The sequence below is a fragment of the Abramis brama genome (genome assembly GCF_963993115.1).
Source record: "Abramis brama genome assembly, chromosome: 4".
Taxonomy (NCBI): Eukaryota; Metazoa; Chordata; class Actinopteri; order Cypriniformes; family Leuciscidae; genus Abramis; species Abramis brama.
In genome coordinates this window covers 57,290,414-57,362,502 of record NC_139966.1, presented here as the reverse complement: position 1 = coordinate 57,362,502, position 72,089 = coordinate 57,290,414, and the positions used below count along the sequence as shown (strand labels likewise).

The 72,089-nt window shown below is 37.1% G+C and overlaps 5 protein-coding genes across 10 annotated transcripts in view; 2 read left to right on the top strand and 3 right to left on the bottom strand.

Annotated features, from left to right (window-relative positions):
- Positions 1–14,472, bottom strand: part of arid2 (AT-rich interactive domain 2) — a 22,821-nt gene extending 8,349 nt beyond the window's left edge. For 2 of the 4 annotated variants that reach the window (XM_084111851.1, XM_084111852.1), the window contains exons 1-14: positions 14,009–14,438; positions 13,811–13,904; positions 13,077–13,174; positions 7,417–7,550; positions 6,138–6,356; positions 5,987–6,054; positions 5,824–5,893; positions 5,443–5,693; positions 4,491–4,587; positions 4,193–4,402; positions 3,129–3,293; positions 2,039–2,114; positions 619–753; positions 332–522 (exon numbers count right to left, since the gene is read on the bottom strand). In XM_084111851.1, the coding sequence (XP_083967977.1) occupies positions 332–522; positions 619–753; positions 2,039–2,114; positions 3,129–3,293; positions 4,193–4,402; positions 4,491–4,587; positions 5,443–5,693; positions 5,824–5,893; positions 5,987–6,054; positions 6,138–6,356; positions 7,417–7,550; positions 13,077–13,174; positions 13,811–13,904; positions 14,009–14,100 (1,900 nt within the window). In that variant the 5' untranslated portion in view covers positions 14,101–14,438. Of the gene's footprint in view, positions 1–331; positions 523–618; positions 754–2,038; positions 2,115–3,128; positions 3,294–4,192; positions 4,403–4,490; positions 4,588–5,442; positions 5,706–5,823; positions 5,894–5,986; positions 6,055–6,137; positions 6,357–7,416; positions 7,551–13,076; positions 13,175–13,810; positions 13,905–14,008 lie in introns of all 4 variants that reach the window. The other 2 variants (XM_084111849.1, XM_084111850.1) reach the window with 2 other exon arrangements.
- A 3,825-nt stretch (positions 14,473–18,297) lies between these two features.
- gas2l3 (growth arrest-specific 2 like 3) lies at positions 18,298–42,347 on the bottom strand. 3 transcript variants are annotated; one of them, XM_084110984.1, is made up of 10 exons: positions 42,288–42,347; positions 41,672–41,970; positions 34,704–34,759; positions 31,891–32,068; positions 29,598–29,707; positions 29,367–29,505; positions 25,931–25,994; positions 25,326–25,461; positions 21,864–21,971; positions 18,298–20,728 (listed from the first exon to the last, which is right to left on the bottom strand). In XM_084110984.1, the coding sequence occupies exons 3-10, from the start codon at positions 34,728–34,730 to the stop codon at positions 19,808–19,810; spliced, it is 1,683 nt and encodes a 560-aa protein (XP_083967110.1). In that variant the 5' UTR covers positions 34,731–34,759; positions 41,672–41,970; positions 42,288–42,347; the 3' UTR covers positions 18,298–19,807. The 3 variants fall into 3 exon arrangements, with proteins under 3 accessions (XP_083967110.1, XP_083967111.1, XP_083967109.1); XM_084110985.1 differs by lacking the exons at positions 41,672–41,970; positions 42,288–42,347 and adding an exon at positions 35,165–35,295; XM_084110983.1 differs by lacking the exons at positions 41,672–41,970; positions 42,288–42,347 and having other exon boundaries at positions 34,704–34,896.
- Positions 42,348–42,568: 221 nt separating this feature from the next.
- On the top strand, positions 42,569–46,089 carry fgfr1op2 (FGFR1 oncogene partner 2). The gene is made up of 6 exons (XM_084110991.1): positions 42,569–42,864; positions 43,199–43,335; positions 43,416–43,533; positions 43,602–43,744; positions 43,824–43,937; positions 45,542–46,089. Exons 2-6 carry the CDS (start codon positions 43,201–43,203, stop codon positions 45,677–45,679), a joined length of 648 nt encoding a protein of 215 aa, XP_083967117.1. The 5' UTR covers positions 42,569–42,864; positions 43,199–43,200; the 3' UTR covers positions 45,680–46,089.
- A 1,009-nt stretch (positions 46,090–47,098) lies between these two features.
- On the bottom strand, positions 47,099–63,223 carry tm7sf3 (transmembrane 7 superfamily member 3). Its single transcript, XM_084112501.1, has 12 exons — positions 62,972–63,223; positions 60,422–60,576; positions 59,915–60,065; positions 59,691–59,811; positions 58,734–58,905; positions 57,814–57,991; positions 56,855–56,941; positions 55,101–55,181; positions 53,599–53,751; positions 51,702–51,799; positions 51,093–51,255; positions 47,099–48,331 (listed from the first exon to the last, which is right to left on the bottom strand). The coding sequence occupies exons 1-12, from the start codon at positions 63,042–63,044 to the stop codon at positions 48,078–48,080; spliced, it is 1,686 nt and encodes a 561-aa protein (XP_083968627.1). The 5' UTR covers positions 63,045–63,223; the 3' UTR covers positions 47,099–48,077.
- A 23-nt stretch (positions 63,224–63,246) lies between these two features.
- Positions 63,247–71,431, top strand: med21 (mediator complex subunit 21). Its single transcript, XM_084111340.1, has 4 exons — positions 63,247–63,342; positions 64,298–64,412; positions 64,505–64,605; positions 69,345–71,431. The coding sequence occupies exons 1-4, from the start codon at positions 63,301–63,303 to the stop codon at positions 69,522–69,524; spliced, it is 438 nt and encodes a 145-aa protein (XP_083967466.1). The 5' UTR covers positions 63,247–63,300; the 3' UTR covers positions 69,525–71,431.
- Positions 71,432–72,089: the final 658 nt, after the last annotated feature.

Sequence of the window (72,089 nt, the reverse complement as noted above, 5' to 3'; positions counted from 1 at the left end):
TTCAACTTAAATTGTTGTCTGAAAAATAATACTTTCTGTATCACTGGCATCATTTTGACATTCTGTTTTTCCATAAAACACTGAAAAGAATGTGTGAAAGTTTCTCTGACTGTACAAAGTCCATGAATATTTAATGAGTTTAGCACTGAGGCAGTTTATGATTGGCTGTTGCTAAGCAACTCACTATAACATTCTAAAACTTTCATGTTGTACAGTTTTGGCACCAAAATTCTGTGTTAGCTCCACAAAAACAGTGTTTCATAAGCCAGGTTGTTGCCAGCCACTGCAAAACGACAAGTATGAAATGTAATTAATCCAGTTAACTGTGTACCTGACTGGGCCTGAGGGGTTTCTGAGGGGGCTTCGTGTTTAGGAACTGGTGCAGGACTGGCCTGCTGCTGATAATAAAGCTGGACGGGAAGAGGAATCGACCTCTTCCTCACACCAACCACATGTATTTGAGCCTGCCCACTCAGCCGTGTGTCCTCAACACGCTTCACCGTGTGATTAGGAAACAGCGTCCTGAGAAACACACAAGCACAACGTTGATTTTCTGTTCGAGTTCAATATATACCATTTAGGAGAGCATCGTCTGCCCAACACTTCCATTAATCTCACCTCAGGCATTTGTAGAAGTTGTTGGATGTCAGCACACCACCCCGCGCCATCTTGCTGCAGGTCGCCAGATATTCAGAGTACATCTCCGAGCGAGAGACTGAACAGTCTGGATGAACCTCGAAATGAGCATTTAGCCTACCAAGAGCAGAAAGCATTCATGAATCACCCAAACACTTAAAGGGTCATGAAACCCTAAACCAAATTTTCAGAGATTTTAACAGAGGTATGTGTGTTGAACACCATTGAAGACAATGTTAGCATCTGTTACATTTAATAGTAGGGGGAAAATGGTTAAATTTTAGTTTTTTTCCGCTATTTTCGTCTTCCGGGTTTAAAATCTTCATCGTGTCCACGTCACAGGCTGTGGCAGAGCACTATAGTACTTTGATGACTCATTGGTGTCTCATAATTATTCATGACTGAGTTTTCTTATCCAATGAGAAGACACTTGCGCTTAATTATTCATGACACCACGTGGATCTTTCCAATGACAGAAACTGTGATATCGCGTAGTAGATGAGAGAGGCAATGATGGGACGCGCGTTTGTTTTCGTGGTGCAAAAGTTCCAGTGCATCTTTCCCCGCGATGCTGCCAGGACTAGACTCCGGCCATCAACCACGGACACATCTAAACTATGTGTGTGTAGCAACCATTCAACGGGAGAATGGTGGACTTCGGCCTTGTACACCAATGCAGGTTTCGTCTTGCGAGTGATGCGGTCGCGAGGACTTTTCTATCGCTTCAGAGGTGTGTGTGTGTGTGTCTAAAATGTAACCCTGACTGTTTTATTTGTCTTTTATTAAATAATCACTTGTTATTAAAATGTAGATATTTCGATAATACCTCAATTGTATGGAACGTATGCTTAATTTGTGCAAATTTCGATGTCACTGTACATCTTTATTATGTGGGTTCAGGGGGCGCGTAGATCTATGTACGGAATGTTTTTTTTTTAAGCTGAAAATGTATTATTTTCAAATATATGCATTTATAGTGTGTATATAAACAAATATATATTTTATAATGACATAATTATACATATGCATATACATTTATATGTTTTAAATAGAATTATGATTACTGTAGGCTAATATATGTAGCAGGGCATTCCCTACAAAAATAAGGTGTCAGTGTATTTCATTAGACTCTAACCTTGTCAGCCATAAAAAAATCTAGCATTTCCTCACGTTTTACCACTGATTTTTAGTGACAGTCGATATGCATGGGCCAGTGGCGATGACAGTTCCCCCCCTCCCCTCTCGTGCCACACCCACTCCCCTCCCTTCTTCTCACAGCCACCACGCCCATTTAAGTTGCATTTTTCAAAAAGATTGTGAGATAGACTTGAGCTGAAAGAGGGGGTTTCATGACCCTTTAACAGATTTGAGAAGTGCAAGAACGAGAGACATGCAGTCTTACCACTGATTTGTGAATTTCTCTCCATCTACTTCCACAATCCCAGGTGGAGGCGTAGACTGTACAGGTGCCCTGTTCACTGCAACGAAACAACCCCAAACACAATGTAAATTAACACATTAACACAGTTACTGCTCACTGTAGGAGTATTCCTCAATTTACTAACTCACCCATTTTTGTGGGACATTTTTAAACTATCTTAAGACTTAAAAAAAAAGAGCACTAGTTAACAATGCTGCGCTTCAAATCAACACTACATCATTATTACGCCATGTGTCATGGTGATTCGTAAACAATGGGAATCAGTATGCAAGAATCGATCATTTTATCCCGTAAAGCATGTCGTTGTAGACTCAGTGTCTGTATCACGGCGTCCCTAAAGAAAGACTAGCATGTTTAATTTTTCTCCGGCCCTCTGCGACTCTGGTTGTCACATTAGTGACATTGACCAATAAGAGCACAGAAGCTCTTCCATGCACAGCTTTCAAACATGGCAAAATGAAAGCAAGTCTATGGTCCCGGTGCTTCTAGGTTGAATTATGCAATGGAGGAAAGGTTCATGAAGCTATGGCAACAATAATCCTGTCTTTATGAGGTTTCCTTGAGGGACAACCATGACAGTGAAAACTGGTGAATGAAAGTGCAGTGCTGGAATTAGCATTAAGCTAACACGCCATTGTTTGTTTACTCTCAAAAGTCACTAGTTCTGCCTTCTCAACGACATCACGCACGTCGTTAAAGACGGCAAGCGATGACTGGTTGGAAGCAACATGTAGTTTGACATGTTTCATGTCCACGACACACACGAATTTAGGAGGCAAAATCTCATAATCTGACACAGTGAAGGGGATGAGTGACTAGTGACTATCTGTCTAGTTGATTTTAATATGTATATTTGATATTTGCATATTTTTTGATGCCATGCCAGCTTATTTGTCTATTTTCATCACACAAAAAAAATAGAGTTATTAAAATACAAACTTTTTTTTGTTTTGTTACTGTCATATGTTTCATTATGTAAATGACTTGAAAAAAAAAAAAAAAAAAAACTTCTTGGGAGATTTTTTGAAATATCACAACATATGATTCGTACCAGCGCCAGGAGTGCCTTGCGTAGGAGGGGGAACGTGCTCTACGAGCTGCGGTCGGACCTCTGAGACCTGACAGCTGGAGGCCTGATGCTCGATGAGTTTGACTGCCGTCAGGGCGTCGGGTCCGAACGTGTGCAGGTCCACTGACACCAACCGCACTAGAAGATCTGACACACACCAACACAAACTAGTCAGTTCACTGCTCATCGTGGTTAGTGATGCACCAACATTTCTGCAACCGAAATTGTTTTGAAGGACTGAAATCACAGACCGAAAAAGGGAAGTTTATTTAGCACTTCTGGCTAGGATAATAAGATCAATTTCTCATTATTAATTGATTCTCATTTTGATGATTGGATATTGATTTTTAAATCTCAAGGTTGATCTTTTAGTCATAAAAAATTATTTGTAGCGCCCGTCATCCAATAAATCACAATAAGCTTTGTAACTTTTGGTCTGAAAAAGGCTCAGCTTTGTCAATTTTATAACAAAAAACAAACAATAAATGTTTTCATGCTCTTTAATGTTGCGTGACGGATCGCTGTAGGAATCGTTTCTTCCTCTTTACTTGCAGTTAGAAGCACGAAATAAACATTATGGACACTATAAGGCATGTTGAAAAAAACAGTACAACTAAAATGTATCATGTACTCCCTCAATCAGTCTTTCAACCGCAGAAAGATGTAAAGCTTATACAAAAATGTCATGCAACATTACATTTACCTCAGGAAAGCCATTCAATTACCATAGCTCATCAGTAAACTAAAATAAAACAACTATAGAGAGGATCATTTTGCTAAATAAATGCACTATTACATATTAATTTTAGTGACATCTTCACAATTGAATGTATTTTTTAATAAACCTGTCATGAAATCAAGTTATTAAAGCCACCATTCAAGTTTATATATTTAAAAGACAGACGAACTGGAGCAGAAACATCATTATATCATAAAGAAATGTGCAATTTAAATGTTTGTATTTATTTGAATGTTTATTATTAAATAAACTTGCTTAATTAATAGATTATTAATGCATTTCTCATATTTATCAGGTAAACGGGTACCTATGCTTCTCTCCACGGAGGAGATTTTTGAGCATGTGATCTCCCCGAGCTCGGCCAGCTGGTACAAAACCTCGAGAGCCGAGATGACCAGCATGATGTCCGGCAGCGTCAGGAGGGCAATGACTTCTCGGTACGACTCCTGATCCACATACTCGCAGATCAGGACGCCGTTATCCTCCACTTTGCTCAGGTTCCCCAAGATTTCCATGGCTGCAGGACACAATGGAAATATTCAGCATCTTTCCCAGAAAACCACAAGCTTTTACTGGACGAACGGCTCACCCAAAAAGATACTTACCCCTCATTTTGAGAAAACGATCCCGTGACAACAAACATTTCGTGATGGTGTGAAACATCAGATGTGTTGTTCGGAAATCAACTGGATCCAACTGAAGCTGAAAAAGGACAAACACAGACCGTTTAACAAAATATCTGACACAAACAGCCCACAAAACCACAGAGTCATGGCCGATTTTTGTAGGCCAAAACCTAGAAATTAGCATTTTAGTAATTCCGGTTCCATCATCCTGAAGTCAATGGTTTTTTTTTCATTAATGCATCTGGCATGTATTAACCTGCGTTCGGTCGGCTTACTGAAGTGCGCATGTGTAAATATGTGACACACTGCGGATTTAAGCTCATCCAGAGAGGGCAAAAAAATAAAAATGTGTACAGTCAAAATACTGCTCAATTTTAAAAAAAAATGCAATACTATACTAGGTTGTCAATAATGACTAGGTTGACAATAATGACTAGGTTGACATCACCTGATTTTTTTATTATATAAAAGTTGTGTCCCACATGATGCACCATACACTCAACCATCTACTGTATGAATTTTATACAGTTATTTGTCATCCAGCATCAGTCCGATTGTTGAGTGCATGAACATGCCAACATTTAAAGTGCAAAGTCTTTTGGGCATTTTCAGTGTGAACACACTACTCGCACTATTTATACTACAAAACGCCTTCACGCACAAGTACGCGAATTGGGACGCACCTATACTCTTGTTAACGCTTATTCGTTTGCATGTAAACCAGGACAAAAGGTTAATTCAATAAGCTGATTTTGAGAGTTATCATTGTATCAGTGCATATGTAAATGTGCTCATTGTCTGCAATAATGCAAAAGTCAATGAAAAATCCTTTTGTTGATGGAACCAGCATGAAACTAACTTCCAGTTTGGCCCACAAAAACATGTCATCACAACAACACTAGGATGCATCTTTTAGATGGTGAACTCTGACCTCTCCGGCGACGTTGCCGAGCGTGTCGAGACCCAGCTGCCGTAGCTGGATGAAGGAGCAGTGCGCACACAGCAAGAGGAAGCGCAGACATGTGCGATTAGCTGCCAGGAGTTTGATGTTAGCCTCCTCGAAGGACAAGTTCCTCAGGATCATCGCCACCTGCAACACCCGCTGGCCCTCGACGTCTCCGATGCCCACGCTTCGTGCCGGGTGGAAGAGAGAAGTGCAGACGTCCCTCGTCTCCGATCCACCTGAAAAAACAACTACGCACGCTTAGTGTGAAGTAATGCTCGGTTGAAACATCTCGACAAATCAAAGTGAAACTACACCATCACCACATCAAAGGAAACAAGAGTAGCCGACACGTCAACACACACATACTTTGGGGTGTGCTGCTCTTGTCTGAGATGAGATCTTTGACTTCATTGTCTTCAACGACATCTTTCCAAAACTACAAAGACAGGACAACAAGAGAGCTTAGAGCACAGGAAGAGCAATTCATACTGTTACAGTAAATAGAAAGCAAAAAGCATGCAATTCTTACCCTCACAAAGTCTCGTGACGTTTTCTCCCGCCAGTCTGTCCCAAATACAACTGAAAAGCTGCCTAATGCTGAAAGACAAACACACATGTAATGTTAAAACACATGCAGTCCCGAAGCGTAAATCCGCTAGTAACCGCAGAAGCGAACGTACAGTCGTCGAAGACTCCAGCGTGCGCCAGCAGCAGCGTGACGAGTTTGGGCTCTTTTTCGAGCTGCATGGCATGCTTGCTCTCGTTGGACAGCAGCGTGCACACGTTAATGGCAAAGTCCACCTCGTTCGGGAGACCGGACAGGAGAGACAGCACCAGTTTGTTGTAATCGGATGGAGGGATGAAATCCGTCGACAGCCCATAGCTTTGGCGGAGATAGTCTGTCGAAAAGAAAAGGCAAAAAAGAGCTGGTTCTCAGAGATTCATACACAACAAGACTCAGTCAAGTGTGAATCCGTCAGGCTGTTTAGACACCATAAATGTAAACTTCACTCCTCACTACATCAGAATATGGAAGTTAGGGGTTTGTCAGGCCCTAGGAATTTATATTTCCCCCCAAAATCAGTTTTCTGTGTTCATTTTGCTGGATTCTGTTTAAACCGTTTAATGAAATCAAAAAGGATATCTAATCAATTTAATTTATAATACATTAATAATTAATTGTAACAATAAGTTGCCCTATGAAATGTTTATTTTTTTTTGTAATTCTGTGTGGTCTTTTTTACATTTTCCAGATTCTGTTCAAAAATGTATTTTAAAAAATGATGGTAATATCAAATGAATGCATAAAACTAACACAATTTAATTATTCTTTTTTTTTTAAATGTTATCAAATGAAATCTGAAAAATTCCTTTCATTTTTTGCCAAGCAAAGTGAACTACATTCTGTTGTAAAATAGTAATATATTTTTCATAATTTCTTCAAGTAAAACCCAACCTTTATTTTGTCAGATTGTAGTGAAGACTGAGTTTGAGTTGGTGTGTGTGTGTGAAATTGTGAAATGCTGGTGAAGTGAGAGTAAGTTCTTATGTAGTAATTTCTTCTCATTCGCACAAAGAAAGAACATGCAAACTTTATATGTAAATAGTCTTTTTGCACTTTAATATTCACAGAAACTAGTTCAAAGTCAAAGTATGAGTGGCTTAGCAAACGGCATTTACAAAGGGTATCGAAGAATAGAAAATTTGACAATGCACAACAAAAAAAACATTCAAACTAAACTACAACCTACACCAATCCATGTATAAAGGGAACTATCATCGGTCTGTCTGAAATGAGTGTGGGGGAAGAAATACTATTTCCTTTGTGGCATTCAGTTTTCACAGGTGCAGCCCCAGTTCACACACAGTGTGTGTGTGTGTGTGTGTGTGTGTGTGTGTGTATGCATGTAATGTATATAAATCTAAAGCCCCAGAGAAGCAGACAGGGCTCATCTGTACCTGATACAGTGTGTTGCTGGTAGTTGTATGACGTGGGTATTGCACCAATCGGAAGCAAGTGTTTAGGATTCCCCGGCTGCTCCTCTTCATCTTCCTCTCCAAAGTGATGCACCTTTTCATACTTCTCTAAATATCTGCAGAGAGACCAGAAAAAGACATCAACACACTGAATGACAGACAGATAGATATGCGCTCATGATCCCGGGGGAAATTCAAGAGACATGAAGACTTTAACATCCAGCAGACACATTTATTTGCTGACCAGTGAGAACCTGTTAAAAAGATTAAGCGGTTATAACAGTACTGTATACATTTTATAAGATGTTTTAAATGAGCGGATGTCGGTTTCTGTACTCAGACGTGCATTTGGAGGGATAGCATGTGCAAACGTCATTTACTTCAACTGCAAAATCCACACAAACAAAAACATCGCTCCAAACCTGCAAGCCTCAGGGACTGAGAAAAACAGTGTTTCTGTTGGTACAAGTGATTGATGCCATTAAAAGATATTTAGAAAGCAGAGTGGATGTTTGCAAATGTAATAACCACATATTTAGCATAGAATTTAATGATAGTAAATAAGATGCATAGAACTAACTTTGCACAATATTTCTTTTGACAAGATTTTGCAAGTAACAAGGCAGAATGGCCAAGCATGTACAGTTGTTGACCAATTAATTGGCCTGTCAAATGCAAAGAGAACATGCAAATGTTAAAGTCAAACATAAATCACATTTTAAAGAGACCATCACACACTTTACCATATCACACAGCTCACACACTGTCTGGCGTTCAGAAAGCACGAGTGGTTTATTCCAGAGAATCAGGGATCAAATGGTATTGTGAGTCTAATAGTAATATTCACAGTCCAGCTCTGCGTGTGTGTGACTCATCATGAGTGGTTCCCTCAACTGAATGAGCTTTCACTTTTACACACACACACACACGCCTCCCACGTGCTACAATACAAACACTATAAATAGACATCTGCTCACCATAAACACTAGAAAACAACACACTGCACTGGACACACACAGGACTGTGTATTAGGATCTTAATTAGTGATAGCTTATATTCAAGACAATCAGAAGATAAGTGTCAATTTCTTTAATAAAATTGTGAATTGAGTGATATGCATATATATTAGGGGTGTAACAAAACACTCATGTCACGATTGGATACAAATTGCGATACTGAACTCACGATATTTTAAGCCAAAATAAACAAGTTTCTTCTTATTATTACTAAAATAATATTATTATTATTATCATAACCCAAAAATATTCCCCCATCGCATTGTACTTTTTAATTCAAAAATATATATAGTAGTTTAATGTAAGATATCACTAAAACTCAAGCATTACTCGCGCTTTCAATGCAGACATTCGTTGGATCTCTTACACAGACTCTCCTGCTATTATTAATGGACCATACACTAAATATATACCAAACCATCTGAAACACTTTCACTAATTATACTACTAAAACTAGATGATTTAAATTATGATTTTTGCAATTTCACTTTGTGCCGTTCCAGCGTATATACGCGTCACATGTTCAATGCAATCAATCCCAGTTCTAATCGCAAGAAAGCGAGTCCAAATGACTTTCCTAAACTGTAAATAGTTAGTCCCTCATGTCATTTAACACATGTATGAGTTTGTATGACTTATTTTCTGTGCAACACAAAAGAAGATTATTTGAGGAATGTTGGTAACCAAAGAGTTTCGGTTCCACACAATGCAAGTCAATTGGAACCAAAATGATTTGGTAACCATAACCAACATTCTACAAAATAACTTTTACATTCCACAGAAGAAAGTCACACAGTTTGGAACAACATGGGGGCGGCGTACATAATGACAAGTTTTATTTGTATATCAGTGTTACATTTTACACCACCTGCAAATATATAACTACACATCAGTTTTCACACTGAGAAATTAATGAATGAATAATAAAAAATAAAAAAAAACTGCAGATGCTGATTGTACGGTTGCTCAATGTGAGAGTTCAGACAAACCCACAGCTGATTACAGGCTGATGTTTCTCGAGACACTAAATGAGGACCTTCTGAAAGCATCAGGCCTATTCTGTACAACTCAAGTCAATCTTTGCTACCTTCCTGCAAAGTTAAGCTCCATTCCTAATCAAATACACCTGAACCAGCTGACTAAAATCTTCAGTGGCACGTTGATAATTACAAACAGGTGTGTTGGAAATGAACTTTCATCGGGTTTCAGAAATCTCTTTTTCATTCACAAACCTGAAAAGTAATAAGGCAGATTCAGTATCTACTATCCAAACCAGACACGTAAATAGAGAAATGAAGCTGGCAGAGCAGGAACTGTGGCATTCAGTCAGCGCTCACGTGCACGGCCCCGGAGCCAGACAGTGATTTCCTGCCCCCTACTGGAGACACCGGGGAAAAGGTCAAGTTTCACCTGCAGGAGCTGCTCTGTGTCTGGCAGAAAACCAAACAGGACTAGAGACAACAGTACAACTAATATATCCTCAAACAGAATTAAACTGAGTATGCAGTGCGGCACCGAAACACTAAAACATTGCAGGTTATGGATAAACTAGAACAAGCTCTAAGTTTCCATATTAGATGAGCATGAGGCTTCACAGATTTACATGCAACTTCCATCTAACTATGTGAAACAACAACAAAATTGAGAGCAGACTGACCACCACAACACATCTGAGACCAACGACTGTTCGGCTTCACACGCACATGAGGAGAGGAATGAAACTATTTATGCGTTTAGACACTCGGTCTGCTTTTAAGGTTCTTTTCTATGCAATTTAGTAAGTGTAAGTGACGTTCAATCTGCAAATACACATTCACAAAGCATTTATAAATCACTTGACGAGGAGGAACAACTTTGTTTGGGAGTAAAACGTGTGCGACAAAAGCATAAAGATTCTACGCTTATTAGAACACAGCAGTATTAAAAAAACATGCTCAATGTTTCTTGGAATACTAGAATTATGACTCAAAATGAATCAATACTTTTTGCAAAGCAGCTCATTGACAAGATGAACCGAATCAACCGATTCACTAAAATTAATCAGAGTAACAAATGATTAGATGGTCTGTACCAAACGATGAGTATAACGAATAACACACACGCTCAAATATGCAGAGCATAACAAAATAAAGCTGCCCTGTGCTTTAAAATGGACTATTTGCCAATTACTAAGACATTGACATGTGCTGTTGAGTTGCCCTCCTCTGTTTAGTTGGCAGACGGAGCGCCTGGATGCAGATGCCACATTTAAATGAGTCATTTCACATGCTCCGGTTCAGCAGAGAGAGCATCACACCGCGAACCCAAAGACCCAAGTTCAAATCCCTCTCCAGCTCTTCCTCAGCTGTGACGGTGAAGCCAATTCCTCTTTTCGGCGTGAGAGATGAGACTTAGATTGTTTCCTAATGGAGACACCTGTCCTACTACAAGCCGTTAAAAAAAGCACATGAAATTCCTTGAAAAAACAGCTGTTTTGGACCCAGCAAGCATTTCTCAGTGTGTGTGTGGCGTGAGTGAATTGGACTAAGTCAGGGTTTCTCAAACTCGGTCCTGGAACAGTTTAGCTCCAACCCTGATCAAACACACCTGAGCAAGCTAATCAATGTCTTCAGGATCACTAGAAACTCACAGCTAGGTGTGTTTGATCAGGGTTGCTAAACTGTTCCAGGACCGAGTTTGAGAAACCCTGGACTAAGTGATATCCGAGAGAAATGAGTCCCTTCGGATGCAGAATAGCCTGGACTTCTCCTCATTGGATGTGCGTGGGACGCTCCCAAGGTTTTCCGCGGCTTTGAGAAAAACCTTGAACGGTTCTGGGAAAAGGTCTTTGTAAATTAGCCTACATCTGTAATTAAAACATACAAACATCCTGATCAAATCAAAACACCTGCAGCTTAAAACACAGGGCTCAAATCAGTCACACTACTAGTTGAGTGTTTACTAATGTGTACTTGCACATAAACAGGGATGCTTTATTCTACTGCAAACACCACACTGATTTTCACTCACTTGAAGTTTCAAGATTCTCCATCACTGGTATTGGATTTCCCCCCTGAACAATCACAAGTGTCTGAACTCTTAAAAGCTTTAGATCCGCTTCCACCGAGCGCTCAAACTCCCTGAGAGACGGATACACCTCGACATGACACAAACCTCTCCAGGATTTCAAAAACTACTGGAATTACAGCACTAAGACCTTATGATTATAAAACTAAAGCCAAAATAAATCTATGCATGACTGGATGCTACAAATAAAACCAGTTAAAGCTCTGAGACAATGAAACGCACTATTCCGTCCTCATGAGGAAGACACACAGGAGAATGTAGTTCGCATCCCTCGGCGTTCTGTGATCATCTCACAAACAACCTCTCCTGGAGACTTTGCAGAATGATAATTACATTTAGTCCGTTGCATGGCAGGTGTACGTCTCCTCACTGCCAAAACGCTCCCTGCTGCCAAGTCTGTCTGTCTCTCCCCCTCCATAACCTACTAAACTACAGAGAAACGCACGTGGAAAACCAGCAGACGCTCCTCGCTTCTGATACTGCAGATATAGAAGAACAGAAAGATTCTGCATGTGCAACAGCTGGTGACATATTTGGTTGTTTACACATGAATCAAGAGTGTGTGTGTCGTAAAACACCATTAACCACATTCATAAGCACACAGATGATAACCTAGAAAGCACAAAACTAGTGCTTCTATAAAGCGACGGTTAAGAGTCTGAACACACCAACACAGATCCATAACAATCATCACATGCATGTTGAGAAACTTCTTATCCGACCACAAAACCCTGCCTCCAAAACAAAGGCCTCCAATAAACCAATGCAAGTGACAGATGCATCCGTAAAAGTGACCCAAATACAAGTCCAAAAGAATCCTCTATGACAAGTAAAACATGCTGGTTTAGTAATGTAATGTTGCATTGGGAACAATACGTTGAACACAAGCCTAAATTAAAGTTAAATCTCTTATTCAAATACAGGAATCAGTAAATGAAAATTGTGAAACAACAAAAATACTAAACTTCAAACCGCATAAAGCAGAAACACAATCCTATAAGTGACAGATGCATTCTTAAAAGTGACTTAAATACAACATCTAGCACTATAAAACAAGAAATGTTGCATTGAGACATTTAAGAGAATCATGTGCAAAACTCAAGAAAAGAAAAATAATCTAAACCTAAAGCCTTTATAAGTTTGTGTTTCTTATTCAAATACACATGGATTAGCACATGCATGTTGTTAAGCTTGTATTAAAATTAAACTTCAAACCACATAAACAAAGTACTATATGCCAATGCAGGTGACAGAAGCATCCTTAGAAGTGACCCAAATACAAGTCCATTTAGAACCATAAATCTCACTGATTTAGGTTGCATTTGTCACTTAATGATGCATGTGTAGGAACACAACAAGACGAAATAAATAAGAGTGTATAATCTAAAGTCTCCCTAATTCAATCAGCAACACGAACACACGATCCCCCGAAACACAGGCGTTTGAGTCGGAACCGAGCCGCATGTTTGAGAGCACGAGAGCAGGGAAGCGCCTGTAAACATTGAGCACATGTGCCGGAGTTGATCAGAGAGAGAGAGAAACTGAATAAGAAAGACTCACCGAAGGTAGTACTGTTTCAAAACAAAAGCAGCATTCGAGCAACTCCTGGGGAAATTGAAATCCTCGCCCAGTTCAGTCCACTGGTTCTTGTCCGACACCTGTAGGGTGAAGAGACGGATGAGAGAGGGGTTCGGTTCAGATGCAGGACCGTGTGTGTAAGAGAGAGATATAGAGAGAGAGAGATAGTGTGTGTTGTGTATGTGTGTGCATGCTAACTACAATTAGCACTTCGGCTAACTTACACTTTCCAATGTGAAATGAATAAATCAGACCCGCTGTCGAAAAACAACGTGCTCCGGGGCGAACCTGTCCGAACCCCCGCGAGTGGACCGGACCAGGTCGGTTTGCGAGTGTATTTACAACGCGGAATACACAGGCCTGTGTGCGGCCTACAGTCTCGCAGTCCTCCGCCACACGGGAGACATAAACCCGCTGATGCACACGGCGGGTCCGGACGGGGTTCGGTGCCTCAGCGTCGGTTCTCTTAATCGATGTAAAAGCCGCCCGGTAATTTTGAAGTGAGAGTGTGTGAAAGTGTGTGTGCGCCAACACACACACACACACACACACACACACTCGCTCACTCACATACACACACATACTCATACACAGGCCGATGCTCGGCAGAACCGCAGGCAGATCCACCGAACCGGGTTAGGGAGTTGAGCTAGAAGAGTGTGTGTGAGATGAGAAATGTTGAGTTTGGTGTGTGTGTGTGTTTGTAAGGAACTTACCTTCGCGAAGCCCCCTAAAGACACCACTCTCACATAGAGAGCACCCAGGTCCAGCTCCTTCCCACCCACCACGGGAACCTTTTTAAACGGAGATCTGTGGAGAAAAACAACCGAATGAGCACCCGTGATCCGTCCGGACCCCCTCACGCGCCCGGCGCGGGTCACTCAAGTTAGAATAAGCGCGAAATTCCCGCTCACCCTCTGCTGTGGTGAAACTGCCGCAGCTCGTCCAGGAAAGCCTGTCCTTTCCTCCGCGGCTCGGGGAGGTTTTTCCCCGTCGAGTTCGCCATCGTTTCGCTGAAATTCGGTCAAACCCCCAGCTCAGATTCGGTTCCTAAGAGTCCGGGGATCCCATGCTCCGGTCCGGCGCGGCTGCGTGTTTTGAAAAGTTAAAGAAATGACGGAGGATGAGAGTGGAGAAACCCGCTCCAACGGCAGCCCGAACGGACTCGAGCGAGCTCAGCCCAACCGCAGCGCGGAGCCGCTCATGCCTGCACGGGGAAACAACGGTACCGGCTGCGCTTGTGTAGGGGTTTGGAGTGGGTTTTTTGACAGTGCGGGACGGACGCGGCTCCGGTTTAATCGCGCACACTGTGAAGCGGCAGCGGGATCCAGTTCAGACAAAAAGACCCGAGGCCGCGCGGCTCCGCGACGCCCCCAGCAGGCAAGCGTCGGTATTGCAACGCCACAGCGCCGCTCATGAACAATAGACGGAGCTCGATGAAGGAAAGGGGGAGTCGCGAAACTCTCCCAAACCGTTAAAAACGGAAACCGGCCATGAGCGTCGGTGGGGGGAAGGGAACTGTCAGTTTAGATAGTCATACAAATAATAAAACTTGAGTCAGGCAAAGTGTTGGCTATAAGGCTATGAGGAAGGAGTTTAAATGAATGCATTTGTATTTAAAAATCAGTCAATCTGAATTACTTTGACTTTTTATGATAACTTTCATTTGCTGTTTGCATCCAGCTCTTTTTATGCACATTTTGGGATATTGCTTAAAAAAATAAATTAAAAAAGTTGGATGGAAACGCTAAGATGTGCATACATTCCAAAAGTGTGCATAAAAAATGTATTTAAAAAAAAAATCTGATTAAAAGACATGCACATAAACTACAATGGAAGGACGCAATAATAGTTCCAAACACAATTAGATAACATGATATTTATTGCATTTTGTCTGTGCGCTCTGACTGAGCGCTCTTTATGATGGCACAGCGGCTTCCATTGCAGCAACTTCCTTTATTATTACAGAACAGATATTTTGCCCCAATTGTTCAGGAAGTGATGATTTTGTTCTCATGAACACATGGGATGGAAATGGTGCTTTATTCGCTAATGTTTTATTGCGATATTCCAATTTTATATCCAATATATTTCAAAATGAATATATTTCATGATATATCCATATATCATTAATGACTTATGAATATCTGAAAAGCATAAGAAAAAGTCTTTCAGTCTGTTACAAAACATCACACATCTGGCACTGCTAGCTTAAGTTACATCGTGGTGTCTGCAATTAAAGTAGTACAATCTGCGCTTTGTGACAGTAAATGGTCAGTTATTTACCCCCGGTCCCTGGCGATAACCGCCGGGCGGATATAAACGACACGGGGTGACTACATTCAACCATTACACGCACCCCTCTCGCATGTTATTCTGCCACAAAATGGCGGAGCTCGACGCGAAAGACCCCATTTTGTCAAGCAGACGATAAAAACCGGTCGAAAAAGCGGAATTTTATTTTTCTACCGATATTTTGAGCGAGTTTGCGATGCGTTTCGCCGCGCGTGCTCATATGTTGTGCCGTCGCGCGCCAGAGTGGAGAATAATGTCCGCGCGCTCTGGGTTTGACGCGGCGCGAGATCTGCGCGAGCGAAAGCACAAATAAACTAGATTAGATTTGTATCATATTTTAAATAACACTTAATAAACTTGATTAGGGAGTCATTTTATCTAGAGTCTTTGCTGTTTAATGTTCTGACCGTTTAGAATTGTTGTGTCCATTTATTTGTTATATATTAATAATCTGTTTTCATGTTTTATGATCTGCTAAAATGTGTACTTGTATCTGTTAAGTAATCCGCGAACCATGCATTTATGTACTGGATTTGTAAGGCGATGGAAAACCTAAAAATATCGGTATTTTAAAATGGTGCTGTTCAAAATGGGATGGAAATGGATAAATATTATCATCTCATAGACAGATCAGTATTTCATCTGCTAGAAATTGTTCTTTTGTGAGTGCAACCTCTTTAAAATGATTTTTAAAAATCCGGAAAGACTTGAAAAGTCATGCAACCATCGCACATTTAAATGCATAGACTAAAAGACTACATGCAGCTTTACTTCAGCAAACTCAAAATCCTGCTTCATCAGAGGAGTTATTAGACATAAGCCACTGTACCAGATTGTCCACCTAATCTGTTTAGTATTAGTATTAGTCTATCATCTGAAGGATGCATGACTAAAACAGAATTATTATATCTCAGTCTTTGCTAAACTGAGACAGTAACAGATATTAAGCAGAATATGAAGGTTTTGAGGGGAAAAGACGAGGTTGATAGATATGAAAAGTGAAAGTGGGAAAGTGCGCCTTCTTGTGGTTAAACATCGAAAAATGCTGCATTTATTAATACACTTTAATTACGTGTTAATAACGTTATTAAAATATATAAAAACGTTATTAATAACGTTTGAGGCGTTTGGCCTCAATTACATTTTTTTTACATTTAGCACAGGAGTTTTCAAACAAGGGAGTTATTTGGAGTTCGTGGAAAAGTTTAGATAAAGGTACTAAATAATAAAAAATAAGATTAAGCTAAATAAAATGGATTCAATTGTTTATATATATATATATATATATATATATATATATATATATAATTTAAATAATTAATATATTAAAATTAGTTGATTTAAATAAATACAATTGTAAATAATACTAAATAAATAAATAATAATATATATTTGATTAAAATAAATAACTTATTAAATAACATAAATAAAAACATTTTATATAATTAAAAAATGATTTAAATAAATACATTTGATAAAACTATACAATAAATAAATAAATAAGAAAAGCAGTGTAAAATGTAAAACAAATGAGATTAAACTAAAGTAAATAAATAAATAGATTAAAATGAATAAAATAAGGTTGATTTAAATAAATATATTTACAGCAAGTAGAAAAAAGCGCAATGATGTTATGTAATACAAACTAAATCTTTTGCACATTTATAATATTATTTTTGTTTTTTAAATATAAAAATCAGGCAGTTGAAACCCTCAGCTTGTAGTTTGTCTTTTAGCCACTAGGATGCGGCACTTTCACACAAATCATATGCTATATGTTATAATCTCATTATATCAGGAAGCATTATAGATTTAAGAGGTGAAATAGATTATGACAGAGAAGAGAATGGTGTAGTTACTGGTGTAGTAAAACCCATTTCATGGCAATATCACTTTAAAGGGGATTTTAAAATTGTGATGTACGGGCCTGGAAATGTAATGGAAATTGATAAATATGTTCATCTCATAGTCAGATCCTCCTGAGATCCAGAAATCTTTTTATGTAAAGTTAGTTTTAAATAGAAATATTTATATAAATAAATGTGTGTTTGTGTCGTTACATTGTTTGGAGCATAAAAAACAATTGGAGATTTTTTATTCATATTTTTATGCTGTGTCCTCTATAGAAGACACAAGGACTGAGTTATTAAGAAAATAAAATGCCATGATTAGACATGTAAACAATGTTTCTTTCTTCCCTTTTTTTCTTTCGGTTTACCAATACATTTTTAGGCTTCTGGCTATTTTAAACCAAACTTTATATAAAGATGAAAATCTCAACTATGTTATGAAAGATGTAACAATGATTTGATACACTGTTTTACTTTATGCTATATGTGTGTAAAATGACCATAAATGGATTTTCCCATGATATACTATGCATCTAATTTGCATATTGTGTTCTTGGGGCAACATGTCATGAAAAAAGAAGTGTAATAATGGGAGGAATAACATGGCAACATTTCCATAGGAATATTGATGTATAATTTCTTTGTATATTCAATTTTGATATATAATTTGTTTCCCTATTCACTTGTGTCTGATAAGCATGCTGTGTGTCCTGGTGTCTCAACAGTGGACATGTATTGATGTTTATTTACAAGCAATTTGAAAATTGATCAGATTTAAATGATAATTACAAAATATTATCATAAAACTGAGATGTATGGTCTCTGAGAAATTCACTAGAATATAATATCCTCTAAAGAGAGAGAGAAAAAAAGTCTATTCCTGGGTCTCAGGAGAATATAGATCAATTATGGAAAATAATATTTAACAGTATTATTTTCACTGTAATATTATCCTGAAATGTACATAATTCCAGTACAAGAATTAAGATTAAAACGATACTTTCCGGTTATTCTGAATTAATTATTGGATGTTCAAGAAGGGCCACAAATGCAGGGAGTGAAACACTGTATAGACTTTATTTGAGCACAAACACACAAAACAAACTACATTCAAAACACACATTTTCTTAAAGTGCTGGAAGAATTTCTCATACACAATCTGACACAAAAATACAATTAAAAGAACCATATCCCCCGCCCCAAAAACCATTACACATAAAATTAATATTTTATAATAATAACCTTTCTGTATAGACCATAACTCTTGATTAAACTGACACATATTTAGCATTATCCAGGATAGTGTGATGATAAAAGCTCAGGTGTTTATGGGCGTCAGTAGTGTTTGTAGAGGAGGTAGCAGATCATATAATAACAGCTGGCTGCTTGACCAACTTAAAAAAACATACAAATGAATCCGCCAAACTAACCCAATAAAGCCGTTCCTGGGCATCTGATCATAAACCACACGTACATATATTCCAACTATCAAACTTAAGGCACAAAAAACCCTAATCCTCTAAAATTGAGTTTAAAATGTGCTCAAAAAATGATGCAATTTGAGATTCAAAGGTGAATTTCGCTTTGGTTGCCGTAGAGATGCGTTCCTGCATATTATGGGCTGTCATTGATTTCCATCTACATATGTCTCTTATGTAAGGCGCTCTCAATGTACATATGAACTGGAAACAACACACGTGTATTTCAGTATTACGTGATCTGAATGCCCACAGCGCATCATACACGCATCACACACACACACACACACACACACTTACTGCAACATTCTGCTGGTTATGAGTGCAGAAGGAAGATATGAACATACAGTGAATAAATTATCAGTGGATCACCATATAACCGAATCCAGAGTCAAATCAGATCAGATAACAGACATGAACTGACTTCGACGAGTAACAGATATTAAACACAAATATGAATTTGTAACCATGCATAATTTTAAACAGACTTAAACGAAATCTATTAACCTCTTAGCTAAAATAATGATAATTACAATAGCAAAAGAAGAATAAAAAAACAAAAACAAGGTTGATTCCTGTAAGGTGTATCCGAGGCGATTTTTAGTATGGCACAAATGAGGCGAATGTTTCGACAGATGCAAAGAAAACTAAAAGATTATGGCATATTTAATATTGAAGTGAATGAAAGCGAGGCTGTTTGAGACAGACGTAACGGTCGTACTGTATTAAAAGTCTCATTTTCATGATTTCCATCACTAGAAACTAGTGCTGTCAAACTGATTAATCGCATCTAACATAAAGGTTTGCTTGTATAAATGTGTGTGTAAATATATACACGTATATTAATACATATATGTGTGTGTATAAGTTTATGTACGATGCGATTAATCAATTTGACAGCCCTATTAGAAACCTATCTTTCAAAAACATTCAACCAGTTAAATTTACAGCACACACACACACACACACACACCCTCGTTTTCATTCAAATCAAATTAAATATGGTATCCGGCACCATATCCATATGTGAAGCGTGACCCTCATCCCAGATGATTAAAATAAAATTAAAAGACTACATCTCCCAGAATTCTCAGTTCTTCACCCTTCTCTTATTGTTCATCTCAAAGTAGGGCTCCTCGCGCCTGCCGGGTTTAGTCCGTGCCGTGTGTTTGTGGGAAGTGCTCGCGGGTGCCGGTTTGAGCGGGATGCTAACGGCGGGCGGGTTACTGCTAGCTAAAGGTTTCCTGTGGGTTGTTTTAATGTTGACTGACGGGGCGGGTCCGGCTGAGCTCTGCTCTACAGATTTACCCTTCGGGGGTTTCATGAGAGGAATCGTCTGTTTGGGGTCGTTTGAACGTCCCTTTCTGGAGTCTAGCGCAGGGGAGGGAGGGCGTCTCTGTGCGAGGCGTGAGCGCGCGGGTCCGGTCGGAGGTTTCTGAGGAGACGGTGCTGAAGGTTTGGGGAGTTTGCAGGTCGGTTCGGGGCAGACGGGACTGCGAGGTTGAGATGGAGGTCCACGCGGACGCAGTTTGGTCTTGGAGCCGCCGGGGAGTTTCTGTGAAGTTGGGATTGACGGAGGAATTGGGTTTCTTTTCGGGATGGGTGATGAAAGAGGGGTGTTTCTCGGGGAAGAAGCGGGCGTGTGGAAGATCTTCTTGGGTGCGGGGGCCTTACGGGGCATGGAGGGCGTGGATGCTGGCGATTGGGCGTAGACACGCGGTGTGGGCGTGTTGGGTTTGGACACACACGTCATGGAGGCTGATGATGATGATGCTGCTGATGATGAAGAGGAGGACTCTGGGAGGAGGTTAACGGCTGCGATGGGGTCCATCGTGGGTGGCTGTGCGCTGAGGGCGGGGCCTGAGCCTGACGGGCCTTTCTGATAGGCCAGAATCTTCTGCTCGAGAGTCGTGAACTGCAGCACGCGGTCCGGGTCGTATTTCAGCAGAAACCCTTTCAGAGTGTCCCAACCTCCACCGACACGCACCATCACGTGCTTCCCATGGAGCATCTGAGAGAGAGAGGGAGATTAATTAGTAAGGAACCTAATGAATTTGCCACACGTTTCATTGGCATCTAGTGTAAAGTTTTATCAGAAAGCAAGATTTCACACAGCATCTGCTTGCTTGAATGTTTTACCTGATCTGATTTGAAGCGATTGAGTTTTTCTTAATAGCTTTGGCTCAAATCTTAGATTTGAATTTCTTATGCATTTAAGAAAACTGCATGCATTTTGGCACATATGTGCAATTCGCATAAAACTAAATGTAAATGGCTAGCTGAACAAAACTGATTTTCATTCTCATCTCAGACGTTGATTCTCAGTGAAATGATCAAACTCTTTACAACTTCTAAACATTCTTTCATCATGTGAGCCATCACATGCAAAAAAATCTATTAAATTATCAAAAATATGTCAGACATGCATGTATACTCCATATGTCTACATGACAATGTTTTGTTTACATGCATTTCTACAAAGATAAATATACTGTATACAATATATACAACGCTCAGTATGATACACAATAGCATTCTGCTAGACAAAACTGACTGTCGGTGTAAAAAACTGAAAGATTTTGCAGGGTTGTCTGCCATTATAAAAAAAAAAGAAAGTAACAATACAGTACGGCAAAAAAAATTATTAAATAATCTTTTCATTTTGGTCGCATTGGCCAGTTCAAATAACTAGGTTTTGAAGCATGAATTAAATGTTTTGGATGAGTTACTACATTTTGCAGACATGCAATAGAGTTAAACAGTTGTGACAATTGCACTTACAGTTTAGAGAAATTCACCCTATCGGTTTTCTAAATGAAAGTTATTGATCTTACTGTTGAACAATTCATGCATGCATTTTGTTTTAAATAGTCCTCGTAATGTAACCGGATCTTCTGGTAAAAATGAAAATCTTTCTGGTGACAAATGCAGAACTTCTCCAATCATTTAGTGCGCTTAACTCCGCCTCTGTAAGCTCACGCTCATTTGCATACACATTTGAGAGCCCCGCCCACATCTCAGCAGCCAATCAACAAACTGCTGCACAGAACCAAGTCCCGCCCTACATTTATTCTTTTTCAATCGTCAGTTACACTCTGTCACAATACTTTAAAGATTGTTGAACAGTCCCTAAAAGCTGCTCTTACCCTGATGAACAGGATCTTGCCTCCGAGCCTGTAGCGTCCCTCAGACAGATACTCAATGGAAAACTTCTGCGAGCAGTTACAGGGAGGGTCGTCCTGGTCCACACGATCCTACAAACCAAATGAGGTCGTTTAGGGGAAGAACAATTCACTCATTTGCAGTATGGGAAAATAACTGCTAGTTTGCAGATAGTGCATGAACCTCCAGACCCGGGACCTGAGGGCGTCCCACTGGTTATTTGGCCCAGAGAGAGTTTAAGGCAAAAAATGTCCCCGTGTGAAGCATGAAGTCTCTAAACAACAGCTGCTGTTTACACACTCAACAAACATAAGCCGCATCTAACAAATCTGATCAAAGTCACAATATATTTACAATATTTCAGATTATGTCAGTGATATTATAGTTTTTGGTAATACTTCCAATTAGATTTTGTTTCCTTTTTTTTGTTTTTGTTTTAATTAGTGCTGACAAATCGATTAAATCGTATTAACAAAAGTTTGTTAATATAATAAATTTGTGTGTGTGTGTGTGTGTGTGTGTGTGTATGTGTGTGTGTGTGTGTGTGTGTGTGTATGTATGTATGTATATATATATATATATATATATATATATATATATATATATATATATATATATATATATATATATACACATACACACACACACATACATACACACATACAAACGTTTATGTTAGATGTGATTAATCGATTTAACAGCACTAATTTTAATTTGAGTTAAAGTTTTAGTAATTTTGCTGTTTTTGTCTTTTTTATTTTATTTTATAAAATAGTTTTTATTAAGTTATTTGGTTTTAGTTATTTTACAGCATCTACTTAAACTAAATGAAAATGAGAAATGTTGCCTTGGCAAACTAGCTGAAATAAAATAAGTTTAAAAAGTTTTAAATTAGATTTTATCTCGGTTAGTTCATTTTATTTTAAGTAATGAATTGTTTTATAGTTTTAGTTAATGATAATAACCCTGGATTGAGCAAACAATTAAACTGTGAAATGGGTAATCATTTTCTACAGAAAACATAATAGCATTAAAGGGGTGATGAACTGAGAAATCAAATTTTCCTTGAGCTTTTGACATATAAGAGGTCATCATACTATAAGAATATCCTGTAAGTTTCAGAACTGAAAACGTCCTTGTTAGTCCAATAAAAGCTGTTACTGACACCAGGCACAGCGAACGACAGGTTTTTCAAAGTGGGGATCTATGAGGTCAAAGGGTATCAAACCCCGCCTCCGCAGAAGAAGATCAACGCCTACTTCAACACTGCCTGTTTAGCCCCGCCCACCGATTCACGCATTACATGAAACTCAGTGTTTCCCCTACCATTATATAAGGGGGGCGCCCCGCCCTCCTAACGGCTCCCCCCGCCCCCCTTGAAGTCAAGTAAATTTGATTTGATTTTCTTTATAGCGCCAGATTACGATTTGTTATTTTATTAAAAAAAACTAAATAGCCCTTAAGTAATATGTTATTTATCTTATTTCCACGATGGCATGTCTTTTCTGTCTGTGTTTGCGCGTTTACAATTATCCCAATGAGTGCGCAAGCGCGCACACTCACACACAAACAAACACTTGCGTCAAATACAGATGAGCACTAGCGGACAGAGCGCGCGGCGGGAAATATGTCGCTGAACTGAAGATGGCAACACTCGCTCTACTGCGAGTAGCAGCCGGAGTAGCTCTCCTGCTCCAAGTCTACGCCCGTTTCACACATATTTAGTTTGCAGTGCGTGTGCGGTGAGTATTTTTTTCCGTACCCATGTTTACAGAGCTTTCACACTGCACGCAGATGCAGTCCGTCGATGATCGATCTGTTCCAGTTGCGGTGCGTATACAGCAGTGCAGCGATCGTTTCCGCACCGAGTCTACTTTTGCCGTTTATATACTGTCTATGATTTCTGCTGTGCTGCAAACGCTGAATTAAAGTGACAGCGCATGTTTCGTGGTCAAAATGAACACAGATTGACCTGAAAATGTAGTAATTCCACCATAAGTGCGATTAATTAAATAAAATGTAGTAATCTCACCATAAATTTATTTAATTAAGTACTACTTTTTTCACTTTAAGACCGGGGTAAAGCAAGGAAAACTACAATTTACCTCAACAAGGCGACATAATGACATTCGTGGAGGTGGAAAAACAAGTTCTTTGTGACATGCAAGATTTATTGTATTAAAATTTAAATGCAAAAGATTTTAATATAAATACATGGTTAAATATTTTACCACTTGCTTGAGCAACTTTATATATATATATATATATATATATATATATATATATATATATATATATATATATATATATATATATGTAATGCATTGAATAATACATTGTTTAAATTGTGTTTAAACATGAACGCGCGTTCACAGCAGTGCTGCGTCTGACAGGATTATTCTCTCCAATAAATGCATCATAGAAATAAAAACTTCTCACAAAAAAAGCCCATTTAAAATTTGTTTGTCATATAAATGTATTAACTAACATTAACGAACAATGAATGAGCAATATATTTGTTAGTATTTATAAATCTTTTTTTAGTTGTTAGTTAAAAAATAAAACTATTTAAGCTCTGGTCCATTAATATTAACAAATACTTCTATAAATTTAACAAAGGTTATTTGCAAAAGTCAATTTTAAAAATATTTAAATATGTTTTTTTTATTTTTTTAAAGAGATATCTTATGTTAACTTTTTTTTTTTACATTTGTGTTTTATGTTAACTTTTACAAAGCATTACCCTCCCAGACAACCAATTAATGAGAGATAGATAGATAGATAGATAGATAGATAGATAGATAGATAGATAGGATGAATGATAGTGTCTGTGTCAATTTTCCCCAACCAACCCCCCCCAAACCTGTAAACCTAGGGGAAACACTGAAACTCATTATAATATGCAAAACTATTATCCAATCATAGCAGTGGGCGTTTACTTCCAAGTCTTCAATGCGGCACGCCCATAAAAACCGAGCGTTTCAGGAGCTAGGCTCAAAACCAGGGTAGAAAATAGCCTATTACTTTTTCATTTTGATGTTTTTGAATGTAAAAACCAAGCGAACGTCATAAGTTGACCTCAGACATCAATATAATTTTTTTTAAAAAGCCAGTTCATGACCCCTTTAACGTTTTAGCAAATTCTAAAATCTCTTAAATAAATACGATTATTTTGGATTCTTAATACGATTTTAGGTAAAATAGCTTGAGTAAAGAAGCAGATGTTTATAATCACTTCCAATTCATTCGTTGGACTCATTGGGAGGTCAAGTTGAGTGCATTGCATTGTGGGAAACAGTATTACAAACACACTGTGCGCTGCGATATACTGCACATTTTCCAGGTATTATCTGGATAATGTATGCATAGTGAAATTTGCCATTTTATGCACAGAATACAAACTATAAAAAGACTAAGACGATGCTTCAAATGTGTGTGATACTCACAGCGTGATACAGCGCTCCGTGCTGACAGCACACGGTGAACGTTTTCACTGGAGAAGAGTGATCCGTCATCATCAGACTTTCCTCCAGGTCAATTTCCTTCTCCAGTTTAACCAGAACCGGAGGCTCCACCCCATACCTGAACCAGTCACAACACCGCGTCAACAGACTGTCCGACCAGCAAATACTGCGTTCATAAACTGGTTTTTAATTTGAGTTTTTGTTCTAACCAGCTGATCACAATATAATTGTTAATTATGCTATCATATACTTGTGTATAATTACCATTTAATGGTGATTTTCTCAAACCCAATGTCAAACCCAAATCAGAATTTCAAGGTAAGTAATCACAATCAGATGATAATTATCACAAAATAAACCCTTTCACATTAGACATTATCCTTGATTGTTGTGTTATTCTAGAAACGCTTTATAATTTCACTTTGTTTTAGATTCTCTAGGACACAAAATACAATAGCTGCTCTAAGCACTGAGCCAATCGACTGTAATCCTGTAAAATCCACGTAAATTTGCCCCTGACCTCTGACCCCACAGCACAACCAGACATCTGTCACTTGTGGGATCATCATCAGAGCCGCTCGACTTACCTGGAGACGATCCGTCCGATCTCCAGCAGGCACAGACACACCTGACGAGGGTCTTTGTGCAGAACTGTGTGTGTGTGTGTGTGTGAGAGAGAGAGAGAGAGAGAGAGCAGTCAGTTTACGTCAAGGTCACTGCAGGTCAATAGGGTCACATTTGTAATGAACAGATATCACCATACTTTCCCCAGTTGATTCATCACCGTACGTTAGGAAAATTGATTTGTATTAATTCGTGAAGTTTTCTGAAATGTTATTTTTAAATAGGCAAACAAGGCTTTATTCATTTAAAAATGCACAAATTTTCAATCTAATTTTTGTTTTGTGATATTCATATAAAAATAATCATGTATCATAGCAAGCAGATCTATGAAATCAGTTTTATTTCTTCCCAAATTCCTTTTTTTTTCTTTTTCATTTGATGTTTACTGGTTAAAATTCTATTCCAAAATTCAACAAAATTCAAATTCAAATTCAAATTCCATTTCTTTAAATTATAATACTCAAAAAGAATGTCTAATCAATTGAATTCATAAAAAGTAAAGAAAGAAAGAATAATTCATTAAAATAGAATAGTGTCCCTATTAAACGTGTTTTATTTTTTCAGAAATTCCATACTGACTGTTTTAATGTGTGTATTATGTTTTAAAAACATTTATTACCAAAAAACGGTGGTAATCAAATGCAGAAAACAAAAACTGTCAACAGTCAGAAAAAAAGAATTATATAGAATTTTATATAAACGAGTAAAATGATTTATAAACAAAGATATAAATGTGAATAAAGCTGTAAAGTTTGGTGAATGTAAAAGGTGCTGAAGTGAAGATTTCTAACTCAAAACAGCATTTAAAGAGATGTATTACAATTTTAAATCTAGACACAAATAAAGTGCAATAAAATAAACACTTAAATGTCTATTTTGCATGTTTTCTTTCCACTAATCTGAAAGAAGACAAAATATGGACGCAAAAAACAATGGTTTTGCCTGTACTGTCTTGCCTTAAAGTTTCAAATCGTTTCAAATGTAAAAAGAAGTACTATATAATCATACTTTCAGGGCTTAAAACTCCAAAAAGACAATTTTTCTAAACCAAAAACTTGATTTCGGCCACACTGAATTCGGTCAGCTCCCGTCCCATAATGCACAGTGACACATGGACTAGTAACTCGCACCAGGGCCGTCAGGTTAGTGACTTACACCCCAGATCCCTCACACTCATTAAGATCGGGGATTTACGGAGAGCCGAGGACGTTCGGGGCCGCATCTTAACTGACGTACACGGCCACAGATCCTCTGAAACGATTACGGCCCGTTAAACAGCTCAGAGAAAGACACACTAGCACAGGACGGACAGAAGGACGCTGGTCTCGTTTTAAATACATTAATTTAGCCAACATGATTAAAGTCCTGTTCTAATGGACTACAGCGAGAGACTGACGGACGCTGGCAAACACTCAACACAGTGGCTAAGTCTCATTTTTGTTACAATACTCATATAAAAATGTAAAAAATAAATCATAAAAATCTATGAAATCAGATTTATTTCTGGTAACACTTTGCTTAAAGCCTTTATATACACTCACCTAAAGGATTATTAGGAACACCATACTAATACTGTGTTTGACCCCCTTTCGCCTCCAGAACTGCCTTAATTCTACGTGGCATTGATTCAACAAGGTGCTGAAAGCATTCTTTAGAAATGTTGGCCCATATTGATAGGATAGCATCTTGCAGTTGATGGAGATTTGTGGGATGCACATCCAGGGCACGAAGCTCCCGTTCCACCACATCCCAAAGATGCTCTATTGGGTTGAGATCTGGTGACTGTGGGGGCCATTTTAGTACAGTGAACTCATTGTCATGTTCAAGAAACCAATTTGAAATGATTCGAGCTTTGTGACATGGTGCATTATCCTGCTGGAAGTAGCCATCAGAGGATGGGTACATGGTGGTCATAAAGGGATGGACATGGTCAGAAACAATGCTCAGGTAGGCCGTGGCATTTAAACAATGCCCAATTGGCACTAAGGGGCCTAAAGTGTGCCAAGAAAACATCCCCCACACCATTACACCACCACCACCAGCCTGCACAGTGGTAACAAGGCATGATGGATCCATGTTCTCATTCTGTTTACGCCAAATTCTGACTCTACCATCTGAATGTCTCAACAGAAATCGAGACTCATCAGACCAGGCAACATTTTTCCAGTCTTCAACTGTCCAATTTTGGTGAGCTTGTGCAAATTGTAGCCTCTTTTTCCTATTTGTAGTGGAGATGAGTGGTACCCGGTGGGGTCTTCTGCTGTTGTAGCCCATCCGCCTCAAGGTTGTGCGTGTTGTGGCTTCACAAATGCTTTGCTGCATACCTCGGTTGTTTCAGTCAAAGTTGCTCTTCTATCAGCTTGAATCAGTCGGCCCATTCTCCTCTGACCTCTAGCATCAACAAGGCATTTTCGCCCACAGGACTGCCGCATACTGGATGTTTTTCCCTTTTCACACCATTCTTTGTAAACCCTAGAAATGGTTGTGCGTGAAAATCCCAGTAACTAAGCAGATTGTGAAATACTCAGACCGGCCCGTCTGGCACCAACAACCATGCCACGCTCAAAATTGCTTAAATCACCTTTCTTTCCCATTCTGACATTCAGTTTGGAGTTCAGGAGATTGTCTTGACCAGGACCACACCCCTAAATGCATTGAAGCAACTGCCATGTGATTGGTTGATTAGGTAATTGCATTAATGAGAAAATGAACAGGTGTTCCTAATAATCCTTTAGGTGAGTGTATAATGCATTATAAAGGTATGTTATAATCTTTTCATAAATAATTGTAACCAAAGTTAAAATGCATTGTAATATTAGCAGATTCCTTGTTTCATCTGAAATAGGTTGTTCGTCATGCATTTAATGAATTATACTTTCTAAAGGTGTAATAATGAATAAATACATTAAGTATTATAATGTATTATAACTGTGATGGCAATTAGTCATGAGATCCTATAATGCATTACAAAGCATAATGCATTAAAAAAATTCAAAGCATATATATATATATATATGAAGAGACACATTTTATATATTTACATTTTATATATAAAATGTAAAGTGTTTCCATTTCCCATATCATATCATATCATATTTTATTTTTATTTATTTTTAAATTCTGTGTTTTCTGGTTTAGTTTTTTTTAATTTAACATACATTTTAAGCGCCACAAGTAAATTGTGATGATAAAGTAATAAAAAGAGCACAACAGTGGTTTACTGTTGAACTTAAAATGTGGATGAAAAATGATGATACTCATTCAAAAATAGAAATTAGGCGATGCACAAACTATTTAAATCTTCTCATGGCTGAATAGGACAAAAACCAGCTGTGGAGACTTTCACATTTTTCGACTTTTTTTGCACCTGGTCAAAAGTTCTCAAACTGGTTTTCTTACCCAAACCCTCAGACTCAAACAGATACGTCTCATCCACTCCTATATGACGACACCAGGACAGAAAATTTGCAGTGTTGTCCCGGGCGAAAAACGATCCAGGGGAGGCGTTTTTCTTGAAGTGGATTTTCTTTGAGGGAAGCTGTTAACAAAACAGAGACGGGAATTACAACCAAACAGCCCTGCGGTTATGAGAGCTGCACTGCCGGCCGGTTTGACATGTTCCTCACCCACCTGTGTTTCTGAATCCTGCGGGATTTTACTCTGAAGAACTCCAACCAGACGACACAGTTTGACGCCGTTGTCCAGCTCCTCCATGAAGCGTTCGGCTTTCACCTGCTCATCTGTACAAACAGAAATCTGTGTTTCCATGTTGTTGACTTGAGAATGACTCGTCCTCATGTCCTTCAAAACCTGTAAGACTTTTGTTCATCTTCAAAACACAGATTGTGTCTCTTCAGAAAATTTGGACTAAACCGCTCAATTAATTTGGATTAGTTTGTATGATCTCTTTATGAACTTTTTGAAGCGTCAAAGTGGTAGTTGCGTAGACTGTCAATGGAGGGACAGAAATCTCTCAGATTTCATTCAAATATCTTCATTTGTGTTTCCGAAGATAAAAAAAAGGTTTCTAACTGTACGTACACACCGCCGCCAACTTGAGCTGCAAAGAAGCTCTGGCCACCCTGTCAAGGACGCTTGTCAAAAGCGTGGTGTGACACTTTTCTTCTCCCATGATCGAACATAGATGCTGCTACGTCAGAGCGGCCAAAGCGTCAACAAGCTTCCCCGTACTGAAGCTTGTTGACGCTTTGGCCGCTCTGACGTAGCAGCATCTATGTTCGATCATGGGAGAAGAGAAGTGTCACACCATGAAATGTAAACAGAAAAAACAAGCAATACATTGACACTAGAAACCTTTTATAATGACAGCATTTTTATCATTTTGGTCAGGAAAAATAAAATAAAATCTCTCTCTCTCTCTGTCTCTCTCTCAAAATCACATGCAAATGCTAAACTTTCACTCTATGATGGTTAAACTGTGCAATTAATCCGATAATGATAGGAAACCCAGCAACGGCAATGATCAGCTTCTCCTCCATTTTCTCGGAACTAATGTTTTTGGTAGGAACGAAAGTTTACATCGTATGTTTCTCCGGAATCAGTCAGCGCGAAGGACGTCTATATTCCGATTGGTTGCTGGCGTTTTGCCGCTGAACCCCGTCATAGCTCATTACCATAAAGTTGAGCTACTTTCAACTTTCTCATTGATGATCTGGTTGCTCAAAACGACAAAAACGCGATGGATTTGACGCTCCTTGCAGCTGAAAGCCAGCTTCCATTGAAAATTAATGAATTCCGGTAACTTTGGAAGCTCAAGTTGGCGGCGGTGTGTACGTACAGTTACAGGTTTGGAACGACATCAGTTTGAGTTGAGTAAATGACAGAATTCTCAGAATTTTTGGGTGAACTATCCCTTTAAGGCCTCAATATACTTCAAGCAAAATCGAATAACGAACTGATGTGTCATTTCGAACAAAATCAGGCCAAATCGTTTAGTTTGGAGATTAATTGGGGAGTTCGAAACCGCTTGCCAAAGCGAACTTTTGGGAAAAGTTTACACTAGCTGGTAAACACCTTCGAACTACCATTGGTCCATGTGGAGATGATGTAATAGGTAGGTGTGGCTCTGAGGCTCCACCTACTTTGATGTGAAAATCATTTCTTCAGTTCAGTGCGTCGAGGTCAGACGACCGCGAGTAGGAACATGAACACACTAGAGAGCTGCTTTATAGTAGAAGCTGAAGTTGTAATTCTAATTGAAAGTGATACTGTTTTTTCATGTTCAATAATGTAAGTCAATACACTGTATAAGTGCTATATAAATTAACGTAACGTGACTTGACTGGAGTGCCGACTTGCAGAGCTCGTGCAAACATCCACATCACTTTGATCAGATGCTTTCTGAACTGCTGAAAAGGCATTTCAAACTTTTTTTTTTACCCCCAAGTGAAGAACGAAAAATAACTATTAAAAAATACATAGAAAAAAATATATTGGTCAATCAGCAAAAATACCCTTTAATTTAATTTGCATCATTATGCCATCATGTGCTGGTCGATAAGCACAGTGTGGTCACATTTTAGTATTTAGTTCAAATTCCTCACTGAAAGAGGACTATGGGATTACAAGGACTTAATCTAACAAACAGAGCAACAGGTTTACGGGTGAACAAGCTTTTCTGGGTGACACTTTTCCTTCAGGCCCACGTAGGGCATGTAGACAGACAGGTAAGGGCAACACCCTCTATTATCCTACATAGACTGAGGGATTGAGTTCTTGTATTCTGGGGGTCGTATGTCAGCGTTATACAGAGCATAAGTCATTTCCCACACTTCTTTGCTTGATTTATGGGGCTTTAGGTTTCAGTTATTTGACAAAAGGAAAAGACGTTTAGGCTAATAATGGCAGTCATTCTTATCTTTGATGCACTGAGAGCGTATTTATTTTGCATGAACAGATTTACCCAGCATGCCGCTGAGCCAGATGGCGAGATCCTCCTGCATGGGCACCAGTGTTGCTTCGTGTCGCACGGACAACCACTGGTCATACTGGAACACATCAGCCAAACCTGGGCCGGGCCTGGGCGAACGCAGGCTTCGAGGGCTCTGTAACGGGACATCGAACTTCTCGCCGAACCATGCCTGAGACAGAAAGAGGAAGAGCAGACAGATCAGCATACACACTCAACTGAGACCAAACACACACACACAAAACTGTCACAATGACCCCTCACACGGATTCCACGCTCCCTCTCCGGAAAGAGGGCGACCCTGCTGAAATCAGGACAGTTTTGCAAACACTCATTCATCAAAGTGAAGCTAACCAGCACGACTAATCAAATAACACACTTACACAAGGAGGAGAGAGATTCAACACAATAACATTTAGATAAAACTAGTGCTGCACAGAATAAAAAAAACAATAAAAAAACAGAATCTTTGATTTTGGCAGAAATAGTTTTAGAGGGCTGACCGAAACTTTAACATTTTGCTTGCTTTTTCTGATTGGTGCGTTTTGACTGTCATTAGTGATGTTTCCATCTAGATATTGATATGCAAATTTTGGGATATTGCATAAAAACAAACTGCTGGATGGAATGCCAACATGTTCATAAATTCTAAAAATGCAAACAATTTATTTTTCTTTTCCCGTTTTATCTGATAAGACGCACATAAACTATGATGGAAACACATTTACCAAATATTTATTTGATATATAAATAATATCAATTTGAATGTTATTCAAATTGAATAATTTGATGGATTATCAATACCTTGATGCACAAAAAACACACAAAAATAAATAAATAAATAAATAAAAATAACGGGATGCTACTATTGGATAACTGGACTAACCAGCAGATCATTTCCACTGCACAGCATCTTAAATGTTGTTTTAGCTATTCTGAAATGCCTGAGCCAAAGTCTGTCATCAAAATTGTTGACCTCCCAAACAAGTCTTGCACAAATGGAAGAATTTGAAACAGCTATTGAACATGGAAACAGCTAATGTCTATTTCATGCAGTCAACTTGGATAAACTACAACATGTACACATGTCCGCTCTGTGGACACTAGCGCTGGGATGATCATATTGGTTTCTAATTTTTAATCAATCTTCATTTTGATGAACCGAGATCTTTTAGTCTGTGCTTTTTTCTCTCTGTTGTTGTGTGAACAAAACTTCACTTAAACATTATTTGTAGCACGCCCACCATCCAATGTTACTTTTGATATGAAACAAAGTCTGAGCTTTCAAATTCTGTCAATTTTATGATGAAATTCAAACAAATGTGGTTTTGACGCTCTTTAAAGTGTTAGATCGCAGCAGCCACGTCACGAACCGATCATCTCAGCTCCTCTTTACTACTAGTTACAGCACAAAATAAACACGTATGAACATCAGAGTGCATGTTGAAAGATACAGTTCAATTTAATGAAATGCATTATGTCTCGTAATCATTTTTAACCAGGAAAAGATGTCAGTAAAACAGCTTGAGAACAATGTCACGTTACACTTACCTCAGGAAAACCATTCAAATATCCATAGCTTGTTAGAATCATTAAAAGGTTGATATAAAAACTGCCTTCTGTGCAATTTAAATGTTTATACACAACTTTTTTTATTTGAGTGTTGATTATTTAAAAAAATCGGATTAATTAATTGATTATTAAAGTATTTTCAGCTAAATGAAAACTTTGTTTCGGTATAAAAAACATTGATGCATCACTAGAAAAAAACAATGAGCTTTGTGAACTTGTGATAAAATCTCTCACAGACTTTATTTGCGCTTTACACAAACATGCTTAAGTTAAATACTTGGTTTTAAGCATTTAAACAAACCCTGAACCTTGAGTATGAGCAATACTAATTTCAATGCTTTAGAAATGAGATTGTTAGTGGTATTTGCTGTCTCACATTCATACGGCCCCTTAGAGACTGAGGCGGAACATCTGTTTGATACACACAAACAACACGACCATCCACACACACACACACCAATAATCAGGACGAGCAGATCTTTAAGAGAGCCTGAATCACACCTCTGTGCTGCGTATGACTGAAAAACGAAAGCACATTTTAAAAATCACACACATAAGCAGGGCAGGGCACTCCGAGAGAAATCCCATAACCTCACTGCTGCTTTAATGAGCATGAATCCTGCCGTTCCCACACATGCATCAAACTCCCAGGAGGAACAGAGCGAGCGAGAGCTTCAGGCTCCTACTAACACACATATGGAGCGTTTCTTCTGCCCGTGCACAAAGCCTGACTAATTAAACAGGGAAGTGTTTGCATGTGGGGTTGTTCTGTGCATATTACATAAAACATCCAAAGATTATGATTCCACAGCAGATTACGGTCAGCTCAACTCTGCTGAAGTTTTATTGAATGTTAATCTTTGATTTGGTCGCTAACTCAATGCAAACACCTACCCTGCCGCCGGTCTGGTGTGTTCAATCTCACATGCATCCGGCGGCATTACATAATGTGGTCAGTTCACACATGAAGTCATATATAATTACAGATGCACACATGCTGAATTACCCATCAGTTCTGATTCAGGCGGGATGGTGTAAAACAAACAATACAAATCAGTTTGGAAAGTTCAGCAGATGCAAAAATTCTGAATTATCTGAAAAAATAATAAATGTAAACGTTCAAACTATGAGCCGGAGCACCTAAAACTGTCTGTGGAGATGCAGGACCTTGTCCCGCCTTTTCAAAAAGCATGCAAAAGCACATAAATAAAACATAAAAAGGCATGAAATTGTACCTGCAAACCAGCCTGAACCGCCATCATTAGTTACGAGAGAGATTCACGTCCACATTCTGCAAGAGAGACAGACAGATACTGTTAGAAACACACACACCAGTTATTTCCTGTAAACAGAAACACACACACACGTCAGTTTACTTGTCTTAAACTCTGTTGGACAATCAAGTATGTGTTAAAATATGTTTTAATAACCCCCCCACCCCAATAAAAAAACAAAAAACAAATAAAGAATGAGGAAAAACCTAATCACTGTGACCAAATAACCAGAGAGAAAAACAAAGAGAAAGACGGAGAGAGGCGGCAAGATTAAGACAGTTCAGTCAACATAAGCACAGCTGAGGAAACAAAGCAAATGTCTCCTTTCACTGAACACACACACACACGCACACGCTGTCAGTGACAAGCTCCTGTGAATCCTAAAACCTCCATCATCTCCATCAGACCACAGAGACGCTCACCTGAGAAACACACTCAGAAGAATCCAGTCCAGAAAGTCCACCTGACCTGACACACCTGAACACAGTAGATCCCAACACACACACACACACACTCTTGCAACAACTCGCTGACAGAGGATATGAGCGCGGGCGAGAGAGAGAGAGAGAGAGAGAGAGAGAGATTGACTAATGAAGTCGCTCAGCAAACCCCCATCCAATCCCAGCCAAGCATTTACAATGGCCCTATTGTTACAACCCCCTCGATCAAACACACACACACACACACACACACACACACACAGTCCAAGGTTCGATCGCTCGGGACGTGCACAGTCCTTCACAACAAACTCCTCCACAAAAGAATCTGAAAATTTTTTGAAGGGCACCAAGAGAACAAACAATCGCGTTCTCTCTTCGGCCAGACATAAAACACCACAGAGAGCGGGAGTTAATGGAACAGCGTGAGCGCTTGAATCAAGTCTGTCTTCTGTGCACTTCAAGCCCACAAAATGTCACGCAGCGGAGGAGAGGAGAAACAGAAGAACACACACACACACACACACCACAGAATTGATGGCTGAGGCTTATGAAGTGGGTGGCAGTGTGGCTCCGGGTCTCGAGGGCCACATTCCTCTAACGGCCGGTGGAAAGAGTCTGTCACTAACGGACACGCGTCTGACTTTGTTTCTATTTCTAAAGTCCACTGTCTCTCTTTAAAGGAAAAGAGCCGTTCCTCCTCCCTGAAATTAAAAAAGTCATCATTTACTCACTCTCATTTACTCAAAACATGCAATTATCTTTTTCAGACAAGCAGATATTTAGCAGATTCTTAAAAGTAGATGGTGACTAATATCTGAACTTCAAAGTGTCATAAACAAATGATGAAGATTCCGAAAATGTTTAAGGCAGAAATTTTAAAACACTTTAACAGAAAAGAGTGTTAAAATTCTATTGATTCTTTTGCGTTTTATGTTCCATGGAAGATCAAAGAAAACATTTGAAATGATGCATGATGATTTTTTTACTGGGTTTTTTTAAGACGGCTAATTAAAAGTTTCAACCCAAATCTCATATTTCCTCCTGTTATGAAAGAGAATATAAAATTTAACAGATTCTCAAAAGCAGACAATGACAAACGGATGTCAAACTTCTAACAGAACAAAAAAGGTATCAGAAAAATATCAACGAATTGTGAGTGTGTTAAACTTGACAATTTTTTATTTTTATGTATACATGAGTCTGGATTGGTTTTGAAATGCACTTTTATGTAGCTTGACAGTCCTTGGACACTTTGTTGGAATTTTAAAACATTGAAAAGTGCATTCAAATTCTATTAATTATTTCCTTTTTTTATTGCATTTGAAACAATATTACATATATATGACCCTGGACCACAAAACCAGTCACATGGGTACATTTTTTGAAATTGAGATTTAAACATCATCTGAAAGCTGAATAAATAAGCTTTCCATTGATGAATGGTTTGTTAGGATATGACAATATTTGGCTGAGATACAACTATTGAAAATCGTGAATCTGACGGTGCAAAAAAATCGAAACATTGAGAAAATCTCCTTTAAAGTTGTGCATTTATGTTCGTGACTGTGCTGCATTCACTCACAAAAATAAATGTTTTATATATTTACGGTAGGAAATTTACAAAATATCTTCATGAAACATGATCTTTACTTAATATCCTAATGATTTTTGGCATAAAATAAAAATCAATAATTTTGACCCATACAATGTATTGTTGGCTATTGCTACAAATATACCCGTGCGACTCGAGACCAGGGTCATAAATGATGACCAAATCCTAATTTCTAACTTTCAGTCCAAATCACACACAGATAAAAGCATGAGTAACCTCTCAGCAGACGATCTGCTCGTGTAAACGGCGTCCTAATAAAAGACACACCCACAAACACATGGACAATATAAAGAGTGACTTTTCCAGCAGAAATGAGGCTGGGCGGAACACAAAGCGTTCTAGCGCTGTAATCCCACTATAATGAACGTCTGTGTGAGTTTCAGTCGATTTGTCGCTTTAATTAAATGCAAAGACACAAAGGGAGCGAGGGCTGGGGTGTCCACATGGTTCCTCAGGTCATCACATAATCACGTAAGAGGATCACGCTTCAGACGCTGCTCTTCCTCCCTCTCGACACGTGGCACATGCGTGTGTGTGTGTGTGTGTTTGTTTGTATACGTGCACCAGTGGCTCGCACATGGGTCCCAAAAAAGCCGGCCATCAATCAAAGCCCCTCCCCTTCCTGCTCTTTTGTGGCTTTGGTTGTGATCTTAATTGGCCTGTCAGTTGCTTTCATTAGTAGGCAGACATCTCAACACACACACACACACATACAGAATTAATGGTCCCGGAGAGGATGGTCGTCTGATAAACCATGGGTCAGAAGCCCATCCCCCGTAAACCAGATTAAAACCCCTCTACACCTGCCAGAAGATCCGGATCAGTCTCAAAACAAGCACACCTCACACACTTCTGCTGAATGATAAAATAAGGGTCAGGATTTGGGAATAAATAACCCCGACTGAACAGATAAACACATAGTGCAGGTGTGCAGTGAGACAAATTCAGTGTATTCGGCAAGAGACACCGGCTGCGTCTTAATCTAATGCTATGGAAGCTTGTTTCCGCCACAGAATAAAACATAAAAAGGTAAGGTAATTGCGACTTTTTATCCCACAATTCTGACTTTTTATCTCAGGATTGCGTGATATAAAGTCACAATTCTGACTTTTTTTCCTCAGAATTACATTTATATCTCACAATTCTGACTTTTTATCTCAGGATTACGTTTATATCTCACAATTCTGACTTTTTATCTCAGGATTGTGTAATATAAAGTCGCAATTCTGACTTTTTTTTCCTCAGAATTACATTTATATCTCACAATTCTGACTTTTTATCTCAGGATTATGTTTATATCTCACAATTCTGACTTTTTATCTCAGGATTATGTTTATATCTCACAATTCTGACTTTTTATCTCAGGATTATGTTTATATCTCACAATTCTGACTTTTTATTTTAGGATTGCGTGATATAAAGTCGCAATTCTGACTTTTTTTCCTCAGGATTACGTTTATATCTCACAATTCTGACTTTTTATCTCAGGATTACGTTTATATCTCACAATTCTGACTTTTTATCTCAGGATTACGTTTATATCTCACAATTCTGACTTTTTATCTCAGGATTACGTTTATATCTCACAATTCTGACTTTTTATCTCAGGATTACGTTTATATCTCACAATTCTGACTTTTTATCTCAGGATTACATTTATATCTCACAATTCTGACTTTTTATCTCAGGATTGCGTGATATAAAGTCGCAATTCTGACTTTTTTTCCTCAGAATTACGTTTATATCTCACAATTCTGACTTTTTATCTCAGGATTACGTTTATATCTCACAATTCTGACTTTTTATCTCAGGATTGTGTAATATAAAGTCGCAATTCTGACTTTTTTCCCCTCAGAATTACGTTTATATCTCACAATTCTGACTTTTTATCTCAGAATTGCATGATATAAAGTCGCAATTGCATGTTATAAAGTCAGAATTGTGAGATATAAACCCACAATTCTGATTTTATTCCCTCAGAATTACGTTTATATCTCAGAATTATAACTTTATAACACGCAATTGCGAGTTTATATCTCACAATATTGAGAAATAAAGTCAGATTTGTGAGATGTAAACTCACAATTGTGAAATAAAAAGTCGCAATTATCTTTTAAAATGTTTTAAAATGTAAAATGACGGAAACAAGCTTCCATAGTCCCACAAGACACATGTGATGCCCAAAAAAATGTTCGAACATACTGACAATGACCCAAAATTCAGTCTAGTTAGGCAGATCACTAGGTTTTGAGACGCAACCATTTGGTTGCCAAGGCAGGGGTCAAATACTTGACACAACAGGCTTTAGAGAATCATAAGTGTAATCCCTGTTGAAAAGGAGAGAAGAAAAATACTTTCTCATGCTTCTACAATTACAAAACAAAGCAGCATTTGATCAAACCAGAGCTGACTGACTGATCCACGCAGCTCAACCATAACAATGACCTCACCGCAATGATTCAGAAATAAAATATCCAGAATTGGTAGAATATCCAGAGTCTAAAACATAAAACTCTTCAGGGCTGCGTTTCCCAAAAGCATCGTATACCAAGTAGTTTGTAATGGAGCCAATGGTTCGTATCTAGTCAGGCTTCTGATGCTTTTGGGAAACACAGCCCGTCCCAGGCTAGTATAGACTATATTTATAATGGCTAATGCTGATATTGTTATCTTGAGAACAGGGTAGCTCATGACAAATATTAAAATGGCCAAATATCAGACTAATATATGAGTTTATTACTAGTACAGGCAGCTCTCTAAAGAAGTCGATTAACAAGGAAACAGGCACTTGGAAAACAATGGCGATACTCAATGGCATAATGCAAACAGAAGCCGATGTCATGGTGATGCAATGACATGTTATAAGACACTAACAATCACCCAGAGGGTCCGCTGCACCCCCGTCCCACTAATCATCTGCTCCCGGGTCATTAATAAACGAGCAGTAATCCAAGATTCATAACAATGACCAGCATGTGCACCAGAGATCATGGGAAATTAATCCCAGCATTCATTTATTTCAGGATTTCCCCCCCTTCACCCTCCTCTTGAGCTCGAGGACCCCCTGATGAGACGCATCACGCAGATGGCTGGTGAGATTGCAGGAAACGGTGTGTTTTCGAGGCGGCTTACATGTGCTAGTGTTCACAAACATAACAACAACCAGAAATAAAGTCGGCATGAAATGAAAATTCACATTATTTACTAAATGCATGTCTTATTGCGAACAATCCAAGGTCTACTGCCGTTACCGGAAGCCAGTGATTATGGTTTATAAAGTTATAAATATGGATATTTTTCTTACAAAAGCACATCGCTTCGCTTCAGAAGAACTTTATTAACCCCTGGAGCCGTATGGGTTACTTTTATGTAGGGATGCACCGATATGAAAATTATGGCCGATACCGATAATTCTTTATTTAAAAGCCGATAACCGAAATATTGGCCGATAAATCTAAATCCAAATGTTTATATAATTTTTGAGAGACTGGTTAAAAAAAACAAAGTCTCACCATTAAAATCCATGTCCCAAACACACAATTATAATGATCTTTTCATTATAATTTTATGTAGCCGATATGACAGACTGTTGCACTTTATTGTGTTTTCCTTTTTGAAGTGATTTCAATCATATTTCAAGCAATTCAAAACCATCATGTTGAAGTTGAACAGTGTGCATCTGAAGCGTCTCAGCTTAAGGAAATAATCCAATATTTATCGGCTTTAACATATCGGCCAAATTTTCTTATTGGGCCGATAACGATAAAATTGAAAATCAATATATAGCGGCCGATACCGATATGGTGGCCGATATATCGTGCATCCCTACTTTTATGATGGATGGATGCACTTTTTTGGGCTTTAAAATATCAGTACCATTCTCTCATTATAAAGCTTGGAAGAGCCAGATTTTTATTTAAATATAACTCCGATTGTGTTCGGCTGAGAGAAGAAAGTCACCCCAGATGGCTTGAGGGTGAGTAAATTGTGGGATAATTTTCATTTTTGGGTGAACTAACCCTTTAATATTGTAGTGATGTACCAACTGGGGTTTTCCAGCCCTAGTATTATCCATTTATATGGTTTTAAATGTCCAAATATCAGCGGCATAGTGTTGTCATTGTAAGCATAAAAGCGTCTACTCCATAAATAGTTATTCACAACACAGCACAAAAGAATAATTCAGCTTCCTGAAATGTTTCCCTGGCACATTCAATCTGTTAACAGCACTTCAGCATGACGGAGAAAGTCTTTGGTGATAAACAGAAATCCCTGCCAGAGCTCAAGGACATGCTGAAATCTTTATGGATGAAGTTCCCATCAGGAAACACCTGCAGTTTTACCCTCATCTGTGTATATCCGGCACACATCTCTAAAAGCATCAGATGAACATCATAATGAGCAATTTTAATGAGACATATGGCTGAATATAGGACAGTGTTTAACATGTTTGGGCAATTTCACTGTCCCTTGTAGAAACATGTCTATCTGTCACTCACCACTGACACATACAAAGACACACAGCTCAATATTTTGAGCTCATATACTCAAACCATATAGATGTGATCTTAATCTCAAATATGCGAGTTGTATTTTTATTTTTTAATGCACAGTGATTCATCACGCATTTTCCATGGAAAAGTCATGTAACTTCATTCAAACCTCCTCCTCTTTTAGTATAACTGCCAAACATAAACAACAGAGACCGTCTTTTATCACTTAAGTCTGGTTTGTTGACATTTTATTTCCTTTTCTGAGGAAATTCACTTTTAAAACAAGCACATAATCTTCAGAAAAACAAAGTCCCCCCCACCTCTCACTAACTCCGGACTGGTTTCGAGGGTTTGGATTGAAAAAAACAACACGAATAAACTCACCAGCGTTAAATATGTTTGTTTAGTTGTCTCAGAAACTAGTTGTTTCTCTTCAGTTGACTGAGTTTGATCCACGTTTCGCTCCGCGGATGCAGGGGGGCGCGCGCGTGGGTGCGTGGACGCGCATCAGCTGAATCTCGGTTGCTTGTTTGCTTTTCCTCCAGGCGACTTGGAATGTTCAGTTGAGACGGATTCGCGGTTCAAAACAGCCAATCAGAGCGCACATCAAAAGACTCAATGGAAAGGGGCGGGGACATGAAAGCAGGTGGGCGGAGCTTCTTTCAACGCGGTACTTCATAGGACTGAAAAAAGGGAAAATATACAAGAAATTAACATAAATGGCCGCTATTTTATATATTTTTATAACTCAAAATCAAACTTTATTTGAATTTGCTTCAGTACAAGAATGTATAAAAAAATAACAATAGATAGCTAATACATAATATAGAAAATGTCAATGATTAAATAAAATAATTTTATAACCCCTCAAATAATTAAAGTTATTAAATAAGTAATATTTTGAAGAAAACGATATTAAAATGACATGTAATTCTAATATCAATGATATATTAAAATATTTTAAGATTTGCCTGTGCCTATGGTTAAATAAAATACGTACTGAATTATCCATCGCACTGCTTTTGTGTTTCTGTGTGGGAAAGTGAGCCACTAGTGTGAACAACCTATATGCTTTAAATAACTTTAAATAAAATAAAAAATAAAAAACTTTGAAAAGATTAATCTTAGTCTTAGGTTAGTAAATTGGACATTGGATATAAAATTGAGTCATAATCACAAGGCAGGATTAGTTTGCACAGGTAAAATCTGATTACCCCCTCTGGGTCACATTGGGGATTAAACTGGCCTCTCTCCATTTATAAACCCCCTCAAACTCAGTTATTAAAAGAACATTAGCAGGAGCTTTATAATGGAATTTCGAGGCCAGAGACATTTAGAGAATAATACAGAATATAATACATCTCATCAACGGGATTTGCGTATTTTACATCAATACACATTCATAATATTACTATTTGCAGTTTAAACATTCAGAAAGTTTGCCCATTGCGCCCTCATGTGGACGGTGTGCGCTGTAATGCAGGAAGTTGGCGCCTACATCTCCCAGAAGTCCTTGCGCGTGACGGCACGACCCCGGCAACAGGAAGTGTTCTAACTGAGCCGTTGCTGTAGTGAAGGTAAGATAGATTTTACATTCGTTTAAAGTGATTCACGGTGATATTAGTAAATACAATAAAGCAAAAAGTATTTCTGGCTACAGGTCAATGTTTATTTACACGATCTAACATTTATTACAACAATGGTAGGTTTGTATTCGCAGATGCTAATGCTAGGTTACTACCAAAACATTTGACACTTACCTTTCAGTATTTCTCTAACGTCTACATTTAAGCCAATAATGGCAGTAAAAGAGTCTTTGATATGTAGAGTATTAGACTTTACTTACTGGCTCTCTTTCTGTATTTATTAATGTAATCATGACAGTCCAAGTGTGTTTCTTGTGCTCTTCAGGAATGACCTGTACACTTGAGAAGGTGCTGGCCGATGCCAAATCACTGGTGGAGAGACTCCGAGATCATGACAATGCCGCTGAGATCCTGATTGAACAAACCACACTGCTGAATAAGAGAGTGGAGGCCATGAAGCAGGTATCATTGCTTGTTCTCAGTCTGCCCAATGAATTAAATCAAGTCTCGTGATCTCATCCTCATATTGCTTGTTCTCTCAGTACCAGGATGAGATCGAGGTGTTGAACCAGGTGGCGAGACATCGGCCGCGCTCTACTCTGGTCATGGGAATCCAGCAGGAAAACCGGCAAATACGGGAACTGCAGCATGAAAACAAAGGTGTGTTTGGAGGGTTTGCCACTGAAAGCTGAAGTGTTGTATCTAAATCCTCACGTGTCTCTCGGCAGAGCTGCGCACGTCGCTGGAGGAGCATCAGTCCGCGCTGGAGCTGATCATGAGCAAATACAGAGAGCAGGTGTTTCGCCTTCTGATGACCAGCAAGAAAGATGATCCCGCTATAGTCACCCAGCTCAGAGAACAGCACACTAACGTCAGTCCCGCAGACGCTTTTGCTGAGATTTACCCTAGTGCTGGGGCTCAAATAGGCATTTACTGTGTTTATGTTGCAGGAGATGCAAGCGCACATTGAGAAAATAAATGAAATGGCCACGGTGATGAGGAAAGCCATCGAGGTGGATGAAGGGCGACTGTGTGAGGATGAGGAGAGAATCAAACGTCTGCAGGTGAAACGCACTAAATTTCACAAAATTAGTCATTTTATTTCACAATATTGAAGAAACAAAGATACAAATGACATAAACGTTTTTTAAAGTTTACGTCGGGTACATTAGGTCTGATTAACATTAGCATTCAAGTAAGAAATACTACATGTAAAATTACAACACTGCATAGTCTTCACTCTGTGAATGAAATATACACCAATTCTTATTAAAGCTACAAAAGTTATTCATTGAAAAGCAGTGAGTGATTTTCTCTTTGTCTTTTGTTGTTTGATTAACATTAAAGACACAGACAGAAAATTAGATTTCACATTTTAGGTAATGTAATCTGACTAATTTTTGAGGTTACTTTTGACCTAGACAGATTTCAGTAGGAACATCCTGTAGCATGTTGATATAAAAATACAAAGAGAAAGAAAATATATTCTATTGTTTGCGATCAACAACATGAAGTGCATTAACCATTAAGTTACGTAAGGAGTTCACGAAGGAACTGCGGGAGTTTGTGAGTTGTTGAAAAGCTAATAATTAATTTAAATAATAAAAAATCTAAAATTTAAATAAATAGTTTTTATTTTATAATTATCAAAATAAGCCACTTATATATATATATATATATATATATATATATATATATATATATATATATATATATATATAAATATATATAAATATTTTATTTGTTTACCTGCATGTCATGTGACCATTAATCAATATCAGAATCGTGAATCTGAGGTACTTCAAATAAATATTTTAAATGGTTCATCTGACAAAAAAGTAATTTACTGCCATTGTGTGAATATGTAATCATGTTAGCAATAAAAAAATAACTGTAGTCTGATTACGAGTATTTTAATTAAAAAGTATCTAATTTTTGGAATCTGATTACATAATCCAGATTACATACAATAAGTTACTTTGCATGATATATATATCGTCATACCAGGCCTATACCGCAGTTAATTAAACACTTATAGGCCTAGTTTCACAGATTAATTAGGGCATTTAAAGTCCCCCTCTAGTCAATCATTTTATCCCTTAAAACTCATCTTTGATCACCAAAATTGCATATTTAAATGTTTTTTCCTTGGAAAAAAAATTCTTCATGCCTTAAAATAGCTTGAATGTAACTCGACACCCTCGCCTCATTAAGTATACGTGGTTCTATGAATATGCAAATGAGCCCCGCCTCCACTCACTCACTCAGCTCAGAGATCCACTGGTTGACGATCACACGTTGATCTGATTGGTTACAAGGTAGTTTGTGACGTCAGAAACACCAGCGATTTCAAAGCGTATTTTTGAGACTGTCTTTGGTTCACTGCAGTTTTAAGGAGAAAATACTCAGCAATGGTGTCGACTTATGAATTTACACATGGTTTGTCTTAAAGCACATTAAAAACACCACATAGACACATAAACAACATTAAAAGCTTGATTTTTACCCCCCTGTGCGCATCTTAAGACAAAAAAAAAGGCCACTGACATATTTTAAGATATGCTTTCAGTTAAAACAGCTTAAACATGCATTTTAGTCTGGGACTGTGTAAGCGGGGGAATATGGAGTTGTGATATGATGGTTCATATGTTGATGTTGTCCTGTGCAGCTGGAGAATAGCGGTTTACGCGAGCTGTTGGGAATCAGTCGCGAGGCGTTTCTGGTGCTGAAGAGAGACGACTCGTCCGACAGCACGTCTCTGTCTCCACTGCTCACCAGCACAGATGTCAGTCTGAGGAAGAGCTAAAGGCCAACGCAGACTCACAGTTACACACCATCATTCACAGCTGCCCTACAAATCCCACAATCCTCCATTACAGGGTCATGAGACCTCACTGCGCTCCCTGGATGTCCATCAGTGAGGGGTTTTGCAGGAAGAGCTTGTGGAATCTGGGATTCGATTACTTTTCCATCTCTCCATCATCATGTCTTCAGGCTGGGAAAGTCCAATGACCAAATTGACTGATTCAGCCGTATCATTTGTGGAATGACCTATAGGCAGATTGTGACCTGAACATGGGACTTTGTAAAGGAAATGTCACAATGAGCCATTTTATTGAAAAAGCTTGTGTCTTTTTGCTTGTTGTGTTTGTAACAGTGTTTATTTGAGTATGAGTGGAAGTAGCATTGAAAGTGATTAAAACTGTTGAATGAGCAGTGGCTATTTCATTGACTGATTTCATTCAAGATTCAGAAATTTAGTGTATTTATTTTAAATATAGCAGTGCTTGTTATTCCAAAGAAAATATCATAATTTGCTCCACCTTTGAAACGAATGTCCTTTTCAGATGCAGTATTAATCCACTGCAAACCCAGAGTTATTAGAATTGGCTAAATCCTAAAAGTTCTGTTAATTAAAATAAAGCTGAAATAAAATTAAATATTAGTTGAAAAACAAACTAAATGATTAGAAATGTTGCCTTGACGATATGAAGTTTAATATAAGTTTAAGCGTGAGTATAAAAATTATTAACTGTAAATAAATAAAACTGAAATAAGAATAAATAGCAATATTAAAATAAGAATAGAATGACAAAAGTGCTAAAATTAACATGAAAAATTAAATAAAATTAAAATATTAATAAACTTAAAATTATAATTAAATTTATAAAATTTGTAAAATTAAAATTTAGAAACTAAATATTAAACTAAAACACTGCTATAAACTCTTCTTTTTCACAATCCTATTAATTCCAGATGTTTAAACCCAATTCCTGCTTGACATTGGTCTCATTTACTATCTTGTTTCACTCACAATTACGTGCCATTATGCAGAAAATGCTATTTTATTTTGACTTGAAAGATGTCAAAGCAGTGAGATGATCAGTTCAGTGTTATTTAATATGCCAATAAAGCATTAATTATTAAACATTATTATTTCAGCTAGTCGCCAAGGCAACATTTCTCTTGTACTGTACATGTGTATTATGTGTTCAGTCTATAGGTGATGAGTAGTGTGTGTTTACAAAGTCACATTGCCCATTACTAACACAAAAGAAAACCTTTTCCGTTTTAAGTACATCGCTGTCGTGTAAACCGTAAATTACTGAAATGAATGAAAACCGATTCAAGATATTAATAAAAACTATAATAGTATCTCAATAATAAGCTAATAAAATAACTGATTCTAATGTGTCTTGGAATAGAAAACAATGTTATTTAGGTATTATGGCACAAATAACAACTTTATTAAACATTTAATTATTAGACAATTTTGTACAAAACAGAAATAATACACAGCTATCACTTAAAAACAGTTTCAACATGTAAAGTCTTCAATGCACGTATTAAATGCTGTAGAAAAATAAGATGATTCAGTTTGCTTCTGTGAGAGACACAAAGATCACATGAAGAAACCCTGAGAGGATACCAGAAATTAATGACTAGGCTCACATGCCACTGTATTGCATAATTACCCATCATTACAGAGTCTGTTAGAGAGAGAAAACGTTGAACTTGGGTTCGTGTCTCCATAAGAGTTACATATTCAGTTATAAAGCCATATTCAGAGTACATACTCCTCAATATTCCTCTTACACTGCATTTAAAATCCTAATTTTCGAGTGCAGCACTCACAATCCCACAGGAACTCGGTCTAAAGAAGCTCATTATATCCATCATCAGCTCCAGCGAGGATCCGCAGGGACTTAAGACACAGAAAACACACACAAACACCAGTGGTTACTATTGAAAACCTGTTCATTCCGTCGGGAATCGCAGCGTTTTATACATTCATTTTAGTGGTGAACATGAAAAACTAATTGCATGTCTTTAAAAACCCTTACTCGTTCGGACAGGCACATCGTGCTGAGACCCTATGCTAAGTAGACGCAATAAAAAATATTCTAAAAGATCTCCACTGGACAGGACTGAAGATGTGCACCAAGTTGAATGTTTCCTCTAAGCTGCTAAAATGCATCTAAAATCAGGCTGTGGGCAGCTGCTGTATATAGTAGAGGTTATAGCTAAACATGACTAAACCTGGTCAGAGAACAGCAACGGGATCAAACACACAATTAGTGCTTTGTGTGTGAGTTTCTCCACATTGTCAGAGTCGTCAGGCTCTTAAAATCGAGCGCAATCCTAAGTTAACGGTTCTCCACGAGTTTGAGCAACTGGAAGGATCAACAGTCAAAGGTCAAGGGTTAAAGCAGGAGAGGTGTGGTTTCGCCGGCCGGTTCTGAGCGCCGCGTGAGTTGCCGAATACGCTCGAGGACTCGAGTGGATAAAGACGGCTTGTGGTGGCTGGGGTCCAGAACGTTGGTTTTCCGGCGCTCTCGTTCCTGCTTCCACATCAAGTACGGGCTCGGCGGGAAAAACGCCCGCGACTTCTCCCGATAAAGCTGAACCACGATTCCCGAAACCCCCAGAACGACCCACACGGTGATCAGGATGAAATCTGGAGAAACATCAATTCAAATTCACGTTTATTTGTAAAGCGCTTTTCACAATACACATCGTTTCAAAGCAGCTTTACAGAAAGTGCATGAGTCTATATTATAATTTACAGTGATCTGTTATCAGAGGAAACTGTCTAAGTTATGTTTTCCAGAAATGTAGATGTACAAAATCACAGTTAGCTAAAAATGTATTATTTTTTACAATGTAATAATAAGGCCGAAACAATAAGCTCACATGTTGGTTAACAAACGATTATGAAAATTGTAGCATTGGTAGAATATCAGACAAACTTCTTTAGTGGGAAACGGAAACTACAGCACATACATTTTGGCATTCCCATTTGCCCCAATAGCTCGGGCCCTGTGAAATCAGTTCAATTTATTTCCAAATTCCATTTTATTATTTTTTTCAAATTCTGTTTTTTCTTTTTTAATTTGGATTCCGTTTTTGTTTTAATTTAATTCTGGATTCCGTTTAAGACCCTAAAAAATAATTGTTTTCATGAATTAAATTAATTAGACATGTTTTTTGATTATTAAATCATATATGAAATAAAAAATTCTTCTCTCAAATTCCATTTTTGAGTTTTCTGGATTCAATTTTAATGGTTTAATTCAATTTTAATAATCAAAAAATATGTGTAATTAATTTAATTCATGAAAATAATTCAAAAAAAATTTCGGTAACACTTTACAATAAGGTTCATTAGTTAAAGCTCCAGTATGTAACTTTTGTATGTGACCACAAGAGGGCGCAGTTTCCAACAATAACAAAGGCGAAGCTTGATGACGCTATGAAGGAGGTGACGATGGGAGATGTCGTTTTTAATGCGTTTTCACCATAGTAATGTATCTAAATAGAATTAATGAATCATGATCACGGGTGAGGTAATTTATTCGTTTTTGTATTACCTGTATGTCTGATCGTATTATTTTATGTCATCATAATTAATGAACTGCAAGGAACGTGAAATGTTATGCTATATTATCCCGTTACAACACAGCTATTTGTCAAATGATTTGTTTGGTTTATGTTGTGCAGTTTTACGTTTTTATGGTTAATGCCGTGTTGTTTAACGTGTTCAAACCAATATCTAAAAGTAAATTTGAACGAACATTTGCAAGTAATGACTAAATATATTTTTTTAACAACATATCCGATTGTATTTAATTGTACTGCCATAATCTCGGTCACCACACGTGATAAAAAGCCTTACCGAAGTACAAAGAGCAATATAACTTTGTTTATAAGTGCTATTATTGACAGTTGCATGTCTTACCTGTCTATCAATACACTCGCGAGAGCAGAGTCTCTGTCAAGTCCAAGATAGTCGCGCAGCTCTCTCCATCTCGAAAACGCCTGGCCGATATTTATCCGGGTTTTATTCCTCCGTTTGTCACACAGTCCGTGACTCCGCGTGTATCCGAATATGGACGCTTTCGTTTTGTTGGCACTTCAATACTCGCCAAAGAGTAATCGTGATCCATAACAGCTATAACCATACAGTCTATGGCTATAACGCTTTAACCACCACTTCCGCATTTGACCATGTGATATTCCAGTGTGGTGGGTCATATTTTTTATTTTATTCTTTTTTTATTCTTTGTCAGACGTCTTTATTGTTTATTGTGATAAGAAAAAAAACTCAAAGTTGTTGTAAAAAAAAAAAAAAAAAAAAAATCCGGTGTGGTGGAATATCCTATCACATGGTCCACACGGAAAAAAAGGATAGAGCGGACATTGCGTCACTGAGGCGCGACATTTCTTTTCCGGGACGGCCAGTTATTTAAAATCGGAATTTCTCTGAAATAAAAAATCTTTGGAGACTTTTGAGATATTGTAAGTACACAACTGGAGGAAATATATCACACTGTGCAAGTTATTTTCGGAAATTTTATTACAAAATTCCTACATATTGGAGCTTTAACTACATTAGTTAACATTAACTAATAATGAACTGCACTTATACAGCATTTGTTCATCTTTGTTAATGTTAATTTCAACATTTACTAATACTTTATTAAAATCTTGTTAACATTAGGTAATGCACTGTGAACTAACATGAACAAACAATGGACAGCTTTATTTTCATTAACTAACATTAACAAAGATTAACAAAAACAGTAGTAAATGTATTGCTCATTGTTAGTTCATGTTAGTTAATACATTTACTAATGTTTAATAAAGGAACCTTATTGTAAAGTGTTACCATTTTTTCTTAATTTCTAAGAAATGTTTTCACTCCCTTAGCTGGTGTGTCACAAACACTCACACAGCAGTGTTAACCAGTTAAAGGTCCCATATTGTACGCCTTTCTGAAGTTTTATTTTAGGTTTTGATGTCCTTAAGAATATATATTTGCAGTATAAGTACCAAAAACCATCTCAATATATTTTTACAGCTCCTTTCTCAGGAGCTCTGCCAAGAACAGGTCGATTTTGGCCTGTCTACTTAATATTCATGAGCCTCTCTTCTGATTGGCCTGTTGTTTTCTGAGTGACCCACCATTGGTGGGGGTGGAGACTGAAGGCGGTGACTGAGTAGTTCTGATATCACATTTATTTATTTATTGCATTTGTCTGTGGATTGACTGTTTTGAAACTTATATGGTAGTTTCATCGCCCCTAGACCTCTGCTATCATGAAAAAAGCCAGGAGATTTCAGTTTTGACAATATAGGACCTTTAAGGTAAAAAGTATAGTGTTATAAATGTACATTAAATTTAAAATGACATCCATCAATATGTTTGAGTGACGTACCGATATCCTGCAGCGGGACCGAGATAAACGCTCGGCTGAAGTTGTCGTTGAGGAAGCGTTTCAGGACGTCCAGCGTGATGTAGGACAGACTGGTGTAGGTGTAGGCATTGACGGACAGGACCACCGCATATGCACCAACCACTCCACATGTAGCGATATTGCCCTAAAACACACAGATAAACGTGTGCGCATGTTGTTTAGATGTGAACTCTTAAATATCATAAATATACACTACTGGTCAAAGGTCTGGAATAATTACGATTTTCCAATGTTTTTTTTAAAACATCTCTTCTGCTCACCAAGGCTGCATTTATTTGATCAAAAAAATTGTGAAATATTATTACAGTTTAAAATATCTGTTGTCTATGGGAATATATAGTAAAGTGTAATTTATTCCTGTGATTTTCAGCATCATTACTCCAGTCTTCAGTGTCACATGATCTTTCAGAAATCATTCTAATATGATGATCTGGTGATCAAGTATCATTTATTATTCGAATAGAAAACAGTTACTTTAAATTGTAATAATATTTCACAATTTTTACTGTATTTCTGATCAAATAAATGAGGGTGAGTACAGAAAACTTATTTTAAAAACAAAAATCTCACCTCTCTGGGCCACCTGATGAAGAACAAGGGAACAACCACCATTATGCAAGCAAACACCACCCAGAACACAACATCGTTGTGGAATACAGGAAGATCACCTGGAGAGAGAGAAAATTAAAGGGATTAAAGGGATCCTTCACCGATTAGCATTAAGCTTTGTATCAGTGGAAACCCGGTAGTATTTTCGAGTGGCCGTGCTTCCCTCCCTCATGTCCCCCTGAGACGAGAGATTTCTGGAAAAAAACCTCAGATGACGCAAAAATCGTCATTTAGCTCATCAGAGGCTTTTCTGTCCAGAGGCGAGAGACTCCAGCCAGTAGGAGGAGCTCGTCCCGCATGTGTTCAGCCCGCCCATAGGGGGATCTCACCATAAAACACCATCTTATCAGTTTCGAGTCGACTAGTAGCCTAGCTGTATCATTTCTCCAGATACTGCCCTCTGTAACCGGGAGGCGTGGCTTGGGAGTGGCCTTGTAGGGCAGCGAAGCAAGTGCATTCTGGGAGTTGTAGTCTTTCATCCACATGAGCCAAAAATACATTTTCTGGCTTTTCTCAGTCTAGAAGGCACCAACTTCTAAAATAACTTCACATTTCTACTACATAAATGACCCAATTTAAATACACATTCATCTTTCCAGCGGTGAAATATCCCTTTAAGCAACTAATCGGTAAAGTAAAAGTTAATAAACAACTAATAATGAACATTATTGGCAACAAATGACGCTGCTGCAGGAGAAGCGCACGGCATTAGTTATCCTAAACATGAGACAATCTTTCATTTTTAAGGCGGCATGGAATTTAATCACCCCATCTTTTTATCTAAATGAATGTTATAGATCATACGGCAAACAACTCATCCAAGCTTAAGAAGAAAATATCTGTCGCTACTTGCGTTTCATTGCAGTGTTTCCCTTTCATCGCATTAAGCGTGGCTTGCCCTGTCAGGTGCTTTGACAGATCTACAGATTTCCCCACAGCATAACCTACATTTTTTGGTTTTTCTGCATTTTGTTGTGCTATCATGCTTTTTTTGGACATTAAATGTATGTTTAAAGTGGTAGCAGTGGTAGTTTATTACCATTAACATTTCTGTTAAATTAAATAAAGCTATAAAAGTATAAATAGTTGAAAAACTTAAACTAAATGAAAATTAGACATGTTGCCTGAGCAATAAACTGAAAAAAGAAGCACTACATTTTTTAACTGGAAATAAATAAAAACTAAAACTGAAATAAAAATAAATCCTAAATAGAAATAGAATAAATATATAAAAAACTATTAAAATGACAAAAGCACATAATGAAATTACAATTTTTTTTTACTAAAATTAACATGAAAACAAAAAATGTAAAAATAAAAGCTCATTCAAAATATTAATAAAACTAAAATAACTGAATAACTAGGACTGTTTTAATGAGGTATAAATATAATGTAATTACTATATCCAGATAACTGAATGTACATGTTTAATCTGTGATTTTTTAAAACTGTTTTATGGTGGGAAAGTTTTAGAATGTAATGTTTATATTTTAACCCCTTTTGCATATAATGTATAACATATAGCCTATAGATACATTCCTCAGTTTGAAGACTGTTGGGAGGATGTAATAACTTTTTATTTTTTAAATGCTGAATATAAAATTAAGCTTTTTAAATCTGATTAACCAAAGACAGATAATAATCAAAATAATTGTTGCAGTCCTGAATTTTACCATCAATGAATGAATGAATGAATTTATTTTGAGCAATATAATGACACATAACAAAGGCAATCAAGAAGCATTTTGATTCAATCTATACAACAAGATGAATTCACCTTACTTTAACAACATAAACAATCAAGACTATAAAGAGATTGTTCTGAATAGAAGATTAAACAACTGATATGATTTCTTACCGAGTGGAGTGAAAAAGGCAATAGAGGAGATGAGAAATCCAAGTATGAGTCCGACCACCAACACACAGGCCATGACCGAACCAAACCGCCACCAGCTCATCACCAGGGCCACGCCCCCGACCACGCCCATCAGCGCTGTCAGAGCCAATCGCACTGGGGAGAGACGTTCAGGGTCAAACAAGCCGTTTAAAGGGATAGTTCACGAATACAATCGGAGTTACATTAAAAAAGGTCCTGGCTCTTCCAAGCTTAATAATGGGAGTGAATGGGTATATATGCGTGAGTATATATATAATATATAACTCTATTGTCATATACACCTAGGATGGCTTCAGGGTGAGTAAATCATGGGCTAATTTTCATTTTTGGGTGAACTATCCCTTTAAGCCAAGACGCTACAGGTGAACAGGGTAGAATTTTAACTAATAGATATAACCATACTTTCACAGTACATTGAGATGATAGTTTTGTATATTTAAATATGCAAATCTGCATACATTTCCATAATAGAAATCTGAACATTGGATAAAGCCTAGTTCAGAATTATTGTATCATTGTACTGACATATTAGAGTGATTTTGTATCTCTTTTTAACCATCCATGGATCAGAAAATACTAGAAAAAAAAACTATTCATAAAGAATAAAATTAGGTGAATGTCTTATGAACAAAACCCTAAAAAACCTTCAGATTATAGATAACGTTTGGTGTGTGTGCGTAATAAAGCTGCTGAAGTGGAGCGTTCTTACTCATAACTTGTGGCCTTTAAAGAGATGCATTGATAAAATTAATATATAGACGCAAATAGATAACACTTAAATGTTTCCCTCCACTAGTCTGAAAGAAGACGTGCTATGGTAGAAAACTATACATTAAAAAAATAAAACCTGTATTGTCTTATCTTTAAAAAGTGTTTTAAGAACAAACTTGAGCTAATTAAAATGATTTGATTACTCAGAAAGCAACTAAGGACTCAACTTACAACTATCTCAGAGAATCAAAACTCATTTAAAAACATGTTCTTCCTCATTTCAGCAACGCCTGTCCTGCAAACACACACACACACACACACACACATCCTTCACATGCATCGCATTTGATAGAGACGGACTGGTTTCACAGCTCCAGCTGAAATCCACGGCACATGACTGATCTTCAGAGAGTTACGCCAGAACTATAACCTCAGTCCTCTGCGACGGGAGCTTGTGACGCGCAATGACATTCACTGCAGGCCGAACCAGTTTGTGTAGGCAGCTTCAGATATATTAAACTCAAAAACCTCTGGAAAAACTCAACTTCTGTGTCCAGAAACTATTTATAGATATGTAGACGACATCAGTTGAGCACAAATCATCCAGAATGACACGAAACTCTGAATATGAGCTAAAATACATTCAGATCTAAGAGATGATCAGAAAGCTAATGCTAAATGTTCAGGCAGACACTAGCAGTTTTGATCTAACTCTACAGTGATCCAGTGTGTGTGTGTGTGTGAAGACTCACTGTCGTATTCCAGCGTTGTGGTTCTGGTGATCAGGATGAAGAAGAGAAATGCTATAAACCCGAAGCCCATGCAGAACAGCTCTGAGAAAACATGGGACATTTTTACAGGTGACATCAGGTGTGTTTATACATGTGCTAACTGTCATTAATCTCAATCAGTTTATTTTGGCATCATTGAGATACGGTTACAGTTTTCATTAATATTTTGAATTGAGTTTTTATTGATATGTTTTTAATTTTCATCGTAATTTTGTTGTTTTGGTAATTTTGTCGTTTAAAAAAAAAATATGTCTATATTATTTTTTATTTATTTTATCTTTATTTCACAACATGCGGACAAAAGTATATATATACATGTATATATATACCGTATATATGTATATATATATATATATATATATATATATATATATATATATATATATGTATATCGTGACCACAATTTAATAATTCGTTCGCTTGTTTTACTAAATCATGTGCACAGTATAACAATTTGTTCCCTCGATTACATTTAACTAAAACAAGGGAAAATAATTATTACAACATGGGCGTGATTTAGTAAAACAAGGGACCGAATTATTATATTGTGCGCATGATTTAGTAAAATGTGCAGACGTATTAATAAGTTAGAATTGTTAATTTGTGATAAATTCAGTACAGCATTTTAATACGTTTTTGTTTTAAAACCCATTAACTGTCGATGCCCTTTTGAGCAGAGAAGTAAAAATACACAATCCAAACTTAAATGGCTGTAATTCATTAAGACGTAAGGTTGGACTCTTTTTAAAGAAGGCACATTATTGCAGAAGTGAAAGCACTTCAAAAAATGAAAGTTTAAAAAAACTTTTTTTGCTTTTCTATATATTTTAAATATATATATTTTATATCCAAGCTAAATGAAGCTTATCTGGTATATCCTATTGGTATAAGAGTCATGTTAACAGATTAACCTGTAACAAAGCACTAAAAGTTACATAAAAGTCTTAAAGAAACAGAAGTAAAAACCAGCCATTTATTTCTAATGGAGAGAGTGTTGAAATGGTAATAAAACACTGAATGGACTGTTTGTTGTGCAAGATGCCTTGACTAACATTTCAAATGGAGAAATGTGACCGTGGACCACAAAACCAGTCACATGGGTATATTTTTTGAAATTGAGATTTATACATCATCTGAAACCTGAATATATAAGATTTCCATTGATGTATGGTTTGTTAGGATAGGACAATATTTGGACGATATATATATATATATGTTCCAAAAAAATGAAAACATTGAGAAAATCTCCTTTAAAGTTGTCCATTTATGTTCACAATTGTGCTGCATTCACTCACAGAAAGAAATGTTTTATATATTTACGGTAGGAAATTTACAAAATATCTTCATGGAACATGATCTTTGCTTAATATCCTAATGATTTTTGGCATAAAAGAAAAATCGATAATTTTGACCCATATAATGTATTGTTGGCTATTGCTACAAATATACCCGTGCGACATGTGACTGGTTTTGTGATCCAGGGTCATAAATGATGCATTAATGACCCCTTTAAAAACATGCTATCCATCAGTGTTCAGTAACTATACTATATATTAGTAACTATAATATCTGCGTCAAACTTTGACTCTTCAAATCTGTGGCAAAGACTTTCCCAGACCTAAAATACTTGGGGTCTCTCTAGTAGCCTAGATCAACAGATATTAATAGCAGTAACATGGTGTGTTTCTAAATAAATAAAGAAAAACATCACTTACCACATTTGAAGAAGCGATGGCCCACAAAACACACACACAGCCCAGCCAAACCGATCAAAGTGAAAAACACTTTAGTGGAAACTCTTCCTGTCAAAATGAGAGAGAAAGCAGATTTAAGTTCTTCTCTCTTTCAATATAATGCCATATAATTCTATCACAACGATATGAAATCGTCAATCAATCACCTTTTTTGTAGCACATTTAAAAACAACTGAGTCAAAGAGCCTCACAATAAAAGCAATACATGCAATAACTTTCTAAACACGCATTCTCAAACGTTCAATATATAAAAACAATTATATATTAAATTTAATATATATATTAAACAATAAATTAATAAAAAAACATTTAAATACCCAGTCAAACCATAAACCTGTCACAGAAACTATTAAAGAACAATGTTTTCACGTATGATGTAGCTGAAGGAGCTGACCTCACATATTAAAGTCCCCCTGTGGTGAAAATCAAGTTTTTAATGTCTATGTGGTGTTTTTAATCTGCTTTAAGACAAACCATGTGTAAATTCATAAGTCGACAGCATTGCTGAGTATTTTCTCCTTAAAACTGCAGTGAACCAAAGACAGTCTCAAAAACACGCTTTGAAATCGCTGGTGTTTCTGACGTCACAAACTACCTTGTAACCAATCAGATCAACGTGTGATCGTCAACCAGTGGATCTCTGAGCTGAGTGAGTGAGTGGAGGCGGGGCTCATTTGCATATTCATAGAACCACGTATACTTAATGAGGCAAGGGTGTCGAGTTACATTCAAGCTATTTTAAGGCATGAAGAATTTTTTTTCCAAGGAAAAAACATTTAAATATGCAATTTTGGTGATCAAAGATGAGTTTTAAGTGATAAAATGATTGACTACAGGGGGACTTAATTCTTAATTTATGAATAAAATCACGCAGCACAAATCTACAGTGAATCTCTGCAGGGATTCGTTCGTCTTCTAACCTAGATCGCTGCATCCGTCCAGCGAGGAGTTGAAGCTGCAGGCGTAGGTGTGAACGGGGATGTAGGACGCCGAAGTGTTCAGCACTGGGTCTCTCACAATAACAGAGAAAATCACACCCTGACCCGGCAAAGAGTTGAAGGAGAACTGCGTCCGGTCGCGAGAGGATAGAGTCACCACCTGAAACAGTAGAATAAACTAATCAATAACACTTCATTAGTTAATGCATTAACTAATATGAACTAATAATGAGTGAATACATGTTACAGCCGTTATTAAACTTTACTTAATAAAAATATTCACATTCATGTTAGTTCACAGTGCATTAACTAATGTTAACAGATGCAAATCTTTGATCTTTAAAATGTATTATGTTGAGATAAACATTACCTAACTATTGTTGTTTGATAGTTCATGCTAACAAATAAAACCTTAATGTAAAGTTACAACTAAATAAATAAAATAAATGATAAACTAAGGATGTTTTCAGACCTGTAGATCATTAGCTTTGTTCCAAAAAATGGACTTAAATTGTTACAATTTTGCATTTTGAAAGAAGTCTCTTCTGCTCACCTAGCCTGCATTTATTTGATCAAAAATACTGTAAAAACAGTGAAATATTACAATTTAAAATAGCAGTTTTCTATGTGAACATATTGTAAAATGTACTTTATTCCTTTTATCAAAGCTGAATTTTCAGTATTATTACTCCAGTCTTCAGTGTCACATGATCCTTCAGGAATCATTCTGATATGATTATTTGATGCTCAAGAAGTATTTATGATTATCATCAATGTTGAAACAGTTAACGAGTGTGACTGGCATGTTCATATTTGAATAAACAAACAAAACTAAGGGAACAAACGCACTAAGACAACATAACAGAAAGTTGTGAGTAAGAACAGAGAGAGATTTCACACACTTTTCTGCTGTTGTCCTGCAGGTTCTGCACATTGGCCACTCTCTCCATCCCGCTGATCAGACTCTGCTCCGACAGGTCGCCTTCCGGGAGGAAATACTGATAAACCTCATAAACCAGACGCCAGCGAGTACTCGAGCCCGTGCCCACATCACACGCTGGAGGAATCTGCCCTCTGGAAAAAACATGATTTAGATATTTTTTTAATAGAATATTGCAGCATTTATTATAAATGATTTATCTGTGCACATCTTTTTTATTTAACTCATGTGCCTCGTAATCAGAATAACTTCTCCCTCTTGCAGCGAAGGCATGCATGACGAGGGCGGGGCTCAACCTGTCACTCACATGAGATCAGCCAATAGCAAACCACAGCAATTCCCCACAGACAAAATCAAGCCCCGCCCACATTTGTTCTTCTTCCAGAGGCCGTTTCACTCGGATATACGGCACAATAGGGAAGAAAAGACTAGTGCAACTTCAGTTTCTTGCTGACTTTAACAGAGGTGTTTGTGTTGCACATCACAGAAGACGATGATTTTATCATCCATTGATTTTAATTATAGGAGAAAGCTGGTTAATTTTTAGCTTTTTCTGCGCTATTAAATTCTTCTGGCTTTTGACTTTTCTAAGTTCTCTCACATTATAGTACATCAATGACTCATCGGTCTCTAATTATTAATGAGACTTTCGCATCCTTATCCAATGAGAAGACGCTTCTCTTTAATTATTTACAGGCAAAATGTGTTGCTTTTCATGTGATAGAGGCTTAAAACTGTGATATCAAGTACAGTAGAGGCAATCATGGATCGCAAGTTGTACGTTCCTGTGTGGTATTTACTTTCTCCCTTTTTTTAATTTTTTTTTTAGCATATTTCAACTAACTGGTACTGAAACAGAGGGTTTCATGACCCTTTATAATGCCCTGATAAGTTCACAACTTCATTCGATTTCTCTCACCTTTCATATCCGATGTTAGCAGGTGCAAAGGTAATCGTGGTCTCAAACAAGTTGTATAGCAGGTAGATGTTTGGATCAATATCCAGTGCAAATTCCTGATTACACGCTCCTGGAACGGGATCTGCACACAAGACATTGCACATACACACTGAATATTCTCTGTTCCAGTCAATAATAGTCTGTTAATGAGAGTGTTTGTGTTGGTAAAGTGTTAGTTCTCTAACCAGTGCTGGTGTATGGCAGGATCACACCGATTCCTGCTGCGCCGCTCCCGTCAGGTGTCTTCAGGAACCAGGAGAGAGTGGTCTGGCTCGGGATCAGGGTGGACAACAGTCCAGCATCCACTGCTGTGACCGAAAAACCATAAAGAGGGACCTGACACAAACACACACATATATATATAAATATGCACTGTATATATGGGTTCTGAACAGTGTTGAATGTTGACTTTAACTACGTGTCTGAACTTGTGTTCAGTGCATTACATCTGCGTGACTGCTGACATTACGAATAGAATGTGTGTGAGTGTGTATGTGTGAGTGTGTGTGTGTGTGAGTGTGTTTGTGTGTGTGTGTGTGTGTGTGTGAGTTGAGATCAGAGCTTGTGATTAAACTCTCACATGATGTCTTGCTCACTCAACCCCCCTGCAACTGGGTCAGGGGTGTATGTGTGTGTGTGTGTGTGTGTATTTCTTACTCGTGCTGTGTGTGTGTGTGTGTGTGATAACTTACCTGTGAGTATGAGAGTGTAACATTGCTGTGTTGTGTGTGAAACTGCAGTGTTATGAAGGAAACGTCAGCAGGAATCCGGGAAACGACAGCTTGAACCGTCCCGTTCACTGGGACACTCACATTCTGGAAGGTTCCCAAAGAAAACACCACGCGGTCTGCAGAACACATACAAGAACATGATTGCATCTGTATCCGATCAAATGCGCATAACTATAGAATTAATTCTTGATGCGCACGTGAGCGCCATCAGCGTTTCTCACAGGTTCACGTTTAAAGTCTGTCTAGAGAGAACCATGTCGTCTTAGCGGCCTTTAATTTAATAACTAATGATCCTTGCGACGGAAGTGAATCAATCAAAACTAACTTTAGCTGGAAAATATCTTTATTCAAGAACCGCTATAAAGCCAAAACAATCTCTGTTACCTTAAATTATCCGTTTGTTACTGTAAAGCCGCTTTGAAACATTCTACATTGTTAAAAGCGCTATATAAATGAAGATGACTTGACACATTTTTCCAAAAAAAATTCTAACCACAAAAAACTCTGATTTTTTAATGCTAAATCCTTTTACATATTATATACTTAAATATTTAATAAATAATTATTTATTCATATATATATATATATATATATATATATATATATATGCTTTTTTTTATCATATCATATGTACAGTTACTTAATTATAAAAAAAAATCTAAATTCATTTCACCTCTATTAATTTCTCTGTGCAAGAAGTCAAAAAAAAAAAAAAAAAAAATCATCCCTGTAAAGACTTTCACTTTTTCCTATAGTTCATATTGCATAAAGTATTAGAATGTTATCTATAAAAAAAATGATACACCAATATAGCTTAGTTTTATAACATTATATATAAATAAAACAGGATGTTTTTGCCCTCAATATACAGAGTTCTTGCCCATTTCAGACAGAGGAGAGACACGCCACTGAACGCTTCAAAAGAGGAAGTGGCTTTTGACAGTTTATGTGATTTGGTGTAGAAAGAAGGGTCAGGGTTGCTCTGACTTCCTGCCTGACTGTGAAATCCTACCCGATATAATCAAGTCATCTGATTTCACAATGATTCACACCTGCGGTACGTCAAAACACAGAAACCCTGAAACCAAACTAGAAAGATGCTGCCTTTACAGGATGTTGGAAGCCGCTAAACATGTTCATGTTTTCCTCTAAAACATCATTTAAAAATGTTTAACTAACAGTTTTAATGTCCGCAAAGTCTTTGTTTTGAGGTCTGCGGAGATCTTGAAGACGGAAATCACTTCACTGCTCTGGAAGAATCTCTCTTTCTCTTTTAGGAATGTGGAAATAGTTTCTAAATTGCATCTCATAGATTCTTGCTCTGCTTCATTGTTGTCGGTGCATCGTGAGCAGGAATGAAGTTTATTAAAAGAAAGAAACTGAAAGAAAATGCAACACTGCTATAGTCTTTCGGTATAATTCTATAAATGTCTTTTTGCTGTGAAATCTTTCATGATTTTTACCAAGTAAACGTGAGAACAACTTTTATATTGTTTGTAATATTTCAACTGGACTGAAGCAACTTAGCTTTACTTCATTATCCATACATCATTTATTAGAAAAATCTGTGTCTCAAATTTGATAATCAAGATTTGTTTGTTCATCTCTCAATTATCATTGTATTGCATTGCATTATATGTTTATAATAAGACGTATTATTGGCAGATATATGACGACTGATATTTATATGCATTTTATGAGTAGTCTGCTATGTTACTGTTATAAAAACCTCAAGATTTATTCCTGAATTTCATCTAACCTTCCCGCCATATAAATATCAGCATCTGCACCAATTTTCATATTTTTTGCTCAGTTTGGGCCTCTGAATAATATGTTTTTACCTCCTACATCTTCTCACTAATTCATAATATGATATATAAAAGCCTGATGCATGTAACAGAAACATAAAACACATATGCAAACTTTTTTATATATATTCTGCTTACATTTTCTATAAATATTCCAGATTTTTCTGCCTATTATTGCATATGTCATACTGCTGCATGCACCACTTGCCAAATTTTCTGTATATTGTAATCATTATGTTCACAATAATGTAATAATTCCTTCAATGAGTTCATTGTTTCTGCCTAAAACTAATACATGCGTGATTTGTAATATCTTAGACCAGTACATTTCTGAAATATGGACATTACTTGATTACAGATTAGACATGCATTTTAGGTAAAGCAACTTTGAAACGATATACAAATAAATGTGAATTGAATTGAACATGTACACTTGGTCTTACTTACTGGGGTTTAGTGAGCTCTCAAAACCTCACGTACATTAGTTTAGTCCAGTTCATAAATAATACAGGTGTGAGAGACCTCAGAAAACATAATAACAGCCTAGAAAAACTAGCTTTTGTAGCATTATAAGGTGAATTCAAGGGGAAGATCAGCATTAAGTTGGTAAATAATGCCTCATAATCCAACCAAATGTCATCTGTTAAATGTACGCGTTTGTATCTGTGATTATGATAAAGATGTTTAATGTTTGTTTACTCACTCTGATCCTGCGCGCGCACAGAACTGACCCACGACAAGACGAGCAAAACCAAACATTCTCTCTTCAGTGGCATTTTCACGGATCAGTCCAGTCCAGTCCATAAACACGCTTTAGCAGCGATCAGATGAGCGACTCATGTTGAAGCTTCACATTTATCCTCCGGAAGTGTCACTCGCTCCTGTACTGCGGTACAATGCAACAACTTATGAGAGAAACGAGCGTTTCGCCTGCTGTAGTGCGCACTGCGCAGGCGCGACTTCATGGCATCACGTGATCTCGCTTTGAACTCTGCGTCGGCGGAAACGGAAAAGTAACGAGAACGCGCCAACATGGCGGACAGGCTAACGCAGCTTCAGGATGCTGTTAACTCCGTAAGACTCATTTAAACCTTTATTTCATTATTCATAAGTTGCAGAAGACGGCAAATATCGTCAAATCATATTTATTCAGTAGTCTAGTTCATGAAGTCATATTATGTGGAAGAGGTCATATTAATATACTGCAGCGTATGAAGGTTTTAGCATAGCATTCAGTTGAGAATGAATAAACAGTTAAAGTTTGCTCATTAATTTGTACAGAAAGAAGCTAAAACTTTAATTAAATTAGTGGGTGTTATTTTAAAGTATGTTTTAATGGTAAATGTAATACTAGCTCAAGTGGGATTAAAGTGCCATTCTTAAATTTACATTGAGTTAAATAAATGAATACCGGCATATATAAAATATATGCAAGTAATATTCATACATTTTCCTGCTATACAGTCTGTTTTGAATATACAATTATTTCGTTATTTATTATTATTCCTCTGTGACATTCCAAAACATTGTTTCTTTTCTTAGAGTGTTCTTTAAAGTCTTTTGTCATGTAACGTTACTCTAGTTTTTACATATTTAAAAAAAAATATATATATATAAAAAACATGGTAACACCTTACAATAAGGTTCCATTTGTTAGCTTTATTTAACATTAACTATCAATGACAAATATTTCTAAAGTGTTTATTAATTTTGCTTAGGGTTATTCAATGGTAATTCCAACATTTACCAATACACACTAATACAATCAAAAGTTGTGTCTGTACTGTAAAAAATGTATTTGTTCATTGTTAATGTTTGTTTAGTTAATGCATTAACTAATGGGCATTATTTTAAAGTGTTATCCAAAACATTCACACATTATTCACAATATTAGCAGTAAAGATATGAAGTTTTACAATGTTTCACAATGTTTATTGAGCAAAGACAAATACCCAGTAGACAGAATGCACACGTGTATTGTATGCCTGCGCTGTGTGTTTGATTTGTTGCTGTGATGTGTGTGTTTCAGCTGGCTGATCAGTTCTGTAATGCGATTGGAGTCCTGCAGCAGTGCGCACCTCCGGCCTCGTTCAGCAACATCCAGACCGCCATCAACAAAGACCAGCCCTCCAACCCCACAGAAGGTGCACACATCTGCAGCTGAATCAGGGCTGAAGGGGGTGTGAGGAGATATCGCTTGTTGTTTAACTGGCATGTCTGTCGTGTGTTGTTCTAGAATACGCTCAGCTGTTTGCCGCACTGATAGCAAGAACAGCAAAAGATGTTGACGTGCTGATCGACTCTCTGCCTAGTGAAGAATCGACTGCTGCACTGCAGGTATATTTATCTGCATAATTATCCACTTTTTCAAAACGAGCCTATTGCGTTTTAAAGGTGTCTATTCTGCTTTTTTCCATATTCATCTTTCGTTAGTGTGTAATGTTGCTGTTTGAGGATGAAAAACCTCTGTGAAGTTACAAAGATTCCAAAATTACAGAACTCCCTGAAACGCCTCCATTGTAGTCTTGAGTTTCTTCCGGGAACGAATAAATCACAATATTCCTCATTTAAATAATTAATGTGCAGAATAAAGGGGCGGGGCCTGGTTGAGTTAGTTAGTAGTGTGTTAAACTGGCAGTTATGGTAAGGGGCGGGACATTTCCCAAACACACTCGAAGCGCTCGACCAATCACAACACACTGCTCCAGCCGACCAATCAGAGCACAGTGTGCTTTTCAGAAGGAGGGGCTTCATAGAGACAGGAACTAAACAGAGCGTTACTGACAGACTGGGGAGAGAGGAGCTGCAACAATGGAGAATATGAGGAAAATAAGGTTTTTTTTCACCTCTACCTGTCACCTGACTTTGTAAAAGGGCATAATAGGTCCCCTTTAAAAAAAAAAAAGGGTTGGCACTAAAACAACTAAAAGAAATTATTTTTGATAATAAGGTTGCGCTACAGATAATCCTTATTAGGGCTGCACAATACATCGGAATATCTCAAATGTATATATCGCGATATGCATATCGCAACGGCTTGCAATAACTGGGGTCATGAACAAAAGACGAAGAGAAAATCTCTCACTGCTCTCGGCTGAATAACTTTTGTAGCTTTAATAAGAATCAGTATATATTTATTTCATACAGTGAAAACTAAGCAGTGTTTTATTTTTACGTTTGATTATAAAGTTTCTGTTGTTAAATAACCCTGATGTAGGATAACCTGAACCCCTAAACCCCACTGATGTTGATGTTCACTGTCAGAAGCTGTAGGGATGTTTTCTTGTCACAAAAAGAATGTGAAACACGTATGTTGGTTATATAATAGATTATTTAATTTATTTTTACACACTTTAAGCATTATCGTATCGCATATCGCATTATTTAATGAGATCACATTTTTCTTCAATATCGTGATCCATATGCATCTGTTTGTCTGGATGTGCTGTAATTTTTTTCACCATAATTTTATCCGTCAGGAAAATAATTAGAGATCGACCGATATAGATTTTTTTTATAGCCAATAACAATTATCTGCATGTTTATGTTCCCGATAACCGATATTGAACCGAATATATATTTGTTTCATTTCTGTTTTTGACAATTATAAGAACAGCATTGAACTGAACAAACGGTTTTAATTCTTTTTTAATACTTAATTTTTAATACCTAATTTTTAATACTTTTTAAATACTGTAATTTATGCAGTTTCATGTCCTCCTTACATACAAAACAAAACACACTTCTACATCAGTAAATAGTCTGAAAGAGTGCAAAAAATACAGTGCACCATCACTAACATGCCTTTTTTAATAATATATTATCTTTGATCAGATAAGTAAACAAACGGGTAACGAATATAGCATGTAAAAATAATTATAACAAAGTATAGTAAGCATAAAACAGTCTAAATCACGTGGATAAAAAAAACAAAAAACCCATTACTAATTAATTTAGTGTATCTTAATAATTCCAGTTGCATCTTTTTACTTATAATAACAGCACTAAACAACCGGCAAAATTAATTTACAAAGTCTAATGGAGAACATAAATAAATGACATCAACTCCCCATAAATATATGCATTCGTTTTAAACTACAGTTTTAAAAGGTTTATGTGTTGTTTGATAAATAAAGAGTGAAGAGAAGGGAAAGCTCTAGAATATTCGCTGGAATATGCAAACGTTGTCAGAAAAATTACGCAATTCAGCGCAATTACGAGTCCATTTCATCTGGCATGTTATCAGAATTATTAATAATGTTTTGGATTATGAAATACCTGCTGACAGAGCGCTGTTTTTATCTGTGTGTTTACACAGAACTTCTCTCATGGAGATAGTAATTCCCACAGAGCTGTGATTATTTAGATGTTTATTAGCAAAATAAAGGTTATATAGTAGATGCAAATATAATTTAAGGAGTTTTAAACGAGTGTATCGTGTTAAAGCAGCGAACGAAGGTAATACTGGAGCATCTGATCATCAACCCTGTGAGTGAACGGCATGAACACAACTTCATGAGACGACTAACATTATAATAAAGGTGCAATATTTGCATAGACTCAGTGCTATAAATTCAGTGCTTTTATTTCCAACATACACTCATTCATGACTTTTTTATTTAATTCATGTAAATATAAGGGACAGAACTGAGATGGTCCTCACTGCAGAACACGAAATCCAAGGGGAGGAGTTGGATCCAGATCCAACTCCTCCCACCTTACATACCTAAACCTACCAATCTCCACCTCTTAAATCTGCATCCAACTCCGCCCCCTGGATCTCGTGTACTGCAGTGAGGTGCTACTGACAGGACTTGACGAATTTCGCGCACTTCTCAAAATGCCCTCAAGATGGCGCCATTTATCATTGAATATATCATAAACCAAATTGACCAAAGATTTATCAAAATATTACAAACTTTGACATCCGTAAATTATTATTAAATGTATTTAAGGCAATGAACTGTGATTTTCAATTGATGTAATCAAATAAAACGACTTAAGTATCATTGAGTTCAGCTTATGTCACTTCAAGCATATATTCTTACGTTCATGCTGTCTTAAAACTAAGGTTGTACAAATTGTTGTTGTTTTTTTAATGAAAAACGAACAGGTGATTTACATCCAGAACTCACCTGTTGTATTCTGTTGCACTTTACCGTCATTTATCTAAATGCTGCTTTGTGCTTCTGGCTGTGTACCTTATTTGTTGTTGAGTCCAAGACCAATAGAGTTGAATCTAGTCTAATTCGGTCATTATGTGTCAATTCAACTAAAGGATTTTTATTTTTTTATTTTTTCTGGTAAAAGAAATGCATAAACGAAGAAGAAGGTAATGCATTTAATATTTTGGCTGAGTGTTGACATTGACTCAGACAGGCATATTCTATGCAATTGTGTTGATAGAAAAAAACGAGATGCATTTCTAGTTTCAACATTATTTGTTGTTCAGATATTCCTATCTAAATAAAGTATCAGCTGTATGCAACCTTTTTTGGCCACTGAAAATGTGTACAATTGACCAATTTACTCACAGAGATCTCTATAAACAAGACCTCTGGGATTGAGCCATATAGTGCCTTTAAAATGAAGATACCAAAAGAAAAGTTTAAGAACTAGAATCTAAAATTAAATGTAATGTAAAATGATATTAAGATATCTTAAATACTTCTGGAGTGACAGGCATGCAAACTTGGGGCAAAAAAACAACACAAGAAGTGCATTTCCCCATCTTTTGAACGGTCACTGTTGGCATATAATGCAACAAAGATGGCTAAAGCCAACAGATTTAACTAACCCATTTCTGTGTAAACATAAAATAATGATGCTGCCATCTTTTACCATCATGTTGCCATGATGTTAAGTCATTTTTACCCCCTGTAATAATAATTTGGCCCCAAATCTCAGTCGAAAATGGTCATTTTGACCCTCCTGTACAAAATATTGGAATACTCAGTAAATATACACTACCGTTCAAAAGTTTGGGGTCAGTAAGATTTTTTAATGTTTTTAAAAGAAGTATCTTCTGCTTACCACGGCTACATTTATTTGATAAAAAACAATAAAAAAACAGTAATATTGTGAAATATTATGACAATTTAAAATAACTGTTTTCTATTTTAATATATTGTAAAGTGTAATTTATTCCTGTGATCAAAGCTGAATTTTCAGCATCATTACTCCAGTCTTCAGTGTCACATGATCCTTCAGAAATCATTCTAATATGATGATTTGATGCTCAAGAAACATTTATGATTATTATCAATGTTGAAAACAGTTTTTTACATTTTTATTTCATGATGCTATGATGAATAGAAAGTTCAAAAGAACAGCATTTATCTGAAATCTAAAGCTTTTGTAACGTTAAACACTACCGGTCAAAAGTTTGGGGTCAGTAAGAATTATAATTTTATTTTTGGGGGAAATAAATAAAATAAATCAATACTTTTATTAATGAAGGATGAGTTAAACTGATCAAAAGTTACAGAAAGACATTTATAATGTTAGAAAATATTCTATTTTATATAAATGCTGTTCTTTTGAATTCTATTCATCAAAGAATTTTGAAAAAAAATTGTACACTGTTTTCAACATTGATAATAATCATAAATGTTTCTTGAGGATCAAATCATCATATTAGAATGATTTCTGAAGGATCACGTGACACTGAAGACTGGAGTAATGATGCTGAAAATTCAGCTTTGATCACAGGAATAAATTGCAGTTTAAAATATATTAAAATAGAAAACAGTCATTTTAAATTGTCATAATATTTCACAATATTACTTTTTTTTATTATTGTTTTTTATCAAATAAATGCAGCCTTGGTGAGCAGAAGAGACTTCTTTTAAAAACATTAAAAAATCTTACTGACCCCAAACTTTTGAACGGTAGTGTTCATCCATGACATTTAATATTTTGGCTTTCATCACTATTTATGTTTGTCTGTCTTCAGAAAAAATTGACAAAATCAAAAAATTGAGCCGGGGAAGTTTCTGTAATTTGGTTGATTTGACCCGATTTTATACCTTTTCTCTACATGTCATTTAATCGGTCGTCTCCCTCTGGTTTGCCAGGCTGCCAGTTTGAGGCAGTTGGAGGAGGAGAACCAGGAGGCTGCGGCGCGCCTGGAAGAAGTGGTTTACAGAGGAGACATGTTGCTGGAGAAGATCCAGTCAGCGCTAGCAGACATCGCTCAGTCACAGCTTCGCACGCGCAGTGGTGCCCCGAGTCAGCCGACACCCCCAGAGTCCTGACACCGACCCGCCACAGCCAAACATGGACTATATCATCTGTACACAGCAGGGATTTTATACTCATCCTTCAGCAACTGCAGGAGATCTTGTGTTAAATGTACAGTGTGTTTCTGGACTGAAGAATGATTCTGATTTCATTCTGTATGGCAGAGTAAGTGCCCACTGTTTCCCATCGCACATGTTTATTATGTGACATCCGGCATTGTTTTCTACCTGATAACAGTATATGTTCAGCATCCATCAAACAGCCCCTTTCTGCAATTAACAAGTCAGCGGCTGGGTAAGTTTTGTATATTTAATGATTTTTTTTTTTGTCTTTCCAGGATCATGCTGTTTTTTGTCTTTGTGTTTAACCAATAAAATATTGTTGTATAAAGGGCTTGTTATTCATTGCAAATTGAATTGGGAATGTGGTAATTTGTTGCATGCAATGCCATTGTTACTGAATGAGTGAAGATACTATTCTTTAAAAACAAGATTTATACAAATGATGTCTAGCGCACACACACACACACACACACACACACACACACACACAACAGATCTAAAACCTTATTTTTATTTTGTTCCTATGACTCCATTTATCCAACTTATTTCGTCAACAAATGCTTTTGTTGGTTCTGAAATGTAGGTGTTATATGCTGTCCAAAAATTGGAAATATTACCTTTAATATTTTTGTTTAAGGTGTTCTAAGGAAGTAATTTTTTACTGTATTATTTACTGTTAGTGTGAGTGCTGCCATATGCCGGTCATAGGATGGTCATCACAGCGAATTTAATGTGCTGAAACAGACTTTGATGTTTTCTTCGTGGTGATAAAGAGCTTCAATAGTTCAACAGTTTTCTTTTCCAGTAAATTAAAACTTGCAATAAAGTAAAAAATAAATAAAATAAAATAAAAAACCGTGTGCCGCAGCCACGCTCATTAGCGCATGACGTTTACGTTTTTTCATCCAATAAGAGCTCGTTATTTAGCAACGTCAGTGTTGCGTCGTCGTTCGCGAAGTGTGGAATTTTCCAGAAGACTTATGAAAACGAGTCATTGACGAGGTAAGTCTACAGTACAGAATATTATTAATATAATTTAGAACTAGCAAAATATTAAGAAAGAATTTCTGACGAACATTTAAAATATTCAAATCGTTCCTTCTAAAACATTTAACTATTCCTTTCCAAGCCATACAAAGTTTTTTAAGAATCCACGAAAACATATCAAACTTTAGAATGTAAAAACATCTACATTTATGACTTGTAAACATTTTATTTAATCAGAATACATAACTTCTTTTGAATTTGAATGGACGTTAATTTAGTATCACGTGATGTAGTTACAGCAGAGGTTAACGGGTCATATCACATTCTCTGGTCATATTAACTAGCCTAACTAACATTAGTCCACTTTGGCTGTCAGTCAGGTGATATAAATGTACCTGAGACTAACATGTATTGATACTTTATGTATTGTGCTTCACAATTATATTGTGTTTGCACAATGTATACTGATTTATGCTGTATTACTTCATGCTATATTCTGGATGTAAGTTACTGTGGTAAGTTAACTGCCATAAAGTTAATACATTTTATGTAAAATAAACACCAGGGCCTATAAGTCATATGTAACGTTACACATTAAATCTACACACAAAGTTGAATGACTGTAAAAGCTGACTTGACTTGAATACATGGAGAATTAAGGGTGAGCAAGTTTTTCAAGCTGTTCTGTTTTACCACCTGCTATCTCATATTTACATTATTGTTTTGTATTCATATTGCCAGAAAGTAACTTTTGTAATACTTCTGGAAAGTGTCAGCTGATGCCATTCATAATCTCTGCATTGATCGTGTCTGTAAATCCTAATTTGTCATTTGGACTTTTGAATAAAAGCTGAACTTCTTAACTTCTTGAATGTTAGCTGAAGCTTTTTCTCTCAAGTTTCTTATAGGGTTTAGATTCTAGTTGTCTCATGTTCTCTGTCAAATGGGTTTGCGGACTCGTCAATTAATTGTCAGAATTTTTTTAGAGCATTATTATTATTATAATGATGAGCATGTGGGAATGTCAACTTCCACAGATCAAACATTGAGATTTTATTGTGAGGGAGTGAACGGGAGATACTCGGTACTCAAAAGGTTTTGCATCCACTCATTGCAAAAAAAATAAAAATAATTTGCATTAACAAAGTCCTTAGTGATTGTGAAGCTGAAACAAATCTGTCAGGGTTTGTAACGCAGTATTAATCACCTGTCTGAACTCATTGGGTTTTTCAGGAGCGTGTTACAGTGATCAGTCATTGCCATAAAGTTCCCTGAAGTTCGAGATTCAGATCATTGGGCGCTGGTCCGAAGTTTTTGGAGAAGTCGATCCATGTCAGTGAGCTCAGTGGTCCTCCTGATCCGGGTTCGAATCCTGATCCGGTCCTGGAGTTCCTTTGGCTGGTGTCTTCAGTAGGTATTAAAAAAAAGATATGCCCCCAAAAAAAAAGCATGGAGGCTGTGAATGTGCCAGTGGCTCAGTGGTAATGAGCACATCCTTCCGGTGTGGAGGACTTGGGTTTGAATCCCGGG

What these genes read in the sequence shown, in the direction of transcription:
- gas2l3 (XM_084110984.1), bottom strand. Translation starts at nt 34,730, where the DNA reads ATGATGGCGGTTCAGGCTGGTTTGCAG. An exon ending in CGGTTCAGGCTGGTTTGCAG is followed by an intron (nt 32,069 to 34,703) that starts GTACAATTTCAT and finishes TTTCTGTCTCAG; the next exon opens with GCATGGTTCGGCGAGAAGTT. An exon ending in GTTTGAGTCTGAGGGTTTGG is followed by an intron (nt 25,995 to 29,366) that starts GTAAGAAAACCA and finishes ACACACACACAG; the next exon opens with TTCTGCACAAAGACCCTCGT.
- fgfr1op2 (XM_084110991.1), top strand. Translation starts at nt 43,201, where the DNA reads ATGACCTGTACACTTGAGAAGGTGCTGGCCGATGCCAAATCACTGGTG. An exon ending in GAGTGGAGGCCATGAAGCAG is followed by an intron (nt 43,336 to 43,415) that starts GTATCATTGCTT and finishes TTGTTCTCTCAG; the next exon opens with TACCAGGATGAGATCGAGGT. An exon ending in ACTGCAGCATGAAAACAAAG is followed by an intron (nt 43,534 to 43,601) that starts GTGTGTTTGGAG and finishes GTCTCTCGGCAG; the next exon opens with AGCTGCGCACGTCGCTGGAG.
- tm7sf3 (XM_084112501.1), bottom strand. Translation starts at nt 63,044, where the DNA reads ATGCCACTGAAGAGAGAATGTTTGGTTTTGCTCGTCTTGTCGTGGGTC. An exon ending in TGTGCGCGCGCAGGATCAGA is followed by an intron (nt 60,577 to 62,971) that starts GTGAGTAAACAA and finishes TGTGTTCTGCAG; the next exon opens with ACCGCGTGGTGTTTTCTTTG. An exon ending in GGACGGATGCAGCGATCTAG is followed by an intron (nt 56,942 to 57,813) that starts GTTAGAAGACGA and finishes TCATTTTGACAG; the next exon opens with GAAGAGTTTCCACTAAAGTG.
- med21 (XM_084111340.1), top strand. Translation starts at nt 63,301, where the DNA reads ATGGCGGACAGGCTAACGCAGCTTCAGGATGCTGTTAACTCC. An exon ending in GCCCTCCAACCCCACAGAAG is followed by an intron (nt 64,413 to 64,504) that starts GTGCACACATCT and finishes GTGTTGTTCTAG; the next exon opens with AATACGCTCAGCTGTTTGCC. An exon ending in AATCGACTGCTGCACTGCAG is followed by an intron (nt 64,606 to 69,344) that starts GTATATTTATCT and finishes CTGGTTTGCCAG; the next exon opens with GCTGCCAGTTTGAGGCAGTT.